Genomic DNA, 72089 nt, shown 5'->3' with positions numbered 1-72089 from the left:
CTTGGTTCTGGTCTGGCCAGGCCCTTTAATTAGTCCCGACCTTGTTAACAGGTCGGGCCCTGTGCATTTTGCACATGGACCAAGTTGGGGCCTGAGCCCGACCCGAGTCGGGCCGGATAAGCTGCGTGCGGGCAGCCCGGCCCAATGTCCACCACTAGTTGCTTTGTGGTCCTTGTCGAAAGGTCGAAACTTGCTGTACTCTCTAGTGTGGGGGGGGGGGGCTAAAGTAGGGAGGGAGAGGCGGGCATGTGTGCTTGTCAACTATAAAAGAAAACGAGCAAATATAAGGTAAAAATTCAAATAAAAATAGATCCGTGTGCATGTGTGCTTGTCATAAGTAGTGGAGATGGGTCTAATAAGGAATAGGTATCAGCACTTGGGTTTTGACTCTTTTCTTCTATTCCTAGATTTTGCTTGACAGCTTGATGATAGTCGAGTGCTAAATCACAATCTCGATTGTACAACCAGTTTACTTGTCCCAACAATTCTTCCTGCAATGACGTGTTGAGAGAGAGAGAGAGAGTAATCCCCCCCCCCCCACCTAACTTCATTGAAGCGTCCCTTTCTACATTGTGAATCAGTCCACGCCACCAATAGGAACAGCAATCCATTCTTCAGTTCTATTCCTCAGAGACGAGAACACCAAGACCTAATTAATCGGTGGCCCTACTCATATCCGTCCATATCAGGTCATATATATTGAATATAACACAAATCCCACCGCACATCTCACTTGTTGGAGATCTGCCCCAAGGATAGTGAATGATCAGGTGCAGAAGCACACTAAAAGTGTGCAATGACATTGCACCTGATCCAATGATAAGAACCTAATCTGCTGGGTTTTTTTAATATTTTACAGTAATGTTGCTGGACGATGTTTTTCTTTTTCTTTTTGAGGAAGGCTGGACGATGTTAAGTAGATAGGTTTTAAAGCAGTCCCAAACCAGACCTGGGTCTAACTACCATTTGGATCTTGTCAGTCCAGCCTGATTGGTTGACGCAGTTTAGAACAGATATGATCCGCTAATATCAGGAGTAAGATCTGATCCATTGGTGCTCTAAAATTCCTTAGGATGTCAATGGGTCTGGTTTACCCGGACCAAACCCTATAGGGTCTGGGTATGGTGACAAATAAGAAAACCCGATTATGACCTGGGTCTAGACCCGAAGGTCCGATTAATACATGGACCCATGTATATATAGTTTGTGAAATTTTATACCAGACCCGGACCCGACCTGAGTTTTGATTAAGGCATGCAATTTTTTCAATGTAAAAATGATAAAAAAATATTACTTTACCAGGTATGGTCCGGTTATGGTTCATGCAGTTTTTATCAGGTGCGGGTATGATTTCTCTTATATAGTTGACCCGATTACACCCAATACCATACCCAAAAATTGGGTTCAAGTCTTGTTCCACCTGGGTCTGAATCAAACCCTACCCGTTGACACCCCTAGGTATGCTCCATACTCCACGTTATTAAGACTTGAAGGCTTCCGACCAAAATAATAGCAACTATAAATTATCATCATCAATAATAATTTAATCCTGGCGATATTTTATGTTATACTAAAAAACATCTATTGTTGACGATATTTTATTGGCGCTCCCATTGGTAATATGAATAGGAAGACACAAATGAAAAGAGATATGGACGGCAATATTATCATTGATTTTAATATTGTTCCATGTCGAGAGATATTAAGCATGAAGACAACATAATGGGACAAGCAAGACCATCCAGAAGAGCTGGCATATTTAGCCGAGCAGAATATAGAGCAACCTATCAATCACGACCAAGTGAAATGGCCTTCGGAGGCATACAAGATAATGTACAATATCTAGATTTTGTAGAAGTTCATAGTTCACAAAGTAGTTGTTCACCAACCTCTGACGAGGATGAGGTAGCTAAAGTTAATACGGTGAAAGTACAATTCATCAAAGATGATTGACAACAACCTATTTATGACTACCTACAAAATGGGCAACTACCTCAAGAGTGAGAAGAATGTATACGAATCAGAAGGATGGCCCCCTAGATCATGGTGCTAAATGACACCCTCTATCGAAGATCTTATGATGAAATTCTTTTGAGATGTCTCACAAGAAAAGAAGCTACTATAGTATTACATGAAGTACATCAAGAATCTTGCGGTGATCATCAACTCGATCCAAAATTGGGCAATCAATTAAAGAAAATCGGCTACTATTAGCCCACCATGACATCTTGGCCCATTGTATCTTTGGGTTTATATGTTATTGGTCCTATTGCTTTCAAATCATCAATATATTCTGGCAGCTATTGATTATTTTTCTAAATGTGCTATAATTATACCTGTCAAAACGGTAATTGGAGCAATATTTATAATTTTTTTGCATACCAACATCATTTATCGATTTGGAATCCTAGAGTCAATAACTTATGATAATATGCCTCTATTTAAGAATCAAGTAGTGGAAAAACTTTGCACAAAGTTCAAAATCAAGTAAAAATTTTTATCGCCTTATCATCTCCTAGCAAATGGACTAGCTGAAGCATTTAATAAAACTTTGTGCAGGTTTTTGAAAAAAATAGTCAGTGGCAACAAGAAATTGACATGAAAAGTTGGGTTAAGTGCTTTGGGCGTATCAAACGACATACCGAACGACTACCAATTGTACCTCATATTTTCTTGTCTATGGTTCTGAAGCAATACTACCCTTGAAAGTCCAATTCAAATCCCTAAGGATGGCATTTAACAACTCGTTGACTTAGAAAGAAGGACCTTGAATTCGTTATGTTGAACTCATTCTCTAGATGAAAGAAGGTTGCAAACTCATTAATCATTATAAGTTTATCAAGCAAGAGTGACTAATGCCTATGATCAAAATATGAAGTATATATCATTCATAAAATGAGATCTAATGTTGATGATGTGACATCTTATTATTCCATATGAACGTTCGTGTGGTAAATTCGAGCCCAAATGAGAGAAATTGTATGTGATACAGGCAGTGTTTGTAAATAGTGCTTATAGAGTGACATCTCTAGATGACAAATATATTGTTCTTATCATAAATGACCGTTTTTTGAAAAAATAGTTAGCATGAAAGAAAATGCTCCTAGTTGCAAAAGCCTAAACTGCATGAAGACTACTCTTACTAGAAGAGTATAAACTGTATGAATAATTATTATGCGAAAAGCTTCACACGAGTATAAACTGCTTAGGGGCATCAAATAATTTTGCTTTCTCTTTCAAATGTAATAACTCCATGCACGAGTATAAAGTGCAAATAAAAATCTGTCTAATAAATTGCCTTGCAGTTTAACTTAAACAATTATTCATTTTTGTTGCATGAATTTAACTATATGGTAATTATTAGGTCATTCTCATATATGGTCTAATAATAAATATGGTTTGTTGATGAGCATGAAAAATGCTAAGGAGTTGTTACAGAAGCATCCAAGGTTTAAAATGAAGAATGCCATGAAGATAACAATATAAGACTAAAGCACTTTAAAATTTATGCAAATATCAATTCTCCATATAAAAAGAAAAGAAAAGAAAAGAAAAGAAAAATATTTATTTATGGCTTGAATAATTTGGTTAATGTATTGATGATGACATTTAGCTATAAGCTAAACATCTCATAAATATGTTAATGCACTCTTTGATAAGCTTCCCTTCTTGGTGGTTAATACAAATTCACTGGATGTTAATATCAAAGTTGAAATTATGGTTTGTTGACGTTGGATTCACTTATTTGTTATTCAATATTATGGTTTAGGTTAAATATTATAGATTGTTCACGGATTTGACTAAAGTATCTAACACTTATAAGCTATTAGGTCCAAATGCATGACCATATACCTTTTGGTTTGAATCCAGCTTGATCCCTTTTGAAGATCGAGTCCAAATCCATAATTTGCAAACTCTAAATCTAAAAAAGCAAAATGGATTCAAAACTCAAGCCCTTTTGAGAAGTGAGTAAGGATCCAATTCAGGCCCTTTCGGGTCCAATAAGTAAAATCGATCTAAATTTCATGTTCTTTCGAAAAGTGAGTGAAGATCCAACTGAGGCCCTTTTGAGTCTAATAAGTAAAATTGATTCAAACCTCATACCCTTTTGAAAGTGAGTGAAGATCTAATTCAAGTTCTTTCGGGTTCAATAAGTAAAATGGATTCAAACCTCACGCCCTTTCGAGAAGTGAGTGGAGATCTAACTCATACCCTTTCGAGTCCAATAAGTAAAATGAATTCAAAACTCATGCCTTTTCGAAAAGTGAGTGAAGATCCAATTCAGACCCTTTCGAGTCTAATAAGTAAAATGAATCAAAACCTCTTACATTTTTGAGAAGTGAGTGAAGATCCAACTCAAGCCCTTTTGGGTTCAATAAGTAAAATGGATCCAAAACTCACACCCTTTCGAGAAGTGAATGAAGATCCAACTCAAGCCCTTTCAGGTCCAATAATTAAAATAAATCCTAATCTCGTGTCTTTTCGAAAAGTGAGTGAAAATCCAACTCAAGCTTTTTCAAATCCAATAAGCAAAATAGATCCAAACCTCATGTCATTTCAGAAAGTGAGTGAAAATTCAATCTAAAATCTTTCGGGTTCAATAAGTAAAATAGATTCAAACCTCACACATTTTTGGAAAGTGAGTGAAGGTCCAACCCAAACCCTTTTGGGTCTAAGAAGTAAATGAATCCAAACCTCATGCCCTTTCAGAAATGAGTGAAGATTTAATTCAAGCCCTTTCAGGTCCAAGAAGTAAATGAATTCATAGTTCACGTCCCTTCGAGAAGTGAGTAAAGATCTTACGTAGGCCGTTCTGGGTCCAAGAAGTAAAAAAATCCTAAAACTTATGCTATTTTAAGAATTGAGTAAAGATCCAAATGAGAAAGATCCATAACCAAGTGATTCAAACCATAAAAAAAAGGTTGTAAATCTTTGATATTGAGCACCATTTCTCGATAGCCCGATATAGCTTATGAAATATTGAAATAAACTTTACCTCATGAATCTGATGTGATTGTGAACTAGTGGGAGCTATTGAAAAAAAATTATACTTAATGAAATTGAAACAAAAAAATTACGTGCCAATTGAGTTTCACAAAATATGAAACAGTCTCAAGATATGGAGCTGAAAATATAAAAGAATCGAGTTTGGACCCAAGTCTAGTTAGACCTACCATAAAAAAGCCAAAATCAGGTCCTTTAAGGATTGAATAAACCTGACCCAAACTGTACCCAATAAAATGATAATAAAAATCTAAGAAACTCTGGTCTGGGTCTGGTATGAAAATACTTCATAAACTACACTCCACTTAATATATTAATTAGACTCTATTAGTCTGATCTGGATTATGATCAGACTTTCTTTGGTATAGGACATGTCTGGATCAAACCCCATCCCTACTTGGGATAACGATTGGAAACAAGTAGAATAAAAAAAATGATTCTATCCTATTTTGAGCAAAAATCATATCACCATGACCTTGTCAAGATCTGCCAATGGAGGAACATTCAAGAAATGCAACTGGTGATATGAACATAAGCTGGTGGGTGGGAACTCCATAAACTTAAGGGATGATGGTAGATTTTATCATAGATCATCTCATCATTTAAAACATCTTGGTTCTTTGTTAGCCAGGGACGTTGTTATCCATATCATTATGTAACAACATATCATCTTCTTGATATGGTTTCTAGAAACAACATTGTTCACAACATCATCAAAGCAGTTGGAACCAGAGCAACCTAAACCTTCTGCAGATGAAAAAATACTAACCATTATAAACCAGAAAATATTTCCACATGACCTGATTGCAACGACAGTCATGTTGGACTTGGGAAAAACAACCATCCACAAGCATAACGGCATGGGCTCTCGTTGCATCAGAAACTGGCATCAGTCCCACTAGATATAAGCATTGGGTTTAAGCCTGCAGGTTCCCCAATTGGGCAAAATTCAGGCGAACTGAGCATCCTGACCTACGTCGACAACTTCAACGTTCTGGTTGCACCTGACACAGGAGTTTTGAAGTAGTTAAAACCAGTGTTGTGAGAGGCGAACACCTCAGTACCTGAAGCGTACGCTTCAGAGGCGAAGCACACGCTGAAGGTACTGAGGCGTTGTAGTGAAGCATTTAAGTCTTGAAGCACATGCTTCACATGGGTGAAGCGTGAGCCTCGAATCGAGATGCGCTTCGCTGCTAAGGCGTAAGCATCAGCGTCACCAGACCTGGCCTCCGCGCAGAGCTCAGCAACGGAAAAAAATAACGCAAATTCTCAGATAAACTAAAAAAAAATGCCAAAAAAGGAAATCTGCCTCACGAGACAGTATAAAATCCCCAAAAATCATACCGATTTTTGCTGAGCTTTGCAACTTCCAACTCTGAGGACGACGAAGAGCGAGTTCTGATACAGAAGGCACTCTGCCTACGTAACAAAAAAGAAAAATAATGCAAATTCTCTGTTAAACTCAAAAATAATGCCAGAAAAGGAAATCTGCCTCACGAAACACTAAAAATCCTCAAAAATCTTACGATTTTTGCTGAGCTCTGCAATCTCCAACTCCGAGGAAGACGACGAGTGAGTTCTGAATCTTCTTATACAGAAGGCGCTCTGCCTACGTAACGAAAAAACAAAAATAATGCAAATTTAAACTAAAAAAGAATGCCAAAAAAGGAAATCTGCCTCACGAAATCCCCAAAAATCTTACGATTTTTGCTGAGCTCTACAATCTCCAACTTCGAGGAAGACGACGAGCGAGTTCTGAAACAGAAGGCGCTCTGCAGGAAAACCCCTTTTTCTTCTTCTGCTGCTTCTCCTTCTGGTGTTGCAGGAGAGGCTGAAAGAAGGCGGTGAAGTCCCGACGAAGGTTTTTGATTTCGAGATTTTCCAAGCAGGAGAGCAAGGAAGCGGCGTCCATCATTGATTGGAGATGCGAATTAGGGCAAGAACGATAGATTGAATCGACGATCAAAAGCTGTCCCTTCGTCGAACCTCCACCCACCGGACATCCCATGCCGGTGGTTCTAAAGAGGGGCAGGCCGAGCCTATCTTTGGTGTCAGAGATGAGGACGGCGTTGCCCCCCCGACCTTCCATCTTCTCTCAGTTTTCCCTTTCGTAAAAGTGGGAAACCAAAGGGCCTGCACCGTTTATAAGAGAGGGTGGAAAAAGAAAAAAAAAGTAAAGTAAAAGGAAAAAAGGAAAGAGAAAAAATAAGAAAAAGGGCCTGCACCGTCATCTATGTTTTACGGTAAAATTATTAATAAAAATTCATTATTTTATTAATATTATATATTTTATTATTTTGATCATGAAGCTTACGCTTCAATGCCTCGAGGCTTATGCCTCGCTTCATAACAGGCTCAACGCCTCGCTTCGCCTCATCGCATTTAACAACCTTGGTTAAAACGTATACTCCAAACAAGGTTTTAACGTTGGGTGAGAGTAGGAGTTCTATACTGTGGCAGGAAGGTGATGGAGGAAAAAAGGAAGAAGAAAAGGAGGTCCTCTCTAAACTTCACTCATCCCCTAACCATCATCACCGATTCATTATGACCAAAGAGGAACCCTAAGTGGGCTACGTTAGCCTCCTAAAACACAGAGAGGAAGAGAGAAGATGTACTTGTTATCCTTCACCAGTCAGTTGTTGCAAGCTTTTACAAAAGATGTGAATGTTTTAAGAAATAAATCCTACAAAATTTGGATGGCAGCCCAGGATCGTGAAGTGAAGTTCAACCTTACCATTTGTTGTCAAGGGTTGCTTTCTATATTGAGCTTTCTAAACGGCAAATAGGAGAGTTATCACGGTGAAAGTGAATGTAAATCTATAAAAAAAACCTAATTAATAGGGATTTCAACAAGTCAAAAAAGTGAGGACCTTCCAAATGAGGTTGGGTCTCACCATCTAGGGTTTTCTCATCCATGTCTTGGTAATTTAAGTTACCAAAAGACATGGATAAAAAAAAGGGTTCTAAATCATAACTTGGTAACCTAAGTTACCAGTCATGGATAAAAAATATAATAATAAAAAAAAACATACAAAACGTTAGGCATAATTATAAGAGGCCTTAAAAAACTCTTATAAACAAAAGTCTTCAAAAATTTAAAATTCCATACCGTTAAAAAAACTGTATGGATTTAGATCCAAGTCATTGTATGGATCTTTAAAATGTTTAGAAATCAAATCCAAGCTATGGATTAAAATTCAAACCCAAACAAAATATGGATTTAAATCTAAATGGATCCTATGTCAACTTGATGATCCAAATGAATAAAACTTATTTAGCAAAAAAAAATAGGCTAAATAAATAATGATGAATTTTTTTATGTTTGAAATTGCTTTTAAATATAAGAAATTGAGGGGAAAACTATTTGCATAAATAATAATAATAATAATAATAATAAATATATATGCAAGTGTGTCAAAATTATAAAATATATATGCTCATTTACACATGATAAAATAGATCCCTTCATAGGCGGAGCTGGGGGGGGGGGGGCAGGACTGGGCTTGCCTCCAGAAACAGTTATTTTTTTTTTGTAAAAGCCCAATCCTAGCCCAGCCCTGATTGCAGCAAATAGTTTGGTTTGTTCATATGAAATAGATTTTTATTAATAATTGTAGCCATTTTTTTATTTTATCTCCAATTTTTTTTTTTTTTGAAAAAAAAAATTTTTTCTAGGAAATTTTGGAAAAAATTATATAAATATCTTTAGTATATATAGATAAAATAATCTAAAAACTAGGCAAAATGAGTTTTTATTATGTTAACATTGAACTGAAAAAGTGATATTTTCAAAATAGGCAATAATTTCAAATTTTGGATATAATGTTCGTTGAAAATATCCTCATTTTATCAAGGATATTTTCAAAATATGGGTGATATTTGTGACTGGTCTAGACTAGGGCTGGCCCAGCCCGATTAGTGGATGGGCTTGTCTGGGCCATTGGCGGGCCCTGACCCGTAGACTAACTGGGTTTGGCCTATGCCCGATTCAGGCCGGACCCAGGTCTAATTCAACACCCCCCCCCCGGGCCCTCCCGTTAGGGCCATGGGCCTAATTTGGACCAGATCGGATCTGGTTGCAAGTGTATAATATTCACAACATTTCTCAATCACATCTTTGAATTTATAAGTTCTTTTAACAAAAAAATAAAAAAATACAAAAAATAAATGGGATCCAAGATGAATCCATTTTTTGAATCACATACTTTACCATCTGGTACCTTCACAGCCATTGATTTTGGATCACCGAAAAAACCTGTATACAGGTCAGATTCCGGTGATCCAAATGCCGGTTCCCACTAAGCAAAACCTGTACATCACATCTATGGTGTAAGATGTGAGAAAAAATACCAAAAACGATGATTTTTGAGGAGGGCAGAACGAGAAAGTAGGCAGAAGAAACACATTACTGATTTTGTCTTGTCGGGTTTAAACCTGATTCAGGTTGGGCCTTCTGAAAACTAGGTCCATGCCCAACACCGTTCTGGCTGAGCCGTGAGAAACCCACAGGCCATCTGGCCCGTTGTCCAGCTCGAGTCTAGACCAAGTCTAGCCGATTGACAGCCCTTGGAATACTGAATCAACCGGGCTTGGAGCTAGCCCAGTCAAAACTGACCTCTCTCTCTCTCTCATGCACGTGCACACACATAAGCATCGGTGAGAACCTGTCTGCTTGGCAAGGCATCACAGGGAAGGAACCTCCCCGGGTTTGACTCTGGCACCACTCATCAGACCGACTTCAAAATGCAGCAAGAGTGCAAATGGATCAGATATGGTGAGACATCCGACCCGAGTCTGACATGTTATTTTCGATTCCTTGAAGTAAGATCTGAATATACATTCGAAAACTTTCAAATCAGATTGTTTTAGGATTGGTATCGGATTTAAATCAAAATATGATTCAGATCCATCTCCATTTTTTACATGTAAACAGCTTGCTTTTTCACTTTTTTTTACTGGATCCACTATTGCTACTTATATTTTAGAACTGGATCCAACCTTACTCATCGGATCTGGATTCGGATTCACATCTACTGTTGATATTTGGAATTCGGAATCGGATTCAGAAGTGGTATGATCCGTCCCAAATCCGATCCGTTTGCGCCATAAAATGTAGTGGCTTTTCCGTAAATTAAGGAGAATGCAGGCTTATTTTCCTAACCAACAATCCCCACCCTCGTTTTGACGCCCTAATAATATTGTTAGGGGGCAAAGGGAAGGGGAAAAACCCTGTCTCTCGGCGAAGGGTTTGCAGTTGCAGAAATGGTTTCGTTCAGGGTTCGCCTTCTAAACCCTTCTTCTTCATTATTTCTTTTCTCTCATCTTCCTTATCTTTTCCTGCTTATCTTTCCGTGAATTTTCTGGGATTTTTTCCGATTTTTCCCTTACGTTTTGGTTTTTCTCGGGGAATTTGCAGTTTCATCAGTACCAGGTCGTCGGCCGGGCTCTCCCGACGGCGACCGACGAGCACCCGAAGATTTACCGCATGAAGCTCTGGGCCACCAACGACGTCCGGGCGAAATCGAAGTTCTGGTAACGCTTTGGATCTCTGTCTCGCGGTTCTGTGCTGTTTTTTTTTTTTTTTGGGGGGGGGGGTCGTTTTCTTTCGGTGAGTTGCGTTTCGGGTTTTATTTTGATTTCGGTGATTTTTGACAGGTACTTCTTGAGGAAGCTTAAGAAAGTCAAGAAGAGCAATGGGCAAATCCTTGCGATCAATGAGGTGCCTTAAACTTCCTCCTTTTTTTTTGGTTTTTTATATGTGTATGGTTGGTACTTGGTAGATCAAACTCAGGATGTAATGTTAGTAGCAGCTTGGAAATGTAGTTCTACTCGATCCAACATTGTGAAATGATGCTCTTTATTTGAAACGATATGAAATTATGGACAAATTTTATGGTACTACAATTACTGTGATGTGAATTCTTCATACTGCTTAGATTTAGTTTGATTTTGATTTATTTGGTCGAGTTGCTTTTGTAGTGTAATGGTGAAGTGAATGTAGGTTCTGCTTAATAGTTTGAATTTTATGTTTCACCTAATTGTAATAGTTTTGCTCGTGATTCTAGTTTATCTTGGAACTTCCTATCCGAAGCATCTCAATTGCCACTCAGCGGCAGCTATCTCAGCTAACTTGCTGGGCTTCCTGTTTATATTTTGTTCTTTCTCTCCTTCGTGTTTTTTTTTCCCTAATTTGTGATTGTATGGTAGTAATTGAGAGTGGCAATTTAAATGTTTGTAGTCTCCAATGTTTATAGTTGATTGGTGTGTCACCCTGCAGATTTTTGAGAAGAAGCCAACCAAGATTAAGAACTATGGGATTTGGTTGAGGTATCAAAGCAGGACTGGTTACCACAACATGTATAAGGAATACCGAGATACTACACTTAATGGAGCTGTGGAACAAATGTACGATGAGATGGCTTCTCGTCATCGTGTGAGGTTCCCCTGCATTCAGATAATCAAAACTGCAACTGTACCAGCCAAACTTTGCAAGAGGGAAAGCACCAAACAGTTTCATGATTCTAAGATCAAGTTCCCCTTGGTATCTAAGAAGGTTAGGCCGCCTACCAGAAAGTTGAAGACCACATTCAAGGCTTCAAGGCCTAACTTGTTTATGTAGGCTGATCGTTAGGATCTTCTACTATCGGAATCTTTTAAGCAGATTGGAAGGTTTTGAAAAGCTTTTGATTGAACTTAGCCGATGTAAACTTACAAGCAGGATTTTGAATTTCAATATACTTTTTGTTGTGGTTTGTAGAGTCTGGCATTTGAGAGGATGGGGTGTATCTTGTCCTGGAAATCCCTTTCCTCCTCTAATGTTTGACATTATTAATGCTTCTTGGAATTTCACATTGTTTTTGTTTCTCATGAATTCGTATGGTAACTTCTACTTATTTTGTATGGTTTGTATGGTTCTGTTTTTCATGATCTGATTGGTGGGCAGTGATTACTGCAGTGTTTCCTGCAAGCATTTGTTGTATAGAAAGCTCGTCTCTGCAGGTGCCTGTATTAGTATGTTTTTTTTTTCTTGTGGACCATTCCAAGCCTCTATGCTTTTGGCAAACCAAGATCCTGTATCCCCATTTCAAGTTTTTAAGTGGATGCAGTTTTTTTGACAAAACTGTGAAGGAACACATTTGCGAACTATTTGTCCATTTATAAAGGTTACTTGTAAAGGTTAAGGCCAAAGCTTATATCTCTAACCTTCCTCTTTTGCGCAATTTGTTAGTTCTTTCCTGACGTTCTGATCCTTCTTTTGGTACATGTTATGTGAAGTGATTTTTGCTGCCTCAACACTTCGAGCTGAGACTTAAAAAAAAAAAATCACAAGCACGTATTTACTCAGTGTTTTCAGCTTTTCACATTTGCTTATGAACATGGTACAATTTATGCTGGGCTGGATTCAAACTCCAAGGTTAAACCAACATTGGATATAAGCTCTCTATATTCTATTATATTCCTGATCTCCATTTTTTTCTTTTTCAATTTTTGGTAAGTGATATAAGTAACTAAGCTGGGCACTAGCATCGATGGTATTAGAAGTTTAGAACTAAGCAACGCTCTTATTCAAATTCGGAGTTGGTCCAACATTGAATGTCGAATCTACATTAGGATCCATAACCAATCCAATTCCTTTGTAAATTTTTACATTTGAATACCTTATTTTTTATCTTTTCCTTTTGTTGAATCTAGCTTGATTATGACCCATTCAGATGTGGACTCTGCCATATCTAATCTCATTCAACCTTGAGTCTGGATTCGGATTCATTTTGTAATGTTCAAATCCAGATTCAGGTCTATGATCCGGCTTGTGTCCAACCCATTTTTCACAGAAGAGTTAGGACGGAGCAGAAATTTTGAATAGATACGTTCAGGTGGTTTCCAAATTCAGAGGATTTCTTGCCCGAGAAGGGTTGGGTTTCCTCTCTGAAGAAAATGGAAGAACAATATTTAGTGGATTTAGCTCTAACTTTTTAAAAAAGCCCAATGCCGTCTCACAAGGTTTTCCCTCATCCGGAGGGGGTCACTTGTGAATATCACCAAGTTTCCAAACTGACACAGGGCGTCCTTTGCCGCATGGTTGCAGCTGGGTGTACTCTCCGGTGGGCAAGGGGACATCGCCTTCACGGTTTACTGTTTCAGGATAAAGGACTCACCAGTGGGCATGAAGGAGATATCTGTCTCTCTGCCCCGGGATAGAGTTCTCCTGCAACGGCTTGCTCCTTTTCCACCATTACCCATACAATGAGAACTTTGCATCTTTCCATGTAGTTAATCTGGCAATTGTGCTGTTCATAGATCCCTTCTGCTACAACTGTCTAAATCTGCCAACTAGTTTTAGACCCCTCCCTGCATAAGAGGGGTGCAAGGGCTGCGTTTATAAGGTGCTTCTTGTCTACTGGAGCAATGACACCACCCACTCTCTCATCTTCACCCTCAGCACTGATAACCTATCGCTACCACTGGAACCCATTAAGGCCCATCCTCTCTTGCCTCTTCCTGATCTTACTTAGGGTATGAACTCCCTTGGCCAACCCCTGGAGCCGTGCCTTGTCTCTCCTTTCACATTCTCAAGTGGCCTCTCTAACACTTATGGAGATCATCACTGGGAGGATGTCCATCTTGTTGATCATGTCTAACCTCCTCGCCTCAAGGACCAGTATGTCATCAATGCAAATACAATCTCTAAACTGAGATCAATCGACCGTGTTTGAAATTGCTGTTGTCCGACGCGGCCGGGATGGCCCTCCTTAGCACACTCACTCACCCAGGACCCCCAAGTGGCTGCTTGTCTCTGTTCATGCCGCTCATCCTTGGGGTTGAGCTCGCCTTTCTCTCCGCCGTGGCCGTCGCCTTTTTTTAGCGACGGCTTCCACATACCCTCATGAATGCCCTCCTGCAGATATCTGGCTTAGTCCCATGCCTTTGTGGTTTGGTCATTCCTGTGGGTTCCTTTGCCGCAGAGGACCATTTCCAGTAGTGTCCAACAGACACCTTACTACTGCAAACTCAATCTGGGTCAACCTGAACACCAAAAACGACTCCTATGGCTGGAAGAGCTTAAAGCTGGATCGGTGTGGAGGTTGTTGGGAAGGGAGCATAGTGGAGGGTGGGGAATGGTCAATCCATTGAGTTCTGGTTCGATCCGCGGGTGGCTCATGAATCTCTGATCAGCATGCCCCTCAGTTTTCCTTGAATGCCCCCCTAACCCCGGCTTCTCTTAAAAAAAAAAACAATTGATATCACGATTCCAACAATCCAACTCACGTTCATCTAGTGACATAAACAGTTAGCATTCAGGCCAGATATCAGCATTCGGTAGCCAAAGTGGTATCCGATTAATGATTGGATCTGGATTCAATATCAAGTTTTGCACCCAATCCAAGAAAAATTCGAATCTGATAACATCAGCACCTAAAAATACATGTAAACATCAGATCTCAAGCAAGTCGGATCTATATTGGGTTTTGGCAAATCCTTATCCAACTCCGGAGTTGGCTGGTTTACCTTAAATCTTTTAATTCACGCCATTGACTCATCTTTAGGATTAAAAATGATTGACAAATAAAAATTATGTTTTCTTTTGTACTATGATCACTTGAAAATATTGAATATTTCTTGTCCATTAGAGACAGAAAAAGTAAATTTATACTAAATATAAAGAATAATTAGGGATGCATTTTTACAAATGTATATACTTACAACTTGACAAAAGTTTGGAGATATTTAAAAAGCAACAATACTTTGGTAGCTATATTAGTTGGGAGGGTAGTTCTTAACCACAAAATTATTATCTTAAATTAGGTTAGCCACTTGGAACATAGGGTCTTTAACTGGTAAGTTGGTAGAGTTAGTAGATGTTATGTGTAGGAGAAAGATTGATATTTTATGTCTACAAGAGACCAAATGGGTAGGTGAGAAAGCAAAAGTGATAGAACCTTGGGGATATAAGATTTGGTATACAGGAATAAATAGGAATAGGAATGGAGTAGGGATTGTTATGAGTCGTCAATTTATAGATAATGTAGTTGAGGTCCGTAGGAAGGGTGATAGAATTTTACTTATTAAATTAGTATTAGGTACGGATATTATTAATATTATTAGTGTTTATGTACCTCAAGTAGGTTTAGATGATTCCATTAAGCATCAATTTTGGGAAGATTTAGATGGAGTAGAACAAGGGATATCTTATGGAGAAAAGCTTTTCATCGGTGGTGACCTTAATGAACATGTAGGCATTAGTAGGGATGGTTTTTAGAGTATCCATGGAGGCTATGGTATAGGAGAAAGAAATGAAAGTGGAGAAAGGATTTTAGATTTTTGTTTGTCCTATGATATGATCTTAGCAAACACTTGGTTTAGGAAGAGGGAGTCTCACCTAGTAACATTTAAAAGTGGGGTTAATATGAGTCAGATAGATTTTTTCCTACTTAGAAAGAGAGATAGGGGTTGTTGCATCGATTGTAAGGTTATACCGGGAGAACGTGTAGCTACACAACATAGAGTCTTAATTTTAGATCTTAGAATTAGACAATGCCGCAAAAGGGATAGACATAGGATAGATCCTAGAATTAAGTGGTGGGCACTGAAAGGAGCTAAACAAGGAATGTTTGTAGAGCAAGTAGTTAAGGAAGTTGATTGGTGTCTCGAGGAGGATTCAGAATCAATGTGGAATAAGATAGCGGGTGGCATGAGAAAAGTGGCTAAGGAGGTATTGGGTGAGTCTAAAGGCGGTGCACCACTAGGTAAGGATACATCATGGTGGAACGAGGATGTCAAATTAGCTATTAAGGTTAAAAGAGAGTGTTATAGAAATCTAAGTAAGAGTCGTGATAATGAGAATTTGGAGAAGTATATGATAGCAAAGAAGGAAGCTAAAAAAGTAGTTCGAAACGCGAGGGCTAAGGTATATAAGGAGGTTTATGACAAGTTGGATACCAAAGAAGGCGAGAAGGATATTTATAGGCTTGCAAAGATGAGAGATAGGAAATCGAGGGATTTGGGTATGGTTAGATGTATCAAAGATGAAACGCAAAGGGTTTTAGTCAAAGATGAGGAGATTAAGGAGAGATGGAAAGATTATTTTGATAAACTATTTAATGATAGTCATGCTCAAGATCTTGGAGACTTCTCCATTCCTTTTTATGAGATAAATCGTGACTTCATGCGTAAGATTCAAAAGAAAGAAATTGCAGAGGCTTTGAAGAAAATGAAATCTAGAAGGGCAGTTGGCCTAGATGGTATACCTATCGAGGCTTGGAAATGCTTGGGAGAGAAAGGTTTAGAATGGTTGACAAATCTTTTTAACTTGATTTGGCGAACAAATAAGATGCCCAATGAGTGGAGGAAGAGTACTTTGGTGCCTTTATATAAGAATAAGGGTGATATACAAGATTACACAAACTATCGTGGTATAAAACTCATGAGTCATACTATGAAACTTTGGGAGAGGGTGATTGAGTCTAGGTTGAGGAAGGTTGTCATGATATCGGAGAATCAATTTGGTTTTATGCCTGAAAGATCAACTATGGAAGCTATACATCTTCTTAGACAACTTATTGAAAGATATAGAGAGAGGAACAAAGATTTGCATATGGTTTTTATTGATTTAGAGAAGGCATACGATAGAGTACCTAGGTACGTTCTCTGGTGGACAATAATGAAGAAAGGTGTTTCTCTCAAGTACATTAGTATAATTAAAGATATGTATGAAGGAGTAGTAACCAATGTCTGCACTTGTGGAGGGGTGACAACCAATTTTCCGATAACGGTTGGGTTACATCAAGGATCTGCTTTAAGCCCTTTTCTATTTGCGATAGTGATGGATGAGCTTACGAGATCTATTCAAGAAAATGTACCATGGTGTATGTTGTTTGCTGATGATATTGTTTTGATTGATGAGTCTAGAGCTGGGGTTAATGCTAAGTTAGAATTATGGAGACAGACATTGGAAGCTAGAGGTTTTAAGTTGAGTAAGAATAAGACTGAATATATGGAATGTCGGTTTAGTAAGCAACGAAGTAGTGATGGGAGTGTAGTGAAGCTTGGTGAGCAAGAAATACCGGTGAATGATTATTTCAAATATTTGGGATCCATCATTCAAAAGTATGGAGAAATTGATGGAGATGTAAATCATAGGATAAAGGTTGGGTGGATGAAATGGAAAAGTGCAACTGGAGTGTTGTGCGATCGCAGAATGCCATTGCGGTTGAAGGGAAAGTTTTATAGGACGACTATTAGGCCAGCTTTACTATATGGTACGGAATGTTGGGCTGCCAAGAGACATCATATTCAAAAAATGAGTGTAGCTGAGATGCAGATGCTTAGATGGATGTGTGGAAATACAATAAAAGATAAGATTCGGAACGAGGAGATACGTAAGAAGGTAGGTGCTGCACCCATTGAAAATAAGATGCGAGAGAATCGTTTACGGTGGTTTGGACATATTCGGCGAAGGCCTAATGATGCTCCAGTTAGAAGGTTGGAGAAATGGGAAAATATATTAGTTAAAAGAGGTCGGGGTAGGCCTCGGAAGACTTGGATGGAGATGATAGGAAAGGATATGAATGCTTTGAACCTCACTGAGGACATGGCATTGGATAGAAATGATTGGAGGAAAAGGATTCATGTGGAAGACCCAAAATGAATTTCTTTTTTTGGTTCATATCGCTGACCCCAATTGTTTTGGGATGAAGGCGTAGTTGTTGTTGTTGTTTGTTGTTGTACCAGAGTTTGACACCAAAATTTTGCCACGTTTAAGAAAATTTCTCCAATTCTTTATCACCCTTGGTTTAACCTTGGGTTGGTTCCTTGAGTTGGCTTGTTGTTTTATCCTTGATGGTAACGGCTTGTCTATGGGCTCCTTTCCCCCAATGTCATGGCATGTTGGGGAGTAGCTTAGGTAAAAATGATGTTTCACAAAACTATTGTAAAATGCCCATGCATGAAATGACATGTTGGTAAAGTAGCTAGTAGGGGTCAATTATATAGGACACTTGTCACTTGTGGAGCAGCTAGTGCACCTCACCTTGTGTTGGAAAGTTGCAGGTTCAAAACCCAAGGGGATAATTGTATAACTGGTAGGGGTCTGCCTAACCCCAACTTGCCTTTCAAAAAAAAAAGAATATCTCCAACTTCTTTCAAGTTTTCCTGTCTCTGTCTCAATCTTGCTTTTAGGGTACGTTAAAAAATGAAAAAATAGTAGGAAAAGTCAAAGTAGAATTTTTTTTCATCCATTCCAAACTGGAGCAAAATTTTGAAAGTTTTTTTTTTTAAAGTTTGATATTTGACAAAAAAATCTCTCTGTTAGGAAGAGTGCAGGATTTTTTTTTTATCAAAAAATTCTTTTTATATTAGGGCAACCAGCCACTCACAACACATCTTATTCCACGAGCTGCTATAGTAACTTCCTCTATCTTCATCTTCCTCTCACCCACCACCATTTTTAGGTCTCTTTCAATTTTCTCGTATTTTTCTATTTTATTTTTCTCATGCTGCACAAATAAGTAAAAAAGAATTATATAAAAATTATTATATTAAAACTTCTCATAAAAACAAAATCTTTTCCTGTATGACTTTTTCTTCCTCCCAAACATGCTCTTAATTTTGCTGATGTTGATTTGGCTTGGTTATGTCATTATGCAAAGAGACAGGAGACCCTTGGCATTCCATTGCCATCTGTTGCCAAAAACACCTGGAAAATATTTGGAGTACAAAGTCAGAAGTAAAAGTACAGCACATGATCAGTTTATATCTTGATGATTTGGTCAACCAGACCACTTATGCAGCTTTATAAAAGAGCGATTGCTATTCAAGAAGCTTCTTATTGCTCTTGTTGGTAAAAGCAAACAGGTATGCTAGGGAGAAATGCCACACTGCCAAGCAGAGGTGGAACACTTGTAGAACATTAGTTTGAACATGCTGTATATGTAGTCAAAAGCGCCAGTTGGTACCTAACCAATAGACCCCAAAATGCCTTTTTAGGGTCAAGGTCGAACTAGTCAGTACCAAAAAATTAAGAAAACATATATAATTTTTAATTAATTGCTAAAATTAATAGCAAAGATGTATTCAATCTGAAATTCATCAACAAGATAATTATGATTAAAGTATAGTATGTCATAGCGCATCATAAAACTGTAATTTTGTGTTAAAGACATGTTATATTTTATTTATAATTATCTTTATGATTAGATCCGCTAGCACTTGCAACGGAAGAAGCCCCCTTCTGGTAAGAAAAATTTAAAGCCACTAAATTAAAATGAGTAAAAGGTAAAATTATAAACTTTGAATGTAGAGTATATGGAAGAAACATAGACTATATATATATATATATATATATATATATATATATATATATATATATATAGAGAGAGAGAGAGAGAGAGAGAGAGAGCCGAAAAGCGATCAACATTACTTAAAAGTGAAACTCAACAAAGCGTTGAGTCCCACAAGCACAAACACAACAGCACAACATGAAAACACCATTTACACAAAAACAGAAAAAACCGAACACAAAACAAAAAACTCATCAAGGACCACAGACATCTAGATGAGGATCGGTTGGAGGCAGAGGCAAGTCTTTAAGATATATACGTAAGATAGAATGCACATCAGCCAAGACCCTATGAGTCAAAAGGTTAAGGTTGAACAGAACATCCCGAAAAGTAGCATCATTTCTGGCCATCCATGTGAACCACCACACTGTAAATAACCAAACTCTCCAAATAGTCCTCCACTTCTTTTCACGTCTAATTATAGTTGGGCCGAGGATAAGATCTAATTCAAAGCAGTCTACCTGCACAACAACTGATGGAGCCCTCCAAGTTTCAGAAAACAATTTTCGAAACACTTCACAGAACCAAAAAAGATGTTGTGTGGTTTCTTCAGCCTGTCGACAAAGCACACATTAACTGAGAAACTGAAACCCCATCCTCTTGATATTGTTATGAGTTTGTATCCAATCATGAAGAATCAACCAAGCCAATACCTTGGTCCTCAGAGGTGGTCCCTTCACCCATAAAACATGTTTGGGGATCCAGCCCGGGCCTGGAGGTAAAAGAGAATGGTAGACCTTGTGGACTTGAAAAACTCCCGCAATTGAGACTGCCCATTAAAGCCAAGATCTGTCTACCCCCACGTCCAAATCGCTGTCAAGAAACAAACGAAATGCCCTAAACCACATTTTCCTCAAATGCGATGTGTATGATCCACGAGCCTCCTGATGAACAGCAAGTGAATCGATTAGACCATATTTGAGTCAGAGGAAGTTTGTGCATGCATCCTGTGAAGTATGAGCCAACCAACACTGCTTCACAGTCAATGCCACACTCCTTTTACGCAAAGCAAAAATTCCTAAGCCAACCATAGTCCTTGGCATAACGATGGAGTCCCATCCCACCAAGTTCCTCTTATAAGGTCCATTTACACCACGCCACAAAAAGCTAGACAGGACACACTTAAACTGTTGCTCAACGTTGACTAGCATGACACAAACCGACATGAAGAATTCCGAAATTGCTGACAAAACATGCCTGATCAAAGTAATTATGCCTGCAAAAGACAAATATCTGGCGCGCCAAGACTGGAGCTTAAGACACACCTTGTCAACAACTGGTGCCCATGATGTTTTAGAGGTTGGCTTGACTTGTAGGGGTAGCTCCAAGTACTTAATCGACAATGGCCCTAAAGCGCAGTTAAAAATTTTTTCCATCGCATTTTGACTGGTCAAATCGCCATTCAGAAGCGTGACCGAACACTTATTTCCATTGAGCTTCAGCCTGGACAAAGCTGCAAAAAATATGATAATAAGCTTTACGCGGAGAATCTATTGCAATGAAGCCCTTCTGAAGACTAGCATATTGTATAAAATGCCCAGAAAAACCATAAATATCCAACGATTATACGAAGCCCCTTGTATGCACGCGTCTAAGAACCACCGCAAGTCCTTCTGCCACTATATTAAACAAAAGTGAAGATAACAAACATCCCTGTCGTAGGCCGCGCCGCAATGAAAACGACTCCCCCTTTATCCCGTTAATGGACACTATGGCTTGTGCATTGGTAAGGAGCTCTGACACCCATATGGAAAAACGGTTGTCGAATCCCATGTGATTCACCACTTGCAAAAGAAAAGGCCAGTACACAAAATCATATGCTTTATTAAAGTCAAGCTTCAACACGAAGTAAGGAGTACGACTCACGTGCATGGAATGAATGACCTCTGAAGCCGATATATATGCTTGTTCAACTCTCCTATTTAGAATAAAAGCAAACTGAAAATCAGAAAATAGATTAGATGCCACCAATTTCAGTCTTGATGCTAAGACCTTTAGAACTATACAATACAAGGCTCCCATTATAGAAATGGGACGGAAGCACATAATATCTGTGGCGATGCTTTATTTTGGAATAAGGGAGATTAAACTGACATGACACTGCCTAGACAGTCTAGAGTTACGATGAAACTCATCAAACACTGTACACAAATCACTCTTCACTACTCTCCAAAAAACTTTGAAAAAAATCTACAGGAAAACCATCTACTCGCGGTGCCTTCCAACCCAACAAATCTTTAATTGCATTCATGATTTCTGCTTCTGAAAACCTACGTTACAAGGTTAAGACCTGATCTGGTTGAAGAGAAGGAAATATCTCATGCCCAATATTACCTTCCATATTTGGCAGAATAGAATAAAGCTTCTCGAAATAGTTAGAGATTGCCGGCACAAGATTTTGCCCTTCCCACAACACCCCGTCAATTATGATCTATTGAAGGATACTTCGTCTAAACCGATCGGAAGCAAATGAATGGAAAAATTGAGTATTTTCATCCCCTGCCGCCAACCATTTCACCCGAGCACGCTGCTTCCATTTCAACTCCTCTTTTATCCTCCAACGTTTCAATAATGTCGTCCAATCAGCAAGTCTGCTTTACAATCCCTTCAACTGCTCATCCGATAATCCTTCGATGAAAGATAATAGGGTGAACATTGATGAGATCTCTGCCTCCCATTCAACCATCTCATGAAACTTACTCACAGACCGCCTTTGCAACCAAAGTTTGATATCCTTAGCTAGGTGCAAAAGCTTCTTTTGGTATCGAATAGCAGCCCTGTCTTCCTGAACCCTCAAAGTCCAAAACCCTTCAACCACTGAATGAAACTCTGGTTCAGTTAACCACCATTGCTCGAAAGAAAATCGACGAACTGATCTAAAGCCTCCTCCCCATTACACGATCACCTGACCATGGTCGGACACAGTTGGGAGAAAAATCCACCCCTTTATATCTGGGATGATTTCAAGGAATCCAATTGAAATTAAGACTCTATCTAGCACCCTATAACATGGTCGTGCCCGTCGGTTAGTCCAAGTAAACCTTTCTCCAGAGAATGGCATGGGGTATAGTGGATTAGCGGCAACAAAAACTTGGAATCCTCTGATTGACAGATTGGGCATCACTAAATTGTTTGAATCTTGAATGGACAATAAACAGTTAAAATCTCCCAATAGAATATGACAATCATCAGTCAGAGTGAGCACTCGATTTAGATCCTCTCATAACAATAATCTCCTAGAAGCGCAATTTGGGTCATACACTGCAGTAAGCACGACCATGCGGTTCAAAGCTTGTACACTGAAAGGCATGGAAATCAAAAATTGTCCGAGGTCCACTTGAGCCGCCTCCAATGAAGACTTCCACAAAATTAAAATACCCCCAGCATGATTAACAACCGCTTTAAAATAGAAGCTTTCACCCCTCCACAACTCTGAAACCGAAGCAATAGAAACCTCTTGCATCTTTGTTTCATAAATAACAATCACATCCAAATTTTTCTGTCTAATCCAATTAGACAAGAATAAGCATTTTATCGGGCATTTTAGGCCTCAAATATTCCAGCAAGCCATCTTCATTGGACACAATATGAAAAAATCTAAGATCTGCGTGTTCGGGGTGAACGACGTGGCGAGACAATATCTCTCCTTTGCGCGCGAGATATAGTGGTGCTGACATTCCTTCCATTTCGTGTATACCCCAAACGAGAGGACGTTGAAGACACATCATTCGGGGAAGCCTGGTTAACTGATGAAACCATAGTTGTAGCACGGGCCGTAAGATCCTTCAAGATTTCATGTAGTTGCAATTTCGATAACTCGATACCTAGTAGTTGTGTTGCCGCCGTGACATCAAAGTCCATCACTTGAGAAAGCAATCGGTCATCATCCCCCTTTCCCCTAAAGATTCTCCTTCATTGACTCCATGCACAATGTCTATTTGCACCGCTTGAGGAGCCGCAAAGAAGTCGTGGTCCTGACCCGCCCTCCCAGCACAAACTAAGGCGGGAGCCATATCTGCCTGATACGGAAAAGCTCTTGTTCCAAAACAAGAAGTGAGTGAGAGAGAGAGAGAGAGAGAAATTGGTAGCTACGAAATGCTTAGGTACTAAATCAGTGGTCAATCGCGCACACTGATAAATAGTCATGCACAAAAAAAGAAAACAACACCAAATGACAAGTTTTTCCATTAAAGGAGAATTAGTGGCGACAAAATTGTCACCACTAACGTTCAAATGAGCATTAACATAGACAAAAATTGCCCCTAAAGATCATTAGAGGCGATTTTTTGTTGCTGCTAATGCTCATTTTTCCTCCTAGAGCATTAGCGGCGACAATTTTTGTCTAATGCCCCTTTGGTGGAAAAAATTGTCAAAAGCATGATTTTTTTGTTTTGTTTTGCGCTAAGTTGTACATCAACACACATGATAGATGGTCAACACATTTGACTATGGATTTAGTACCTATTGATTTCGCAGCTACCAATCTCTCTCTCTCTCTCTCTCTCTCTCTATATATATATATACATGGTCAATTGGTCATCTCTCAATTGACAACTGATATAACTGGAAGAAAGACATCGAGTGGCTGGTTGCCTGGTATAGGGGTAAAAGTGGGTTGGATCTCTTTGGGTCTTAGCCGAGTCCATGGGAGAGTATGAATGACCATCTAGAAAGGTGCTACCATATATTCCCATTTAAGGGTGTATTTCTTGGGCATGAGGTGCGGCACGTAAGCACCCAATATAAGGGCATGTTTAACTCGGGGTACAATCCTGCGTGGGGACAAAGTGGTCCCTGCACAAGGGCTTGTACCACGTTTGATTCACGAGGACCACTTTGTCCCCATCCTACAAAGGGTGCGACTGGCACATCCAAGATAAACATCGCGCGTTCTGTTTGTCCTACACATTAAATGCACCTTAAAGAGCCCTGATAGTCTCTAACAACAATTGTAACAATTCAAGCCTAAGTCTTTTGTTTGGCTAACGTGGTGCACCTATGCCAGAGCACACCGTTCCATCGATTAAAGATTGCTGCAAGTAGTGTTGTTAGAGGCAAACACCTCAGTACCTGGAGAGCACACTTTAGAGGCGAAGAGCAAGCTCAAGGAACCGAGGCGTTGTATGGAGGTGTTTGTAGGCTCGAAGCGTACGCTTCACATGGGTGAAGTGCATGCCTCGCGTCGAGGCACACTTCACTTCTAAGGCGTAAGCATCATGTTCACCAACCAGAAGGGAACCTTGCCATCGATGTTGTTGCTCTGAAGGTCGAGGACTTGCAGTGAGCTTGCGACCCCGCCCGCCGCATTGTTCTCTGGCGAAAAGATGTCGGTGAGCTTGTTAAACCCAAAATGCAGGATCCTGAGCAGTGGCGGTGAGGAGCCGGAGGCGTTGAAGAAAAGCGAGGACGAGAGCACGTTGGAGAGGTTGTTGTGCGAGAGAGCGAGCACTTGAAGGTTCAGAAGCCGATCAATCCCTGTCGGAATCTCGCCGCTAAGGTCGTTGTCCCGGACGCTGAGGTGGCGAAGAAGGGAGCAGTTGGCAAGGGCCGCCAAAATGCTTCCTTGGAGTAGGTTTCCGTCAATCCAGAGGTACTCCAGAGAAGCACTCTCCAAAACTCGTCAGAATCTCCCCGATCAACCGATTGAACGAAAGGTTGAGCAGATGTAGCACGCAAGCAGACAAATTGGTCGGAATCTCTCCGGAGAGTGAGTTAGACGAGAGATCAAGGAACCAAAGGCTCGCCGGAAGACCTCCAGAGGGGATTCTCCCTGTCAAGAGGTTTTGGGCGACATTGAGGATCTGCAACTCAGTGAGGTTGAAAATTTTCGGCGAGAGCGTCCCGGAGAGGGCGTTGGATTGGAGGAATATGGCACGGAGGATGGAACATTGGTCGATAGAGGAAGGAATGGTGTCATTGAGGAGGTTGGACTAGAGGCTGAGCTTTCGAAAGCTGGAGAGGAGGCCAAGCTGAGAAGAGAGGGGTCCCTGACTCTCTGGAGGCAGAGACGAGGGAGGCAGAGCTCGGTGACGCGGCCGGACCCCCCCCCCCCCCTCAGTCGCAGAGCGCCAGCGGGGAGGAGGCATTCCAGTTAGAGAGCGCACCGAGGGGGTCCTAGAGGCATCCAGGCTTACGCTTCAATGCCTTGAGGCTTACACCTCGCTTTGCCTTATCGCATTTAACAACCTTGGCTGCAAGCATTGTGTTGAGCTATATCCTACATGAAATGAATTATGTGATTCTTTCGGCACCCTACTACTAACTGGATGGTGCATGGTGATAACACACACACACAGTTGGCGAGTTCGGTCCCACAAATCCCCCAACTTTCTACCTCTCTTAAATCTAATGACGCAAGTTTTTTTGATAAAAATCTGACCTTACAGACAAATTCAGCATGGTAGCTCTACCACGAATGTCTATTAGATTGTATGTTTTTGATGAAAAATCTGATTTTCTAAATCACAAATTTTTGTATTTTGTCAACCATTGATTTTTAAATTGTCAAAAGATCCTGCATTTTCACTAAATGAATGATGCAAATCACATCCATGGAATCCCATTTGATGAAAACAACTTGCAGCCATGAAATCCCAAAGTGGGGTATGAAGATAGGGATTACAGGGGACGAATGGAACTGATTTCCTGCCAAAAGGTTGTTTGGCAGGGTTTGCGAGCTGTTGTGCACATGTTATATACATCTGAGCTCTCTATCTTATTACGATTCCCCATCTTTCCTTTGTTCTATTTTGCCAATTTGAGGTGACATAACCACCAAGCTGGGCACTAGATCATATTTCTAAAGCTTTGTATATTCCAAATCTCGCATCAAATCTCCTATTTGTAAGTCAGATCACAGAAAACATTGACTGCAATGTTATCTTTTCTCCCACTAATGTTATTTTTCAGGATCAAAAAACGGGGAAGACGATTGATGAAGGCAAAAAATCAGAGGGGCTTTACAAAATTGATCTCAGCAGTTATGCATCATTAGCAGAAAATAAAGAACACGGTCATTCATGGCACTACAGATTAGGACATTCTTCTGATCATGCTCTTAAAATTTTGTTTCCAGATATTCAGATTGACTGTAGTAGTTGTGATACTTGCAAATTTACTAAGTTAGCTCGTGCTCCTTTTCCTCATTCTGAAAGCATGACGACTCATATGTTTGAATTAATTCATTCTGATGTGTGGAGACCTGCTCCTGTAGATGCCTATTCTGGGTACAAATATTATGTTTTTTTCATTGATGATTACTCCAAATATTGTTGGATATATCTTCTTAGAACCAAAGATGAAGTTCCAAAAATATTTATAGAGTTTTACACTATGGTTGAAACTCAATATGAATCCAAAATCAAAGCGCTTAGAACCGATAATGGATCAAAATTTAATAACCAGATCTTTAAAGAATTTGAGACTCAGACTGGTATTGATCATCAATTCACGTGTGTTGGCACACCTCAACAAAATGGTATTGCCAAATGAAAAAACTGACACCTTTTGGAAATGACCAGAGCTTTACTCTTCCAGATGAATGTACCAAAAAAAATTTGGAGTGATGCAGTTCTTACTTCATGTTATCTTATTAACAGACTTCCTAGTAAAGGTCTGAAAAATAAATCTCCCCTGGAAATTTTGAAAGGAGGGAAAATTAAGATTTCTCACTTAAGAACCTTTGGTTGTACTGTTTTTGTCTCTACCAAGAATGATAAGCTCAGTCCTCGTGCCATTAAATGTTTATTTCTTGGATACTCTAGTTCTAAGAAAGGGTACAAGTGCTACGATGTTCAGAATAAACGCTTATATGTTTCTCGTGATGTGCATTTCGATGAAGATATACCTTATTTTACTTCTAAGCTGATTGATAATAATTTTCAGAGGGAGAATCAACTTGTTCTTCCTAGCATTGACTGGTTAAGTGATATAATTATGTCTGAACAACATCAAACTGGCCCCAATGGGGGAAATCCGGGAGAAGAAATCACGAGGCAAGATGAAGAAGAAAGTTTCTCTCCACCACATGTCAGAAAGTCAGGGAGACTCACTCGACCCTCTAGCCGACTCAATGATTTTGTCACCTATATCTCCACGAATCATCCGATAGAAAACCACATTGGATATAACTGCTTGTCCAAAGGATATTTAGCATGTCTCAGTGCCATTGACAAATACAAGAAACCTACATCATATCAAGAAGCAAAAAAGGAGTCCACTTGGGTTCTAGCTATGAACGAAGAATTGGATGCCCTTCACAAGAATAAAACATGGGAGATGATCTATTCACTCTCAAAAGGAAAAAATGCAGTTGGATGTCGTTAGATCTATAAGGTAAAATATCAGAGTGATGGAACTCTTGAGAGGTTTAAAGCTCTCCTTGTTGCCAAAGGTTTCACACAAACATATGTGATAGATTATGAAGAAACATTAATTTGCACCTGTGGCAAATAAATACAGTCAAAATTATTCTTTCTCTTGCTAGCAATTTCAATTGGAAATTATATCAGCTGTATGTCAAAAACGCATTTCTTCAAGGAGACCGTGAAGAAGAAGTTTATATGCACTTGCCACCTGGCCATCCTCAAGAAGGTAATCCTAATTTAGTTTGCCGTCTCTAAAAATCCCTTTATGGCCTAGAACAATCACTCAGAGCATGGTACTTAAAACTAAGTCAGACCTTAGAAGAAAGAAGTTTTAAGAAATGCATAGTTGATAATTCCTTATTTGTGCTTCATTCCCATGGAAAAATTACTATCGTCCTTATTTATGTAGATGATATTATCATTACTGGCAATGATGATCTTGAAATCTCTAAGACCAAAGCACATCTATATAAAACTTTCGATATCAAGGACCTCACGCAGCATCAGTATTTTTTGAGAATTGAAGTTGCTCACTCAAAAAAAAGAATTTTTCTAAGTCAAAGAAAATATGCTTTAGACCGCCTTAAAGATTCAGGCAAACTTGGAGCTAAACCTATTGACACCCCCATAGAAGCATATAACAAATTGGATTCTAATGAAGTTCTTCCTCCTAAAGAGATTGAAAAATTCCAAAGATTAGTGGGAGGCCTTATATACCTCACTGTCACCAGGCCAGATATCTCATATGCAGTCAGTTCCATAAGCCAGCATATGCATTCTCCAAAATCATGCCATGTAAAGGTTGTTGAACGTATTCTTAAATATATAAAGAAAAAGCCAGGCCAGGGATTGGTTTATACTAGGAATGAACATATCATTGTTGAAGGATATTCTGATGCAGATTGGGCTGGAAGTGAAGACAAAAAATCGATTACTGGCTACTGTGTATTTGTTAGAGGTAACTTGGTTTCATGGAAAAGCAAGAAGCAAAATACTGTGTCTAGATTCAGTGCTGAAGCAAAATATAGGGCTATGGCCACTACAGCCTGCGAGATGATCTGGATAAAATCCATTCTTGGGGAATTAGGTGTGACACTTGACAAACCTATGAAGATGAACTGTGACAACAAAACTGCTATTCCCATTGCCACAAACCCAATATTTTACGAAAAAACTAAACACATTGAGATAGATTGTCATTATATCAGAGAAAAGGTTCAAAAGGAAGATATTAGTCTGCTTTTCACTAGAAGCAGTGATCAACTTGCAGATATACTGACAAAAGAAACTACTAGTGCTCAATTAAAAAATACTCTCAACAAGTGGGGATGTTTCAATATCCACACCCTACTTGAGGGGGAGTGTTGAGATAAGGATCTTTTAATCACCTTTCTATCTTCTTAGATATGATGCAGATCTGGTGTTGCTGTTATCTTTAACAAACTTTCTTTCTTGTTGTAACTAATTCAGCAAGAATACTGGATTTTATAACCGCTTATGGTTATCCTTTTGGTGATGAGAAAATATATGAGGGTGTGGGTTGTCTCGTGGACTTCTGTCCCAATAAATCGCTGGCAGGGTTAACTCATAAATCGCTGAAGTAGCTGCAGGGTTAACTCATAAATCGCTAGAGTCGCTGAAGATCGCTACAATATTAACTCGTAAATAGCTACACCTCCCGATATCATCGAGGTCATCCTCTCCCGCCTCCGTCCCAAGTGACTGTTGAGGTTCAGAGCCGTCTGTAAGTCGTGGCGCTATCTGATTGACAGCCGCCGGTTCGTCTTGGTACACCTAGCTCGAGCCCGGGCTTCTGGCACTTGCCTCCTTCTCACCTATTACAGGTCCACGTTTTGCTATTTCTGGATAAAGGACTCACCGGAGGACATGGAGGAGATATCCGTCCCTCTTCCCCGGTATAAAGTCCAAACGATGCTCTTCTCCTCTTGCAACGGCTTGCTCCTTTTCCACCATCGCCACTTTATCAAGAACCTCGCATCTTTCCATGTGGTTAATCCCGCAACAGGCCTGTTCATAAACCTCCCTTCGATCTCTGTCGACCTCGCATCAACGACAACTTCTGCAAACTCGTTTCAGATCCCTCCCTGCAGAAGCGGGGTGAAGGGGCCTGCGTTTACAAGGTGCTTCTTCTCTACTGGACGAATAAAACCGCCCACACTCTCGTCTTCACCCTGGGCACCGATGTTTCCTGGCGAACCTTTGCGAACCCTTACCAGTATTGGGGTTATAAAATCTTCGGTCTGGAGTATCCCTGCATCAATGGTGCTGTCCATTGTATATACGACGATTACAACTATATCGCAGGTGAATTCGACAAGACGACCCGCTTCGTGGCGACCTTCGACATGGCGAAAGAGCGGCTCGGGCGGATCGATTACCCCACTGGATGCTGCTCACGATCCTGCAAGGCGCTGTCTTCTTATTACTGCCATGTCTGTGTGGTCGAGCTTCGGGGGCTTCTTGTCTGATCCACTTCGATGGGGAGATGAAGGCCGTTGATGTGTGGTCGCTGGAGGACTACTTCAACAATGTGTGGAGCAAGGATCACACCATTGATCTCAGCTTCATATACAGGGATGATGAATGTTTTTCCGCGGTGTGGCGTCGGGCGTCGGGCATGTACATCTTTCCTTTGTCCAAGGGTGATGGCGATGAGGATGTGGTGATCGGGTTTCAGGTTTGTTCGGCGACAGGTGAGACAGGCCGCGTCTTCATTTCTTAGTCCTCGGCTCAAGACGACAAGCAGGGTGAAGCTGCTGGGAATGGAATATCAAAATAGGAGCAAGTCAACCCGTTTCTCATGGAGGAGTACTTACGTAGAGAGCTTGGTCGGATTGAACACCAGCAAAGGCCAGAGCTGGAAGCTGAGTGTCTGCTGCAGGAGCAGGGTTTGATCTCCTCTTAATTTGTGAATGAATTGGAAGAACAATTACTAGTGGATTTGGCCTTTCCCATGTATATATATATATATATATATATATATATATATATATATATATATATATATATATATATATATATATATATATATATATATATATATAGAGAGAGAGAGAGAGAGAGAGAGAGAGAGAGAGAGAGAGTCTGTAGCCAACGGCTTGTGCATCTATCCTTTCTTACCCTCTTCGGTTCACGACCATAATAAGCAGAGTGAAGTTGCTGCGAGTTTAATATGAGAATGAGAAGCAGCAGACCGTTTGTGTTCACGGATCCCATCATTTAGTAGGATGGGTTCCATCATACATTCAATCCTAGCCATGCAATCAATGGCTAAATGGTTCTGCTGGATGGCTAGGTTTGAATGTATGATGATGGAACCCTCCTAATTCAAATGATGGGATCCGTGTGTATAGAGGGGTGCTTGCGTAGGGATCTTAGTCCGGTTGAACAGCGTCAAGGAGTATCTGCTGGCTGTCGTCAGATGTTTTAGGATTCTATATTTTTTGTTATGAGCTAATGCTCACTTGCAGATGTGAGCGTAGGGCATTTTCGGGGACGGAATTTGATTTATTCTCATGCATTGTCAACTACTTGGGCAGCAGGGTTTTCTTATGTTTTTCTGTGAATATGATGATGTATTCTTCTGTCCTATATTTAGTTGATTTGATGCTGATTTTGTATATGATTATGTTCATTCACTTTGAGGGGTTCAATCATTGATTAAACTATGCCTTACAAACATTCACTTGTTTTGACATCCTACTACGAGCTGGCACGGTGCCAACACACGCGAGTCTCTTCTTCAGGTTTCGTACCAACAAATTGCAGGAATAACAGAATATTGCAAAGTCCCAACTGATAAAAGTAAAAGATGGATGAAAAAAGTAAAGAAAACAAAATTTATTGCTGATATATTCCACGAAAAAAATCAACACATTGGAAACTTCATTTTTTTACTTTGCCCCAATAAATTCAATTCATCATGATAAAGCTTCTTAAAGAAGCTTTTGTCATTTTCAAATATGGGAATACAGTGCAATACATTCGCTGATATTTGTATAAGATGACACCGGAATATCAGTCGCAGTTGGGGCACGTAAGGCTGAGTGATCATGTCCTCAACCCGGAGTTTTACCTGGCAGGAAACCGGATTCTCATTGAGGGTTCCTTCGTCATAAAAAAAAGACATCGGAATATCAGTAAGAAAATCAGAGGCCAATAACATGATTCCATTTCTGGATAGGGTTTGCAACGCCCCCCCCCCCCCCCCCCCCACACACACACACACACTGCCACGTGTGGTCATGTGATTGGCTCAATCAGGTAACCGATCTTTTGCTCCTATATCCACAGAATAGTTGATGAAGGCATCCTCGAGAAACATTACTAAGATGGAACAGTATGAATGGATTTATCATGAATCATTTAGAACGGAGCATGCTTGGATCAACAAGAATAAACAATTAAATATATTTTAAATAATGATAAAAACGAATGATTCAGATTGCATGGAAACATAATTATAAGAAAATGATTTTATGCATCCAAATTTCTAAATAAAAAACACGATTTCTACTGAGCAGAGTATGATAAATCCATTCATACGATCCCATCTGTTTGAACATGCACAGCAGGCAGGAACCGATTCATTTGCACACATCCGCACCTGAGAGAGAGAGAGAGAGAGAGAGAGAGAGAGAGAGAGAGAGATTTCACTTGGATATATTATACAGTTGTAAAGATCATTAAGAGGTGATACAATCACCAGTGTAAATAGCAAAATATGAGAAGAAATACATAAAAATAAATACAAAGATAGGCACACATGAATACAGATGTTCAAAACAACTGTGAGGGCAATAGTACTGCACCGGTTAACATGGAAACAAGAATTACCTCTGTATGTAAAAGCCAGACAATCTTATCACCAGGCGTCAGTCCCCGCGGTCACCCCAAGAATTATGGCAATGATAGCAAGACATGCCTGAAAATTGCAATTTCAATCAAACCCATAGAAATTATGCAGAACATGAACATGAGCATGAACATGGCATAGGGACATTAAGTGCATGTTTGCTTCGAGGAACAATCCCGTGTGGAAGGGACGCCGCGGCCCCGAGCGGGATTGTTGCATGTTTGAAACCCAGAACAAAGAGGTCCCATGGTGCGCCAGTTGCACTCCCTATGGTGCAACTGGCACATTCTGAACAATTGCTGCCTGGCTTGTCCAGGTGTCATTTGTGCAATTTCAGCTAGCAAAAATATTTCAAGTGCAGGAGGGGCATGCGCGCTCATAAGCTTGCAGGCACAGAAAAAGGTTCCAAAAATCCAACTGAAAGAATCAGCAATATACAAATTAACTCTTATTATGGAGCTCTTGTGATCAATATCTAACATAATGTTGAATTAAAATTTCAAGACTTGAAGACTAATGCTAAAATAATGTCATCGATGGTTTTCATGCAGCACATGCATTTTTCTTCTATCTAAAGCTAAGTCACACGGACTCGGCTATAAGGTCGACGCACCCGTGTCGACACGCTCTGACATGGGTGCGGACACGGGTGCAGCTTCGGACATGAGGCGGACACGGTCAACCAAGTGTCAGACTCGGTCAATGCACCGGGGCCGAGTCCATCCACATTTTGGACTTTGTCAATTTTGACCGAGTCTATTTTTGTCCATTTTTAGGGCAAAAGACATAAAAACTAAAAAAAATCAATCTTTTTATATATTTTTTAAAATATATATATATATATATAGCCGTGTCCCCTAATGGGCACAACTTTGACCGAGTCTTATTATATATATATATATATATATAGCCGTGTCCCCGTGTCCAAAAATTTTGAAATTGCTCCGCACCCGTATCCGCACCCATGTGACATAGATCTAAAGTGATAAATGCAGGGACTCTCTGACCTCTCAGTTGATCTTCCTAGTACCGTATAACAGTACATAGGGAAAAAAATTGACCAGCCTGTATACATTTGGAACAGATTCTCTTTTGATTATCTCAATGAATTTCTTTAGACAAAGATTCTGTTTTTTTTCAAATGGTAAATACTTTTCAGAATATGGAGTGTGAATCAAATCCATGTTTCAATTGAAAATGAGATACTGATCCAAGTTCTTTTCTTATGAATCAGATAGATTCATATCTGACAGAGACTGACAATAAGTTGAAAGAGACTGCCATTTGTACAAGTTATACATTTCGTCACAACTTCGTGAAAAATCGTTAGTTATGAATATCTGTGATGGTTTGAGACCTCATCCAATCTACTCATAAAAGATTGAGCAGCAGATAGTAGCGTGCATGCACAGTGCCCAAACTAATGTATCCCAAGATTGCTGGATGTCAGAATTATTTGAATCGGTTTATCTGTAATTTTAAACAACAAAAAATGAAAAGATATTGCTGCTTCATAATCCAAATTCTCCAAGGTCTTCTGATTAATGAGTCTATGTCACCATAAAGTTCTTAGATTTAGACATAAAAAAGAACATTGAAATTCAAGTGGCAAGCAACTAATACAAATGTCTTATGTAGGCTTTTAATCATAATATACCTATACCACTGGATGTGGTCATGCATGTACATGGTATGGCAGGTATGACAGGCACTTACAATAAAATGTGTGTCTGTGTGTGCGTGATGAGCACTTTGATGCACCCATGTTAGGTAGAAATAGAATATACCTCAAAAATTCCATTCAAGAATATGAATAGCAATATCATGATTCTCATAATTTAGACAAAGTAAATAAAATTAACCATAAACACATCCTTATATTCAACAAGTGAAGGCCTAAAGTTAAATTGTTCAAGAAGAATTTAACGCTCAATGAACTAAAAGCTACAGTACCTAAACTTGTCAGTGTCTTTGTCAGTGTCACCAAGTGTCTGCCACTGACATGGCTGACCGGTGAAAGTCCCCAAGTGATATAGATGCTACAAAATTCAAGTCTTCCTATACACTGTTTTCCACAGATGCTAAATTCCTTTCATGGTCCCATATTAATATTAGTACACAATCATATGGTGCACCTACTACGTGTGCTATGATCACATAGGATAGGGTTCAAATGACTAGAATTTAGAGAACCAATATGCATGGATATACTCATTAGCAAGGACAATCAAGGAATGTGCCTAGATCTTCGAGTTTCTCATACAAAACAAGCACTCCAACAGCAGATATTTCTGGTCTTTGTGAACAGGAAAGGTCTCTGCCGTGGTTCTATGCCTTAGGGATTTATCCTAACCATAGATGTAGAACAACAAAAAATAGGCAGAAAAACTATTTGGCTCCATAATGGTAAAAGCTTTCTAAGACCAGCATCTGCTTTTCAACTGTATCAGATCACAAACAAGAAACTCGCATGAGCCACACCTTCATGCCTTGAAGTTGGGCTTCAGACCATCTTGAGACCATTTGCAGAATGTTTATACTATAGCCCAGTGTCTGCCATTAGCTACCAGGCAGAACTGAATCAGCACCCCTTGAAAAAGGACTACAGGGCCCTTGAACATTCCTCAGTATATCCATGTCGCTTCAGCCATAGTATTATAACAAGATGGGAATAGGTTTTAGACTTTTAGTGAATCATGCTATCCATCATCTGGAATAGAAGTTACCATAACCATGTCTAGTACCACTCTTATCCCTTTAATAAGCAGATATAAATATTACCTATAATGTAATACATAACTGTCCACCATGATTAATGAATGACATATGCAGGTAACGGCATCAACTGTTGACCTCAGAGAGCAAATGCATAATAGTAGTTGAAAGTTAGGTTGACGATCCATGGCTCTTCAAGCTTTTCAATTTTAAACAAATTTTACAGTAATCTAAGCTCAAGCATATAGTGGAATAAGAAGTTACTTACAGCAATTGTGCATGCAATATAACCAGGTTTCTCTCTGTAATCTACTCTTCTAACACAGATAAGGATGAAAGCTCCAATATACCAGGGAATTGCAGCAAGAAAGAAGCCAATAATAAACCTTTCACAAGAACAAAATATTAGTGAGATCTCAACTTAGCATAGATTAGGAAAGATAAAGAAAATAAATAAATAAATATATATATATATATAGAGAGAGAGAGAGATGTGGTAGTTTCCTACCACCTTCCCAGCTAAACAGCTGAAAAGTCGTTAAAACGACTTTTAGTGGTGGTCGGCTGACCGCTGCTAAAGAGTTGGGCAGAAAAAAATTAGCGAACAGGTCCGCGTGTCTGCTCGGGTGTCGCTGGGAAGGTGGTAGGCAGCAATCACCTCCTCTGAGTCCTCTCTCTCTCTCTCTCTCTCTCTCTCTCTCTCTCTATATATATATATATATATATATATATATATATATATATATATATATATATATATATATATATATATATATAAGGGACCGTCCAACCAAAGGAAGGTCCAAAATCTACAACTGATGATAATCGACAGTGTTCCTTCTCTAACAATCAAGTTTTTCATCGATCGGACTTTACATATTGGATTTTTATCATTCATTTAGTGAGCGACAGTTTTGGATTATGAATTTTCGATGTTTAGATGTGTTTTTGAAAGCGCTAAAAATCAACGGCCCACAATACTTTGTATTGTAAAGTTTTAAATGCATTGTGAGCTGTTGATTTTTCATGTTTCGAAAAACATGTCTATGTGTTGTAAAGTCTTCGTGTAAAGCATATTTCTTAATAAATTATAAAAAACAAATAAATGAGATCCGATCAATGAGATGCTCAAGCATTGGAGAAGGGGAGCCTTCTGAACATCAATGGTTGTAAATTTTAGACCTTTCTTTGGTTGGACGGCCTCCTTTCTCAATATATATATAGGAAAAGTGATAGCTGCCTACAACTTTTTGAGCCTATCGCCAGACTACCACCAGTGAGTAGGCGTTTTCAGGTTGTTTTTCTCAAATTTGACCCTGCAGATGTGTTTGGCATGATCGATTTGCTAAGAAATGACACTTGGATCATGTTTTTACGATAAAAATGAGTTTTTAAGCATTGATTATTTATTAAAATTGCATACCAATGATTTTTAAATCTTATAAAAACCTAACTGCGTGTTGGAATCAGAGGATCCAAGAGTCTATTCCTATCAAACCAAGCATGTAGATCACATATGTATGGTCAAATTTTAGAAAAAATAGAAAAAAATCCTTCCAAAGCCCGATACGCTCGCGGTAGGCAACTACCACCTACTATATATATATATATATATATATATATATATATATATATATATATATATATATATATATATATATATATATATATATATATATATATATATATATATATATATATATCAGTGATATTTTCAAAATATCATGATATTATCATTGTATTTTCAACAAACAATATTATAGGTAAAATATTGAGATATTTTGAATTTTTTTCCAATTTGATAATATCACGATATTATCACGAGAACAATATTATAGGTAAAATATCACCAATTTGATAATATCATGATATTCTTGTGATAATATCACAATATTATCAATTATTGATACTATTTTATTTATTTTCTACATCATAAATATGTTTTCTTATTTATTTTGTATTTTTTACTTATTTATTTTATTATATATGTATTTTATTATCTAAACATGATATTTTCTTACTTATTTTTGTTTTTTATATATTTTATTTTTTAATCCCTGAAATTTTCCTAAGAATTTTCAAAGATTTATCACCAAACCTATAATATCGCGAGAAATAGCCTCGCCAAGATATAGCCGATATCGATATTTGTGACTATGATATATATAGAGAGAGTAATGGGTAGGTGCTAAATGAGTTTTTCAGGGGGTTTTCATTTTATTTTTAAATTTTGACCGTACAAATGTGATCTATGTACTTAATTTTATAGGGATCATTTCTTGAAGTGTTCGATTCTGACACATGGGTGAGTTTTTATAAGGTCCGAAAAATCAACGGTTCAAGATCTTTGTAATTTTTCGAGGCTCCAAATATCATTTTTTTCATCAAAAACACATGATCCAGGTGTGGATTCCTCGTAAATCGACCATGCCCAACATATTTATGGGATCGAAAAACACCAGAAGGGCAGAAAAACCCATTTAGTGCCTACCCATCTCTCTCTCTCTCTCTCTCTCTCTCTCTCTCTCTCTCTCTCTCTCTCTCTCTCTCTCTCTCTCTATATATATATATATATATATATATATATATATATATATATATATATATATATGAGTAATGCTACGATGCTATGGGAGCACCTACTCCCACACATTAGAAATCATAGTTGCAGGTTGTATCTTCTCAATCAGACCTTATGGATGCACTCAACATAGTTTATTTGATAGGAATCATGCTTTGGATCATGTTTTTAAATTTTGATACATTGAGAACCATTGATTTTAAAGGTCTTAAAATACCTACATGTATGCTATAATCACGTGATTTAAAACTTGTTTTCTACTAAATAATGCCTATAGATCATATCTATAGGCTCTGATATATATATATATATATATATATATATATATATATATATATATATATATATATATAAGAACTACCGTGTGAACCACGATTTTCATAGATTATTTAATTCTTTTCTCTTGAATCTAATCCTACAAATGCGATCACATGCTTGGTTTTATAAGGATCAGCTCTTGAACCATCAGATTATGGTGAATAAACAAGATTTTTTAAGGCTTTAATATCAACTACTCATAATCTTCATAAATATTCAAGCATCAAAAAATCATATATTTTTCATCTGACATCAACGGTACACAATCCAACAACTGTTTCATTGCAAATTAACCATGCCGAACATATCGACATGGTTGGATTTGCAAAAATAGTGTTGGAAATGCCCAATTAACACTGTATTTCTCATATTCTAGTGTCTCTCTTTCCACGCAGATACACACACACATTATATATATATATATATATATATATATATATATATATATATATATATATATATGAGTAGAGGGTAGCTGCCTACACTGATCCGTGCTTACCCCAAGCTACGGGGCTTTTGAAGGGTTCTTTTCCATGTTTTACTCAAATCTGACTGTACAAATGCATTCATGTGCTTGATTTTATAGGAATTGACTCTTGTCGATTCTAACATAGGGGTAGGTTTTTATGAGGTTTGAAAATTGCTGATATAAATTTTTTATAAATATCATAAATATTTAAGGCTTAAAAAATCATGTTTTTCATAAAAAAAAACATATACAAATTTAAGACCCCTACCTATTTATCATCAACTGGTTTGACCTTGTTGGTTCTTCACAACATGTACTTGAACTCACTGAACCCAAAGTCTGTTTCTGCTTGTACCCATCTATACTGGAACTAGTTTATACCCACACATAACAACCCAAACCACTTCATACCCAGTTCATCCTGATCTAAACCAAACTAGCCATACTTGTCAAAACCTGTTAAGGCTAGTAACTATTTAATAAATTAGCCACGGCTTCAAAAGACTGCATATGACTTTTAATTCTTCAAGTATACTAGATAATGGAAACATGAAATGGAAAAAGAAACTTACAAAAACCATCCAAAGCCAACGCCACAACAAGGAAGACGAGGTTCTCTTACAGGCCTTCCTTCAACAATCGCGTAACCTTTCAACCATCAAATGATTGACATGCAAATACCTGTTAGTAAAGATCTGAGAGCAACACAAAAAGTACTACATATGAAAACAAAAGTAATGAAAAGAGAAGAATAAACCAAATTTTATGCCTGAGAAAAGTTGTTGTGTACTAGATTCTAATCTAGTGTGGCCAGGTGAATTGGCAATTCTCAATCATATCGGATTGAGAAAAAAGAAAGGGGCATCCTTCCCCTATTATTCTCAAATAAATGATACGGCAGAATTTGGGAATTAGAGATGTGAAATTCTGAAGGAACCAAATAAACATTAGATTGAAGAAACTATAAAAAATATTGATCTTGATTGATCTATAACCATCTAATAGGGCAATCCTTCAGAAATCCATGCCAAAACATATTTTTATTATAAAAATAATTGGCACATAAGACCCAAGAAAACAAGAAATTATCTTAGAACTCATTAGTTTTGCCTTTCTCATAACGATTAAATGGAAAGATTCTTTTTAAAAGGTTCAGCAAATTCCTCATAAAAAACAAAGAAACCAAGAACTATACAGATCACAGTAACATTTTCACCACAGTTTTGTGTCAATATGCTTAAAAACACTTAGATATCAAATGAATGCTTATATACAACCCACAAGAGGTCTTCGAAATTCGCACCAAAATATGAAGAAAAGAACATGTCTTACTAAAAGCACCAAAGAAACACTTTTACAGAAAAACTTTAAAACTTTCCACTAAAAAACCTAATAAAAATGATCCGATCACTTAGCCTAGAAAATCAATTCCACTACACAACAATTCACGAGCAATTTTCACGATTCCACACCAATAACCAAAGGAAAACCAAACGGTCACCCGATGAAAGCCATAGAAGAATATTTATGCACTAATCACAACAAGAAAACCCTAACTCCCTCTAGGAGACCAACCGTATAAGATCAGAACCGATCAAAACTCGCCTCCAAAAAAGAAACTGTAAAAACAAGCACGATACAGAACACCGAATGCAATCCATCACACACAAGATCAAACCGTAACCGAATTCAGATAAAAAAAATCAGAAAGGAAGACAAAATGAAAAAAGGAGCAACGGGTGCGCAAGGGACTGCAATTCATCGCTCAAGATCAATCCGCAACAAATTGAACTCCGGAAAATCAGAGAAGAAAGGAAAAAATGTAGAAAGAGAAAGCTAGAGCGAGGGACCGAGATTCTCTCTCACGCACAAGATCAACCTGCAGCCAAATTCAGCTCTCAGAAGCGCAAGGGATAGCGATTCTCCGCGCAAGATCATACCGGAATGGACTTCAGCTCCAGGAAAACAGAGGAGAAACAGGAAAAAGAAGAAAAGACAAAGGAAGAAGAGGGAGAGAGAGAGAGAGGGATCGCGTACCGGGAACAGTCTGGTAGGCTTGTGGGTAGTAGGGAGGAGCGGAGAGCACCGCTCCGGGGGGAGGGACAGGCTGTGGGATTCCGATCGCCGGCTGACCCTGCGAGTACGACGGCACCCCCTGGAACGTCCCGTAGTAGGCCGGCGGGTTCTCCCCCGGCTTGTTCCAGCCGTCCTGGTTCATCTCTTCCTCCTCCTCTCTCTCTCTCTCTCTCTCTCTCTCTCTCTCTCTCTCTCTCTCTCTGAGACAGAGACGATCAGAAGAAACAGACGGAGAACGTTTTCAACTTAAAGAGGGGAAGACGTGAGAGGAGATCGCGTCCGTGTGTTGAGGACTACAAAAATTTCAGTGATATTATAGTCTGACCATACACGTATTGTTTGTGGGCCCCGCTGATGGAGGGGAAACGGCTTAATGCTTTCTCTCAACCGATACGATTCCAATGTCGATAGCATAGTGACAAAAGTTAAAAACGGCAAAATATTGGCAGCCAAAAACTCACGAAATTTTGATTTTTTTTTTAAAATCTCGGTAAAAAAATAATTTTAAAATATAAAAAAACGATTTTTATAAGGAAATGTACATAAAAAATATTTAAAAATATAAACCACATTTTTTTCACGATAAATACCTGATAAAAACACAAATATCATGTTTAAAACGTGATATTTATGTTTTTGACGAAAAACTAGCGAGAAATTACCTTTTTTAACTTTTGGATAATTTCTCAAGTTATTTTTGTGAGATTTTTCATAAATCTCTCGAGATTTGTCACTATGGTCGATAGGGACCAGCACAGCGGACACGTCACTGATTGGTGGATTATATAATTTTGTGCATATAAATAAATAGAAAAAAAATAAAAAATATTTATTTTTTATATTTACACGAAGAAGCCACCTCCAAAATCAGAGACCTAGCCGCGCTAGCTTTGAATGTGAAATAAGAAAATGAAAGCTGATGCTAACACATAATCTTAAAAGAGGAGAAAATCATTTATGTCATAGTTTTCTCAAGCCTTCTCCATAAGCTTCACAAAAATACAAACCATGTGAATATCACCAAGTTCTTGCCCCTCTCTTTCTCTCACATATACTAGAATATGACAACTGAAATTTTGAGAACAAGGCATTTTTTTATGGCTTTTTTGTAAATCTGACTCTGCGGATAAGTTCAACATGATCTATTTGGTAGGAATGGAATATTGGATCATGTTTTTCCATAAAAGAATGTGATTTTTAGATGCATAAATATTTATGAAGAGTTTGAGCTGTCATTTTTTAAAAACCAAGCATTAACGATTTAATAAAAGAGAAAAAAAATGAAAATCTCAATTCACACTCTAGTTCTTATATATATATATATATATATATATATATATATATATATATATATATATATATATATTTGCCACCTGAGGTTGAGAATCTTTGGTGGCCCATGTGTGCCAATGAAATATAGACACCTGACAATATTATCCCATTCATCCAAAAACTCGGTAACCTTCCAAGTAAGGCAGCACACTAACTGGGTTCAAGCCAAGATTGAGCTCGGCTTGAGCCCATATAGTTTCACGTTACCCAAAGGTTTCAAATCAATCCGGAGAATGCTGAGATTCAAATTTAGTGCTTTCTTGTAAAAACTCAACGTCTTCCTGTTAGCGTGAGAGTTTTTTCTGTTAACTTTGTCAACAAAAACGATACATAAATCTAGTGCATTATATACTTATATGAACCGAGCTTAATCGGTCTAATCGAGCTTAAGTGAGCTCGATTGCCTGTTCACACTCGGCTCATCTATCTATAATCGAGCCTGAGTCATTGTTCAAGCTCCTCTCGCCCATTGTACGAGCCGAGCTTAATCAGATCCAGCCCCTGTTTGGCTTGTTGTGCAGCTCTACTATCAAGAACTTACGTTGCAACCTTTTTACTCTTTAATCAACATATGAACACAATAATGTGCCCAGTAATTGAGGCTGCGGTTAGGACGTTTCCCTTCTTGTCACACATGCATGCTGGCTATAAGGCCAAATACAGGATGGATGTACCAAGTAGATTGTCTAAGAGTGTGTCATTTTTCACAGGCAAGCATTCTTCAAATTTGACTTTTTTTTTTTGAAAGAAATAAAATCCATTAAAATATAGAAAGAATTCAGCATAATAGTGCTACTGCAGTTGATGAGATATCGCTTGTAGTAACATAAGACAGAGAACAGAGAAAACACAGCTACAGCCCACTGATTCCAATACAACTGCTGCAGAGAACATTAGCAGCTGCAGAAGACCCAGTTAAACAACCACATTCGACTGCTCTGAAGCCAAACTATACATCCAAGCAGCTTTCAAAAGATTGTAGAACATCCGTCTGATTGAAAGTTTCTGCAATAAAATCTGTATGCGTCTCTCAAACTTGTGCTCCTGTAATGGTGAGTCGGGTTTCATGAACATGATGGTTCGTTGCAGAAGCTCAATTCCGCTTGAAGCCATCCAACATTGAAGTCAACCAGCAGTAGCAGGGACCAATTCGATCTAACTGACCGCATCCTGCAAATTCAGACTCGTTCCTCTGCTATCCCCAGAAGTTGTGCTTGCCCTTCCCTGAATATTGGACCAACTTCCTGCAGAACGTAGGAGAGTGACAACAACGGTAGATGCATCTGGTTTGCACGCGAGAAGTACTCCCACACAGACTCACACACACACTGTTACATACACAGACTAACCCCCCCCCCGTGAGGCACACACACACACACAGACAAGAACAGAAAATTTGTTCCATAAAAGATCTAAAAGGTCTCCAGAGACGATTTCCTGTGACAAAATCTGACCCACTAGTTGATGATTCAGTGTCTCCTGATCCAATCAATTGGAGTTCCTGGCCATTCTTTATGAGCTCTAGACGTTACTTCCCATCGGAGCCGAGCATAAATAACTGCATGATCAACCTTACTATCACGAAACCGACGTTGGTTTCTTTCGGACCAGATTAACTTTCAGGTCAATAAAACTCAAACTCTCCAGACAAACATCCATTTTTTGCCCTTCCAAGCTAAATGCGGTGCAACTGCCATATCCCTAGGAAAATTTAGGTCGTCCCAATGTAGATTAAATTCTCCCAAGCTTGATTCAACAAGGTTCTAAAGAATTCACATTCCCAAAACAGGCAAGTGATTTCTCCCCCCTTACAACGTAATACACACCTGTTTGCAAGGTGAAAACCTCTATTTTTCAATCTGATTTCGGTACGCCCATGTATGATTTGCCAAGACATGAATGATCCCTGAAGCGGTAGACCACCCCTCTAGAGCGCCTTCTTTAGCAGTCATTGCATAGTCAGGATGACAACTTCAAGTAAAAAGATGGTCTTGAAAGCACCATCACAAGAGAACCTCCACTCCACTTCACTTCGTTCTCTCTTTGAGGCCTCGATAAAATCTTAACTTGATTGATGAGAGTAGACCACTTATCAAAGACTAAATCTGAAGGGTTTCTCCTTAGTATCAAGTCCCAAGTGGCTTCAAAAGGAGACCATAGTGCAATAACCCAAGTATGTCTTCTTCTTGTGGCGTTGTATAGGTTAGGGGATACATCCCTAAGCTGCCTATCTCCCCACCAATAGTCCTGCCAAAACAGGGTTGTGTTGCCATTCCCCACCTCAACCCGAGTGCCATGACAAAAGTCATCAAGAACCGCGATCCAACCCTTCTAAACACCTGAACCCCTCTTATAATTTTGATTTTCAGGCCAGTTCGAGGGCCACCCCTTTAAGTTATACTTGTCAATGTAAATGACGGCAATTATACATTTTTTCTTGCAAATCAGCCATAATCATTTTGCCAAAAGTGTCTTATTAAACTTATGCAAGTTATGCATCCGCAAACAGATTAGATGGAAGGGTTTGAGCAATTGCATGCCAACTTATCAACGAAGTATATCTTGGATGTAAGAAGAGATGAGTAAATAATTCAAAGAAGAAAGCAATTTGGGGACCACTCTCTTTATAGAGTACTTTTTGAACTTTGATGACGTAGAATAGTCCCATATTGATGAATCACAAAATGGTGATGGAGTTTATATCCTACTTAGTGATTCAATCACTTGTTCCAAAGAACAAGGGGATGAAATGCTAACCACACACACGTGCGTCGTGTCGAGCCGGGCCGGGTCTGGGTTTGGGTAATTGGCCCTTTAGAGCCATATCCATTAATCTAAGTTCAATATTTTTTTTGTCCCGCACTAATTATTTTATTTGGATTAAATAAAGAAAAAAAAGAAATGGATAACGGATCGTTCCGTTGACGGGTCACGTCACTAAGTAACAGATTTCTTCCACGTTTTTAGTAACCTTCCAGGGATTATAAAACATGGGGCTGCAGTTACGCAAACGCTAATGACTCTCGAAACTTTTTGTTTTCTCTCTCCCTGCTCTCTCTTGCCTCTCTGAAGAGTGTTTCTTGAAAAGGGGATTTCTACAACATTTGTTCACAGAAGTTGTTTTCGAAGGGTTATCTACTATCGAAGTGTACCGATCCAGATCGTTGAGGCTATTGTATCCTATGGGAAGGACGCTGTACCCTTTTTGCACCGTGTGTAGGGGTGAATCTTCTCTAAGGGGAATATCTTTATACGCCTTAACCTATTGCAGAATATTAACATGTTTTCATTGTTGTTCTTATTCTGTTATATGCATCTGTTTAATTTATTGTCTTCGTTTGAATTTTGGTTTAAAATGAAACATGACATGATTAAACTCTGTTACGATTTGAATCAATGGTTTAACATGCATATCATGTTGATTTATTATCTGATTTGCTTCATGATATTGTATTTGATTCTAACCGTCTTAGAGAAGATTCTAAGCATGTCGATTTCATCTAGTTTGATACCGAAAGTAGACATGTCTGGTATGCTTGAAAAGTTCGTCGATCAGAATTTCAAGCATTGGCAACAACATATAAAAATTTGGTTCATGATTATAGGCTTGATTTATGTTCTGAAGTTTGAATGCCCTACGGTTTCTGATACTGATCATGCCACTATTACTGCGACTGTAGAGTGGAAAGAGAAGGATGATATATATCGTGGTTGTATTCTGTTGGCTCTATCCAACACTTTGTTCAATGTATACAATTCTTCATCTACCACTGTTAAAGCTCTATAGGATCAACTTGACAAAAAGTACAATACCGAAAACCAAGGTCTTGATAAGTACTCGGTTGCTAAGTTTCAGAAGTATCAAATGGTTGAGAGCAAGTCGGTCACTGAACAGGCACATGAGTTTCTGCTATTGCTTCATAGTTTGGCTGGGGCAGATATGAAACTTCCTGACAAATTTTAAGTCATGACTATCGTGGAAAAATTTCCTAAGTCTTGGGTAGACTTTGGCATATCTCTCAAGCATCGTAGAGGAAAGATTTTCTTGGATGATCTAATAGTAGCCATAGCCATTAAGGAAGTGCATAAGAGTCAGAAACAAGTTGTGATGCCAACTGAACAGCCTAAAGTTAATATGGTGACCAAATCATTTAAAGGCAAGGGCCAAAAAGTTAAACCTGCAATGAAAAATCAATTCAAACTCAAGGCCAAAATTCAGAAAAAGACAAAGAACAAACGTTGCTAAAACTGTGGACAGGTTGGCCACTGAGCCAATGAATGTCCTTCCAAAAAGGCCAAAGCTCATGGGTCCACAAATGGTACTCCTCAAGTGAACATGGTGACTAAGGACGTTGGGACCAACGTTGGGTATTTTTTTGTTAACCATCAAATCTATCATATTTATAAGCCAACTGAATGGTTGGTTGACATTGGGGCTAATGTGCACGTTTGTGCTAATAAGTTTATCTTTGTCTCTTACCAGACTGTTGTAGGTAGATCTATGACTATGGACAACTCCACGGCTGCAAAGGAGTTTGGGGATTGGATGCGTGGACCTAAAGTTTCTTTTAGAAAAAGTTTTATCTCTATACAAAGTGCACCATGTGCCTATAGTTAGAAGAAATATTTTAAGTGGTTCATGTCTAGTTAGAGAGAGTTATGAGTTTAACTTCAAATGTAATAAAGTTGTTATTTTGCATTCTGAAACTTTTATTGGCAAGGAGTATTTAGATGATGGTTTGTTTAAACTTCGTGTTGAACATATTTGCAGTAATAAATTAGAGAATGATATTTCTTTTTATTCATTATCTAATGTTGCTTACAATGTAGAATCATCTGATTTGTGGCATAATAGATTGGGTCATATGAATTTCAATTCTGTAAAACGCATGATGAACTTGAAGATGATTCCTGAACACTCCATAGATAAAACTAAAAAATAAGAAATTTGTGTGCAAGCAAAACAATGTAGGAAACCATTCTATATGATTGTTAGAGATTCTGAAATATTGGATTTGATGCACACAAATATCTATGAGTTTAATTGAGTGCTAACTAAAAATCATAAAAAGTATATTATCACTTTTATAGATGATTGCACTAAATATTGTTATGTGTATCTGCTAAAATCAAAAGATGAAGCTTTTGATAAGTTTTTATTTTTAAGAATGAAGCAAAAACACAAACTAGTAGAAAACTTAAAAGATTGAGGTATGATAAAAGAAGAAAATATACGTCTAACAAATTAAATGAATATTGTCAATCCGTTGGCATAGTTCATGAGTTTACCACTTCATATTCTCCTCAAACTAATGAGATTGCAGAAAGAAAAAATAGAACCCTAACTAATATGATAAATACTCTACTTGGGAGTTCTGGATTACCTACCTATATGTGGAGGGGATGCTCTGAATATGGCTTGCCATATTCTGAATAGAGTTCCTTAGAAGCATAAGGATAGTAGCCCATTTGAACTCTAGAGAAATAGGAAATCTAGTTTAAAATACCTCAAAGTGTGGCCTTGCAAAGATACTTGTCTCAGAGCACAACAGAAAAAAGCTGGGTCCTAAAACCGTAGATGCTATCTTTTGGGGTTATGTAGAGAACAACTATACATATAAGTTCTTAGTAATTAAGTCTGAGATATCTAGCATAGATGTAAACTCTATTGTTGAGTTTCGAGAAGCTACATTCTTTAAGGATGTATTTTTCATGAAAGTTAGTGTACCTTAGTATCTTTCGTATTTTAGATGTACCTTCAACTTCTGGTTTCATTCCCAAACATGTGGAAAGAATGACAAATGTGGAGGTTGAGCCATCTTGTTCTCACTCTGAACCAAATGAGTCTGAGAAAGTGGTTTAACCAAGAAGAAGCAAGAGACCACGAATTACCAAGAATTTGAGAAGTGATTATTTCACTTACCTTATCGAGGATGATTCTCCCACTTTTCGAGATGCAATGGCTTCACCTGAAGTAAGGCATTGAAAAGAAGCCATAAAGAGTGAAATGAACTCCATTGTCTCTAATGACACTTGAGAACTGATTGACCTCCCTCATGGTAGCTCTACTATTGGGTGCAAATGGATCTTTAAGAAGAAGTTAAAACCAGATGGATCCATTGATAAGTATAAGGCTAGACTAGTTACCAATGGGTTCAAATAAAAGGAAGGAAAATATTATTTTGACACCTATTCTTCGGTTACACGGATGACCACAATTAGGGTGCTTATTGCACTAACTTTCATTTATGATCTCTCGGTCCATCAAATGGACGTGAAGATCGTATTTTTGCATGGTGATCTTGAAGAAAAGATCTATATGGATCAACCTGAGGGTTTTGTGGCTCCTGGTAATTAAACTAAAGTTTGTAGACTTGTTAAGTCATTATATGAACTAAAATAAGCTCCTAAACAATGGCATGAGAAATTTGATAAAGTTATTTTATCATTTATCTTTATTGTCAATGAATCTGATAAGTATGTTTATTGCAAAGTTAAAAGTGATGCATGTATCAGTTTATGCTTGCATGTAGATGACATTCTATTGTTTGGTTTCAATATGAGAATTGTTTATGAGACGAAGTCATTTCTTAGTAATAAATTTGATATAAAGGATATGCGTATTGCAAATGTGATCTTAGGCTTAAAGTTGACTCGTTCAGTTCATAGAATAGCTATTTTTCAATCTCATTATGTTGAGAAAGTACTTGAGAAATTTGGCTATAACAAAGAAAGATCTATAGCAACTCCATATGACCTTTTTACTCCTCTTTATAAAAATACGACTGGTGTTTCTATGTCTCAATTAAGGTATTCCCAGATTATTGGAAGTTTGATGTATCTTGCAAATTGCACGAGACCGGATATTACGTTCTCTGTGACAAAATTAAGTAGATAAACAAGTTGTTCAAATCACACTCATTGAAAGACATTAAACTTGGTACTTAGGTACCTAAAAAGAACTATTTCTTGAGTTTGCATTACAAAAGATTCCCTACCGTACTTGAGGGATATAGTGATGCGAGCTGAATAGCCATGAACTCTGAGAGTTGTGGCATAACATAGTATGTATTTAGCTTGGGTGGCAGCGCAGTTGCCTGGAGGTCAGTAAAGCAGACCATCTTGTCATGGTCTATTTTTGAAGTTGAGCTTTGTTCTTTAGATAACACAGGAATGGAAGATGAATGATTAAAGGGACTTCTAGAGAAACTTTCTTTAATGAGCAAACCAATTCCTGCGATATATGTGCATTGTGACAATATGGTCATAATTGCAAAGATCAAAAACACAAAATATGATAAAAAACAAAGAAGACACATTCAAGTCAGAATAAAATCTGTAAGGGAACTGTGTCTCAGTTAGTGGTTGTCGTGGCCTATGTTGGATCCAAAGAGAACACAACTGATCCATTAACGAAATGATTAGATAATTCATTAGTCCTGAAATCCAGAGGGGATGAGACTGAAACCCATCAGTAGTTCATCTACAGTAACAACCCAACCTATCTGAGTGAAGATCTCACAAAGTAGGTTTAATGTGGTAATAACAAGCTATAGGGTGAACTGGATAGCACATTCTTAATGAGATAATATGTATATGTGTCTTTTCCCTTGATTACTCTGAAAATGTGTTGTAGCTGCAAGTAAATAAAGAGTAAAAACTCTGAATGAGTTTAAAGCCTTCTAGGCGAGATGTTAAAAGTGCATCTCTGGATAAGCTCACCTATGTGAGTGTGACTGTGTGACCGCAGTTTAAAGAGTTGGGTTATTTCTGAAGTCACTCATAAAACAAGATTCGGGCGCGTGGTCATTAACACATCGCCTCTAAAGATTACAACCAGAACCTTTATCATGTTATTGCTAATGGATACTCTCACACCGAAGCTTCAAGTTCAAGACTTTAGTTCGCTTTGTTTTTGTGAGGTAAAGTTAGCCAACTAAGGTAGTGGTTCAAACCGAAAGATACCATTACTAAAAGCATGATATGTCCTGCTTTAGATTAGTCCATCTTGCATCCTTGTTTCCTCATATTTTCATTCTTTGAATTTATGGAGGAATGTTGGATGTAAGAAGAGATAAGTAAACAATTCAAAGAAGAAAGCAATTTGGGGATCACTCTCTTTATGGAGTACTTTTTGGACTTTGATGATGTAGAATAGTCCTATATTGATGAATCATAAAATGGTGGTGGGGTTTATATCCTACTTGGTGATTCAATCACTTGTTCTAGAGAATAAGAGGATGGACTGCTAACCACACACACGTGCGCGCGCCTGCCCGTCGCGTCGGTCTGGGTTTGGGTTCGGGTAATTGGCCCTTTACAGCTATATCCATTAATCTAAGTCCAATGTTCTTTTTGTCCTGCATTAATTATTTTATTTGGATTAAATAAAGGGAAAAGAGAAATGGATAACGGATCATTCCGTTGATGAGTTACGTCACTTCATAACAGGTAACGGATCTCTTCCACGTTTTTAGTATCCATTTAGGAATTATAAAATGTGGTTAGGGGGCTGCAGTTACGCAGACGTTAGTGGCTCTCAAAACTTTTTTTCTCTCTCTCCCTGCTCTTTCTTGCTTCTCTGATGGGCGTTTCCTGAAAAAGGGATTTCTGCAACATTTGTTCACATAGGTTATTTTCGAAGGGTAATCTACCATCGAAGTACATTGATCCAGATCATCAAGGCTATTGTATCCTGGGGGAAGGACGCTAGACCCTTTTTACACCGTATGTGGGGGCAAATCTTCTCTAAGGAGGGTATCTTTATATGCCTTAGCCTATTACAGAATACTAACATGTTTTCATTGTTGTTCTTATTATGTTCTATGCATTTGTTTGATTTGTTGTCTTCGTCTGAATTTTGGTTTAAAATGAAATATGACATGATTGAACCCTGTTACGGTTTGAACCAATGGTTTAACATGCATATCATGTTGATTTATTATCTGATTTGCTTCATGATATTGTATTTGATTCTTACAGTATATAATCTTTTCTATTTGCCCGACCAAATGAATCTCTGAAATAGTCTAATAAATCTTTTTTCCACCTTGTTAGGGATTTTAAAAATCTCTATGTAATGCAACAACATGAGAGTAATGTTGAACCTTACGAAAATTAATAGACCTTCTCTAGATAAGAGGTGATTTGCGCAGTTTTGAACCTTATTGTCCCTATCTTTTAAATGAGTCCAATGAAGCTCCCTTGAAATACCCAAATGCAAAGGTAATCCAAGGTACTTCATGGGTAGTGAACCTGCCTCATAACCAAGAATGGGAAATGCCATCCTTTGTGTCTCCCCATCTAGGTCATTCATGACCAATATCTGACTCTTAGCACCATTCATACGTAGGTTAGAAATATTAGCAAAACATCTAAGAATGATTCATAAAACCTATAAATTATATTTCCATGTTTTGCCAAACACCAAGAGGTTGTCAGCAAAAAGAAGATTAGACACTGAAACATTATTAGAGATCGTGCTGCCTATAAATATGCCTTGCTCCTCTAAATAGCTGCCCAAGGGTGCCAAATTTCAAGGAGCTTGCAGCCAAAAAGATGCTGCCACAAGGTACCATGGCCGCAAGAAAAATGTCTACCAAGTGTGCAGAAAAAATGCAGCAACTATATGCTGCTATACATGTTTACGCATGAAGAAAAATTCAACAAATGAAGTGTTGTCAACAAGTACAATTCCTGCAGAAAATTGGCAGCAACCTAGAAGCTGCCAAAAATGCCAAGATATGCAGAAAATCACCGCTAGACAAAAGTTTACAACATGCTTAAGTATGTTGTCAAACAATGTCAAACATGGGGGAGGGGGGGAGTAGTTAGAGGCTGCCCAAAAGGAAGGATTTGCATACTGCTGAAACCTGCAGCAAAATGGGTGCTGCCCGAAAGAAAGAGCCTCCATTGCCATAACAAAGAGTAGTGGGGAGAGAAGGTCTCCCTGGTGCAATCCCCTCTTGGGTTTGAATATGTCACCTTGGTCTCCATTAATGGACACCGTTATGGCCATCAATCCAAGAGAACCATTTTTCGCCCAACCCCAACATATCCATACAAGTCAAAAGAAAGTGTCAACCTAACAAGTCAAAGGCCTTCTCCAAATCAATTTTCAAGATGAAGGATTTCTTACCCGATGACTTTATGGAGTGTAAAGCTTTATGAGCAACCAAACATGATTTATGCAACTTCTTTTCGGGAATAAATGTGGTTTGTGAATTTAAGATGAGTGATCCTACCATGAGCTTGATCCTTGCTACTAGGATTTTGGAGATGGTTTTAAAAATTATGCCCACCAATGAGATTGGCATAAACCTTTCTATCGCTTCAGCATGTGCATCCTTAGGAATGAGTATGAGTAGCGATTTACCAAATGATTGTGGCAATTTTCCATTAGAATGAAAATCCATCATCATGTGTAGAAGGTTGTCTTTTACAACATCTCGAGATTCTTTAAAGAATTCAATTGGGAATCCATCTAACCCTGGGTCTTGCCATTAGGCAAACTCCACACCACCTATTTGATTTCATCGATTGAGAAATTTTCAATGGCACCTCTATATGCCTCCTCACTCAAGCTTTTGAAAGGCATACCTGACATATCATAGGATGAATCAACATAATGGAAAAAGCGGTTTATAAAGTACATGGTGGCGTTAGGTAGAATATGCAAACCTTGATATGTTGTCCCTTTAATCATGTATGGTGTATTATTAGATTGCCTTCTATTTGAGGTGCACATGTGAAAGTATTTGGTGTTTATCTCCTCTGATTTTAGCCAATGCGCCTTGGCCCATTGTTTTCACCTAATGCACTCTCTCATTCGCGTACAAATATTTTGGGTCAATTTTTTACGCTACCATTTGAGCGTGATTGACCATTCGGCGTCCACCGCCTCTTCTTGTTGTTGTTGGAGCGATATTAGTTGAGACTCTCATTCTTTTATTGAATTGAATTTTTCTCAACCATGCATCTTGTCCCATTTAATCAACCTTGCTCTCACAAAAGCCAATTTTGAATGAATACATAGTGCAGCCCACCTCTCCAAGCTAGGAGCTTCCCCCCCACGGCTTCCTTATCAAATCTAAAAAACTAGGATCCCTTAACCACCATAGTTCAAATCTAAAGTATTTTGATGTGTGGGGTCCCCCTAAGCCCCAAGTCAACCGAATCATAGAATGGTCCGAAATTGTAATAGGATCGGTCATGGCATTCATGTTACGAAGGCTATTGAGCATTGGCAATGAGATCAAAAAATGATTCAATTTTCTCAACATTGGTGGTGCTCTTTTGTTGGACCAAGTGAACTTGAGCCCTTGCATGGGGATCTCCTATAAGTTATAATAATCGAGAAGACGCGCAAACTTGCGTAAAGGTAGTATGTGTATTGCTGATTTGTGCTTGAGTCCTCCATTCTCAAAGTAGAGTTAAAATCCCCTCTGATATACCATTGGTCCGTAATAGTCAAGATCGCCTCACTATGTATTTTGTTGATTTCTTTCCAAAAATCATTCTTGAGAAAACTTGTGCAGAGCCCGTATACAGTTGTAAACAAAATGGGGGCATCATTCATGGGGTCTAAAAAATATGAGAGAAATAGAGAACTCCCCGCTATGATACACTGTGTCATTAATCCTCTTTCTTCAAGCCAATAAGATGACACCTGATTGTCCCCTTGCAGGTTTGAAAGTGAAATCACAACCCCTCCAAATTTCATCCATGAATTGTCTATCAATAAAACCCATTTTAGTTTCTTGAATGCAAATAATATCAGACTTCATTTGGTGAATGGTGTTTGCTAAGAAATTGTGTTTTTGGCGACCCCATAAACCACAAACATTCCAAGAGAGACCTCATTTGCAAACCTTGAATGGCCAAGCCCCCAATGAACCGACATGTTCTCAAACGAGAACAATTTCTCTTTCTACACATTTTTGTCATCTTTGCTTGACAAGTGGATGACCCCTTCTTCAATTTTATGGCATTGAGCACATCTCTAAGAAAACAATCATCATCAAAGACCCCATCGTTTTTAATACCCGCCTCCATGGGTTCACACACATCATCATAACCATCCTATAAGTGAGGTATGTCAGCCATGGTGGAACAACCAACGTTGCAGGTGATGGTGAGATGGATGGTGGTGGAGAATGTAAATCACTATTTTTTCTTGGTAGAGAACATTCCTCTACCCCTGAGAAGAGTGTTTCCTATCAAAAAGTATGCTTTTTAGAAAAAAACTCTCTCAACAAAAAAGTTTGTAGTTTGGAAGGGTCGCAAAATCCATACAAATTTTTCATTTTGCATCACTTTTCCTATATCTTTCTCGCTTCTAAACGTGCTCTTAGAATTTTCATCAAGCATTTACACTTCCCTCCTAGGTTTATGCTACATTTAGGAATCCTCTAGCATCAACTTGATAAGAGGCAATGTGATAGATGTAGCAAATAGTTTTTGCATAGGAGGCTTATAACAAGTAAAGCAAGGTGAGATGATAAGAGGTACACTCATCCTTCCTTTGACATAGAATGGGTTTCATCCTATATTCAATCTTAGCCATCCAATCAACAGTTAGGGTTATACCCAAAAATAAGATTAGTGTATTCTATGTTCTTTTCTTTACCTTCATCTATTCAGTTCAAGGGAAAAGCCTCTCATCATGGACCGCACATTAGCAGACCTCTGGTTGGTAAAACCCTTGAGGTCTCCTGCCCACCCAGAGTACAATGGGTTTGACCTTGCGGCATATATTGTGGACAATCTTCTGGTTTCCTTTTGAATTATGAGTATTTTTAAGCATTTCTCTATAGAGTGTCTTTAGAATGTGTTGGAAGCTGCGGCAAGCAAAGAGATTGAATTTCAGTTTTAGAAGGGAACTGGCTGAGGTCAAATTTTGGGAAGAAAATGTTGGGTAGAATTTATGAGAAAATTGAAGCTTCATTTTCGGTTTCATCAAAGAAACAGAAAGCTGAATTGCAACGCTCTGTTGCTTGTGAACCTATCAATGTCAAGACGTTGACACATAATAACTAAATAATAAAGACAAATGCTTTAAAACTTAGTGTTAAGTAGGGGCGGCAAAATCTGACACGACCCGCCAACTCGCTTCTTAGCCATGTTTGAGTTTGGCTTAAATGGGTTCTGACACCACCCGCCCACCTAACCCGTTTATTAAATGGGTCGGGTTCGTGTTAGGGGTATGCCAACCCGCAAACCTGGCTGACCCATTTAATAAACGAGTTAGGCGGGCGGGTCAACCCGTTTACCCGAACCCGACTCGCCAACCCATTTACCCACCCCGACCCGCCTGCCAACCCGTTTACCCGAACCCGACTCGCCAACCCATTTACCCACCCCGACCCGCCTGCCAACCCGTTTATTCGAACCCGACCCGCCAACCCGTTTACCTAACCCGACCCGTTTATTAAACGGGTTAACTGTGTCGTGTCGGGTTACCCGTTTAATAAATGGGTCAGGTTCGTGTTTGCCACAGCCGACCCATTTAATAAACGGGTCGGGTTCGTGTTGAGGTATGCTGACCCGCCAACCCGACACGATTGCCACCCCTAGTGTTAAGGATTGAAGCTACCAGAAAGTGATATAAATAACTAAATAAATTTATGTTTTTATTTAGAAACAAAATTTTGGCCCAAAAACATCTATCACACGCACACAAAACACAGTAGTTCCTTGCCAAACCTGCCTCTCTCTCTCTCTCTCTTTCTCTCTCTCTCTCTCTCTCTCTCTCTATATATATATATATATATATATATATATATATATATATATATATATATATATATATATATATAGCCACTATAGAATATGAGAACTGAAAATATGATGACTAATGTGAAGCCGGATTTTCAAGGATTTTTTGTTTTTTTCTCTTAAAAGACGTGATTATTTTATAAGAACCCACTCTTGAATCATCTGATTTTGCATCAACGAGATTTTTTAAGATTTTAAAATCAATGGCTCATAATCTTCATAAATATTCAAGCATTCAAAATTCACATTTTTTCATCGAAAATACATGAACCAATGGTTGATTCCTAGCAAATTCACCATGCCAAGCACATCAGCATGGTTGTATTTGCAAAATAAGTGTTGAAAATGCACATATTTCTAGTTCTCATTTTCTAGTGACTCTATTTATATATAGACACTAGAACATGAAAAGTGAAAATATGAAAATTAGAGTGTGAATCAAGATTTTCATGGGGCGTTTTTTATTGTTCTTAAATCTCACCGTATGAACGTGATCTTCAAGCATGGTTTTAAAGGGATAGTTCTTGAATCATCCTATTGCAATGCATAAGCAATAATTTTTAAGCATTGAAAATTAATGGCTCAAAATCTTCACAAATATGCAACATCCAAAAAACATTTTGTGTCCAAAAAAACATAACCCAATAGTAGATCCTAGAAAATGGAGCATGCTGAACACATATGCAGGGTCGGAGTTACAAAACAAATTTGAAAAAAATGCCTAGTTCTCATAACCCATGTAGTTATGAAAAGGATACTAAATGGGTTTTTCAGTGTTTTTTTTTTTGTAATTCTGACCCATAAAACATTTTCAGCATAGTTGACTTATCAGATCATATTTTTTCGATAAGTAAAATGGTATTCGAAGCCTAAAAATTTTACAAAGATTTTAAGCTGCTGATTTTTCAAAACTTATAAAAACCTACTGGTGTAGATCTGAAAATGGGTTATAAAAAAAGCTACAATTATCTAAAGAAAAACAAAATATAATAGGAAAATACAGGAATTAAGAAAAAAAATAAAAATTGAAGATAAATGAAAAATGAAAAATAACTGATTTCAATATCTCAATGAACTGTTTATTTACAAAGATCCCTCATCTATATAAATAGATGATATTTTTCTTAATTGTAAAATATGGATCTAATATAATGATCCAAATACAAAAATATTTAAAATAGCAAATAAGATCCAACAGACAAATGGATCCAAGTGGACCCTTATGGAACCTGGTTTTCTGCACCATTCCCCCTGGGTTGGAGAAGACTTGCCCTCAAGTCTAGATCTTGCTTGTGTTTCTCCCAATCTCATTTCACCTTAAGGGTTTTGGACCAACAATATAAAAGTGGGCCTCAGGCTTTGCTGTAGAAGCTGAATGAATCATACAGGGTCTGCTCCAATATGTGTTTGGAAGCCTAAGATATTCCTACCAAACCATCTCTAGTCATCCGGATCTCTATACCTGTCTAGACCAAATGGATCCAGCACCGATTTGATTATATGTGAAGATGTTGATAATCCGATGACATGAATCTCCCACTCCATCATTTTGTGTTGTTCATGTTGTTGATGACTCACCCAATCAAACTCAGGTTGTGGGACATGTTTGGTTTATGTAAGATGGTTATAAGCAGGTTTTAGCTCAAGGTATTATACTTTGGGTTTGAAATAGATTTTGGTATAGATGAGTTTTAAAGTTCACTTTTGATTAAGAAGGCTCAAGTCCAAACTAGGTTTATCTTGGTGTGGGTTTTTGGTGCCTAAGGTGGGTTCGAGGAGATCCAATAAAATAGGCTTAAGTGGTTTTGGATCTCGGATTTGAGTAGGTTCTGAAAGTGGTTCTGATGTAGGGTTTTGGATGGATACTAATGGACGTTTACAACGATTAGATTTTAGGAGCAGTTTTAGATTAGGTTTTAAGCGGGTTTCAACTATTTGAGTCTGAGTAGGTTTAGGGACATGAAGAGGTTTTTCTCGTTCTTGCTCCAGCACTACTTCAAGATCCAAGGCATGCTAAATTACTTGCTCCAGAGATGTGTCTGTAACACTTTTCATCATTTTGAATATACGAAATTCAAGTCCATCAATATACTTGTAATGCCAATTGATGGAACTCCTCTGTATATTTGTTCAGTCTTAGAACCTTGTTGAAGGGAGATCCATTGACAATGATCTTTATATTCTTCCAATATATTTATAAGGGCCTTATGTAGATTTGGGTCTACTGGATCCATGCTTTGCATGCGTTGTGCCTTACTAGAATTGGATCTCGAAAATTGTAGAGTCTAGGACCGACTTTGGTTTGGACATAAACTGGGTTGGATTAGGGTCGATGTTAGATCTAAATATAGATCCAATATAATGATCCAAATATAAACAACAACAACTACGCCTTCATCCCAAAACAATTGGGGTCGGCGATATGAACCAACAAAGAAAATCATTCTGGGTCTTCCACATGAATCCTTCTCCTCCAATCATTTCTATCCAATGCCATGTCCTCGGCGAGGTTCAAAGCATTCATATCCTTTCTTATCATTTTCATCCAAGTCTTCCTAGGCCTACCCCAACCTCTTTTAACTAATATATTTTTCATTTCTCCATCCTTCTAACTGGAGCATCATTAGACCTTCGCCGAATATGTCCAAACCACCGTAAACGGCTCTCTCCCATCTTATTTTCAATGGGTGCAATGCCTACCTTCTTACGTATCTCCTTGTTCTGAATCTTATCTTTTATTGTATTTCCACACATTCATCTAAGCATACGCATTTCAGCTACACTCATTTTTTGAATATGATGTCTCTTGGCAGCCCAACATTCCGTACAATATAGTAAAGTTGGCCTAATAGTCATCCTATAAAACTTTTTCTTCAACCGCAATGACATTCTACGATCGTACAACACTCCAATTGCACTTTTTCATTTCATCCACCCAACCTTTATCCTATGATTTACATCTCCATCAATTTCTCCATACTTTTGAATGATAGATCTCAAATATTTGAAATAATCATCCACCGGTATTTCTTGCTCACCAAGCTTCACTACACTCCCATCACTACTTCGTTGCTTTCTAAACCGACATTTCATATATTCTGTCTTACTCTTAACTTAAAACCTCTTGCTTCCAATGTTTGTTTCCATAATTCTAACTTAACATTAACCCCAGATCTAGACTCATCAATCAAAACAATATCATCGGCAAACAACATACACCACGACACATTTTCTTGAATTGATCTAGTAAGCTCAAATAAAAATCCAACATGCAAATGTATTCAAATGAAACTTTATAGACTCGAGTCTTCTGCATCACCTATCCATGTCTCATAATCCAATGCCCTAAGAGCTATTCACTATAAAATTAAGTACATAAGTAACATCTGTATGGTCAAAATTAACCCCAAAGGGGTTTGGCACAGTGGGATGAGACCTAAGCCGCTGGGCAGGCGGTCTAAGTTCAAATCCCATGGCATCAGGACCACTTGTGCAAGCCGAAGTGTGGCGACTCTCTGAAGCAAAGGTAAGCCACGGAGTTTTATGTTGCCAGGAAAATGAACAGATAGAGCTAAAGCAGCTAGGTCTCTGATGTTGAGGGTGATTTATCTGTATGAATAAAAAGCGGGTTGCAGACTTAAAGAGTCAACTAATTAGGAGCTGGCTGCAATTCCACCAATGGTTAGATTGAATTCAGCTGTTTATGAATTTCATAGAATCCTGAGTCACTTAGTTTGGCCGAATTCAAGCCTATGTAGCAAATATCATGGATATTTAATTTGAAAAAATATCATAATTGAGATTTTTGGCCGCACATCTTCCTGAGGTTGAGATTTTTGAACATTGATCCAAACACTAGCTTAGTTCCCCTTGGCCTTTAAGCCTATCTAAATTAGTGTGTTTTGGCTGGCCAAGTCCGAACCAACCAAATCAAAGTGCACAGAAGTTAGAGAAAAAATAATTCTTCAAACATGCTGGACATTTTATTCATTATTTTTGTTTGTTAAAGTTGACACCAACAATGGGTTTGTCAACCAGTCGGACCTTCACCATACCTGGGTTGGTGCAAACCGGGATCAGGGTACTGGGTCTGGGTCTTGATCCCAATCAAACCTACCATAAGCAAAACCATACCAGCGGTGGACCCCATAATATAGTACTTTTATGTTTTTTCTCTTAAAGATTGTGAATCAAAGTTGGTGCCGGATCTGGGTCTTGTACAAAATTTCAAAAACTATAGCCGGTTCCATAAGCTAATCAGACCCTATGTGTACCACCGAGGTGGTATCCCATGTGGTAAGCGGGGTCCTCTGTCAAGCTGAAGGCCCAGGATCAAATCCCTCTGCCATTCTTCTGGTAGGGGTTCGCCAAACCCCAACTTGCCTTTCAAAAAAAAAAACAGACCCTATGTGTACCACCATATGGTGTCTTATTTTTTTGTACAAAACAATATTTAACAAGAAATGAAATGGAAGCACCAAAGGGGGCTCCGCCTGTCTGGTAGGATCAGCTAGTGCACGTTACCTTGTGTTGAGATGTTGTAGGTTCAAAACTCAATGATATGCCTGTATAACTGGGAGGGGTCTGCCTAACCCCAGCTTGCCTTTCAAAAAAAATGAAATGAAAGGAGGGAAGCATGTAAAAAAAAAAAATAGGAACTAAGAACCAGGAAGTGGGATACGGTTGTGAAACAATTATATAAACGCATGAAAAATGAAAAAGAAAATATATAAAAAATAATATAAAGCAGGGAGGGAAGCTAATAAGAAATGTTATGAACACAAGTATAAAGCAATATAAAACCAACATGCAAGCTTGGTTATAAAAAAATAATTTTTAATATGAAAAACATATATTGTGAGGGAGAAGCGAGTGAGAAGTGACAAGAAACAAGAGGAAAATGTTAAGAAAACTGCAAATTAAATATGTTAAGTTGAAGAATACCGGAAGTCTAGGAAAAAATTTGGACAGGCCATGTCTTTTCCTGCACACTAGGACTGTAAAAGGATCAGATATGGTTGCATATCCAATCCAACTCAGTCATGTTATTTCTGGATTCAGATCTTTTAGGTAAAATCCAAATGAACACTCAGAGAAGCAAATAAGAAATGCTATGAACAAAGCATAAAACAATATAAAACCAACATAAAAGCTTGATTATAAAAAAAAAAAATTAATATGAAAAACATAGAAAGTGAGGGAGAAGCGAGTGAGAAGTGACAAGAAACGAGGAAAATGTCAAAAAAACTGCAAATTATCTCATCCTTTTAAATATGTTAAGTTGAAGAATACCGGAAGTCTAGGAAAAAAATTGGACAGGCCATGTCTTTTCCTAAACACTAGGACTGCAACGGATCGGATATAATTGCATATCCAATCCAACTCAGTCATGTTATTTCTGGATTCAGATCTTTTAGGTAAAATCCAAATGAACGCTCAGGTTGCCTTCAGAATTGTCAAACTGGATTCGATCAAAGTCCAATCCAGTTGCATTTTTACATGTAACTATCTTGTTTTTGTTCTATTGTTTTACCACGTGTATTTAGGATATTATGATTCAACCTTACCCCTTTCGATCTGATAAGATCTACTATTTGCATTTTGGATTCGAAGTCATATATAAGGCAGGTAAACAAGCTGAATGAACCGAGCTTGAAGTGTTCAAACTTGGCTCATTCTTGTGGTGAGACAAGCTGAATTCGAGCTCATAATAAGCCCAAGTTAAATGAGCAGAGTTCGGGCTGACTTGTTTATACAAAAAATACATTGTTTTAGAGCTGAGAGAAATAGGATTTTAAAAAAATATATGTAAAACATGTGTAAAATATATCTAAAATATATCTCTTACTCCCTAACGACCTTCTACGAGCCGAGTACCTATTGTTAATATTTAGCTTGCCGAGCCAATTTTACCAGTTTGAACTCTCACTATAAAAAAAATGTGGATTAACGACGAAAATAATCCGTCACAAATTTGCGATGGATTAGCTAGAGAAAACTAGTTGTCCCTAAAATTGGAATTTATGACATATTTTGAGACAAAAATATTTTTTCTCAAAATCTGTCGCAAATGAGCGGCGGATTAGAGACGAAAACATTTTGTCTCAAACTCCATCGCAACTTCGCGATGGATGAGTGACAAAAAATTTCCGTCGCTAATCGGTTGCTAATTTACAACGAATTTTAAGACAGAATATTTTCATCGCTATTTTTTTTATTTAACCCAGCCAATCTAGGGAGCGAAATTCTCCCTCTCTCTCTCGTTATCGAGTGGCTTGGGATGTCGATGGTGGTGGTGGACCACTTCGATGGCTTCCTGACTTTGTGTTGCTCCTCATCCAGAACAAGCTAGGCGACGTCAAGGCCCTCGGTTGCTGCTTTGTCGTCTCTGGATGCTTCGCCTCCCTCCTCCTCCAGGTCGACTCCATCGTCCTCCGTGTCGATTGCATCATCTCCAGTGATGGCAACGACAACGACGACCCCTTCGTCGGTGGCGGCACCAAGTCGGGCAGCGTCCTCGCCCACCTTGCCAAGCTGCTCCGCGACAACATCCTCCGGCCGATCAGGCCATCCAGCAGATGATCAGCCCCAAGTGCGTCATCCTCGCGGAGGTCTCCCACCACTCCCCTTGTGAGGTCCTCCGCTCCTTCAAGGAGCTCCGTCGGCTCCGCATCGAGCTCTTTGGTAGCGAGCTCGACGGTGACACCCTCCTCAAGTGGAAGGCCGAGTTCGAGAGCTCACTCGAGAGTTGCGCCATCCTCGGTGCCACCTCCTTCTGTCGGTGGCCCGCTGCTGGCGACGATCTCCCTGTCGATCCCACCATTGAAGCCGAGAGGGACCCCAATTGCAGCCCCGAAGACCAGGGAGGCATTCCAGAGTCGTTTTACACGAATGGCGAGCTGAAGCTGCGTGTCGTCTGGATGATCACCTCACTGATTGCTGCCTCCGCCCGGCATTACCTCCTCCAACAGATCGTGGCAGAACATTCGACGCTCGATAGCCTGGTTCTCATCGATGTCGGCGGGCAGGGGATGCTCTGCATGGGGAAGGAGCAACTCGCGGAGTTCTGGTGCTCAATGTGGAAAAGTGGTGTCTTGCTGCTTGTAGAAATTGTTCCATTGCTTTAATTGTTCCTTCGCTTGGGATTGATCCAGTGCTCAATGTGGAAAAGTGTTCCTTCGCTTAGGGAAGAAATTGTTTCTTTCTTCCTTCTTTTATTCTTTTTAATTGTTCTTTCACTTGGGATTGATCCAGTGCTCAATGTGGAAAAGTGGTGTCTTGCTGCTTGTAGAAATTGCATCATGGCAGTATGCCATTGTAAAGTTGAAGTAGATCAGAGTATCTGTTAAAAAGTCTCTTACTGTTGCATTTGATGTCTGATATATTACTTGTTGCTCTAGAGTTGATATGTTTCTATCTATATCTTATTGCAGATTATTGTGGTATTCGTTTTCCTCAGTTGTCAGTAATTCTGCTTTTTATGTGCATCAGGTCTACCATTTCTTTTTAAGTTGCTTTGTTTTGGGTGTCTTCCGTGTTTGTGGCACAAAAGATTTGGATCGAAAACGTTTAAAGGTATCACCAGACATCTATCTGCAATACTATCGTCAATTCTTTTTTAATTATGTTGATGCATTTTAGGACTTACTCTGTGGTTTGGTTTCTTCAACAGTTTTGCTGGCATTATCAAATGACAACTTATATGATTGTAATATTAGCATGTTAACTGCATCTCTCATCTTTTGTCACAAAAAGGCCATTTGGCCTGGCTATTTAACAAAATGCGTAGCTGTGCCCTTGTCCAAATAAGTCTATTGTTCATTCTGAATAATTCTTGTTGTTATTGTTGCTACTGACTGATTTAAGGATGGATGTGCACCATTTTTTTTGTTATTGTAATTAGTTATGATTGTAATTTACTCATTCATTATCGTGTCTGTTTTATGAAATGCCTCAGTGAAGTCTTTCTCAAGAGACAACCCAAGCAAGGCATGCCAGCTTACAGCCTTTCTCGGATACAAGGCTGGAAAGACACACATTGTCAGGGAGGTGGACAAGCATGGATCAAGTAAGCTTTTACTGCTTAGATGGTTTCAATGGCCTAAAGTTTTCCAGAATTTCAAGGATGCATAGATTGGGTCTGACTCTGTATTTCATTTGTGCATTTGATTGTTTCCAACTTCTGGGGGTAGGTCATTTTTCAAGGAATCATTTTCTGCCAAAACTATTTCAAATGTGTTTTTTTGTAAATATAGATTATTTGTATCTGATTTGAACATTTTCTGATTAGCAATCTGTTCAGTGTCAAGTCATTTCATTTCTTATGAATGTTATTCTTGTCTCAGAGCTTCACAAGAAGGAAACATGTCACAGACCTATAACCAATGCACTTGGTTCAATACAGCCTGTACCAGTTAATACTAATTCTTCCTCTGCAAATAAAAATACAAGACTAATTCTTCCTCTGCAAATAAAAATACAAGCTCCTCACAGGCTGAAGGTCAGTGAAATAACTATGAACTGAGGTATTGCATTTGTTACAATTTTAAGGATACTTAATGATTGTTTTGGTATTAACTGGATGTATACAAATATCTCCTATGAAACAGGTCCTTCTGGATCAAATCTTTTTATTTATCAGATTCCTCAAGAATTTGGTGATCAGGATCTTGCAAATGCTTTCTAGTCTTTTGGTCAAGTATTGAGTGCTAAAGTCTTTGTTGATAAAGCAACTAGTGTTAGCAAATGCTTTGGTAAACAAACTCTTCATCTTATTTTATTTATGATATAGATGCAATAGTTATTTCTCATGATAAATTAGCTTTCATTATATTTTGTTTATCAATACTAATACTTTGTATATGTATTTTTTATGTGTACTTTGTCTTTTATATACATCTTACAAGGATCAAGTTGAAGGTGATGTATCATGTTTTGATGGTTGATTTATATTAGAGTTATCTCATTGTGACACATTGTGGTTATTGAAGTCATTGTCTCTGTTCTTGGTTGCAATTACTTACTTTCAGCTTCAAAAGAAGAAGGTGATGATGATATGGATGGGTTTAAGATAGAGGATGATGATGCTTCTGATGGGAAAATGGGTGATGATGCTGAGGATGGTGATGAAGCTGATAGTCTTCGCCTTCAGAAGCTAGTTAGCACCACCAGTGAGCGTTGATGATAGTGTTGCACTTGCAGTCATTAAGGCAATTACTAATGATGACTTCTTTGGTGTTTTTACTATTGAACAAATCAAGGAAGCAGCTGCGACTCTGAGTGTATGAGCTTGTGTATGAGTTGTGGCTGTTTATGTTGAACTTTTTTCCTTTCATAAAGTTGGCCACAATCTGTGTGATGGATGATGGAGCGCATTGTCTGTTAGATAGAGGTATAGGGTGCACAATTGGCTAATGGCGATTGTGCACCAGATGTTCATGAAGTATGGATTTGATGCTGCCAAAAGTATTTAGAGGGATGGTTGTAGACACTACAGAGATGAACCCAATTAGTAAGGTTTGAGTGCTCAGTTTTTTAAATTATTAAGAAATCAAATAACTAGTTTTTAAAAAGCCTCTCTGTTTCTTCAATTGCTTTCCTCTTTGATAAAAAAAAAACTATTTTACATGTAAATTTTTCAATATGACTAATTGGTGTTTTGTGTTTCTCTTTTAGAGTTTGAAGGATGAAGTGGTCTGTGAAACTATCCTGAAGTTAGTTAGCCTGCAGTTGTGGCACAACCTTTCTGTTGGCCGAATCAAGGTGGAGACTTTCTTGTTTTACATAAATTTTTTTTTGACATTTCGTTGTTTGCAATTTTAATGAAGAAATGAATTTTGTTTTCCTTTGTGTCAAGATGGAACTCTGCCTCTATCCCCACCTAGTTGATAAATGAAAAAAGATAACTAGAAAAGAAGCCAAAAAGGCAAAGAGAGAAGGGAGTGCTTATGATCCATCAGCTGTGCTTGAAGTGAGATTCTTGAGAAGGGAGTCACTTGTAATGTGCATGAAAGAGATTGTTGTTGGTAGACCATTATTTTCAGATAGTAGATTCTAAGGTTTTATTACAAAAGCAAGTAGTTACTGCGGTGATGTAGTCAGTTGATGCCAATGAAGTTGATGATGTTTGTGTCTTGTACTGCGAGAGGTTTGTGGAGTTCCTGATTGATTTGCTAAGCCAGCTGCCTACGCGGAGGTATTTCTACTCATAAAAGCATGTATTTGTTTTCACAAACTTATGTTCTCCCTATTCTTCCAACCTACTTGTAAACAACTCAATGCAGACAAGCAGGCATGCAAAGACACACACAGGCACACATACACAATATTATATTCTTTGTAATCTTTTAATTTCTCATAGTCACTTGACTTAGAATGTGTATCCTGCATTGACATGACATAACACCAGACATGTATAAACTCCTTATGATTAGGTGGTTTCCTATAATATATTGATTCTAGTTGTTCATCCATGTATAATTGGGTTAAGGTTTGCTAGTCCTGTTGTTATAAAAGATTGGTAGAAGATAGTTATATTATAGAACTTGATAACCTTCATTCAATCTGTCCAATTCATTTTGATACAAAGTTTCCTTTGCTTTTCAAAATGAAAAAGTGAAGAAGAGAGAGATAATCAAGAAATGTTATCTGAGATGGTTTGTGCAAGTCACTTTTAGACCTTGAACAATAATGATAAAAAAAGAGGGACATAGTACATGTTGGAGGAAGTATGAAAAGGAGACCAGTAAAGACTTTTTTTTTGTATATTAATTGTTATTATTGATTTGGGGTCTCTGCCCTCCTTTCGTCGTGCTTTTGCATTTGCATTTGCTTATTTCTTTAAGCATACATTTTTACCATCAGATTGTTTGACTATTATCTTCATTATTGTGTGTAATCACTAAACATGACTTTTATAGATTCTTTAACATTGTTTGGTTTCTTGACCATATAAGAATAACCATTAAGGTTATAATTCAACTGTCATTTGAAAACTCACTCATTTTGGACCTACTCATTTTAACATAGGTCCAACTGATGAGTTGTGGAGCCTCATTCAGAGTTTTTGCCCTTGCAGTAAGGGGGGTCTGGGGGCTCCCCCCCCGGCGTGGGTCCCAGGGGGGGCAGCGCCCCCTGAAAGGATTTTTTTTTAGGCTTATGTTTGAGACCCGGTGTCTTATGGATCAGACCCGATTTTTTACTAGCAGCTTAGTTAAAACTGCGAAAAAAAATCCTAATTTTGGTCAAATAAGGACTTTGACCCTCATTTGACTAAAAAATTCAAGGCGTGTACGCCTCGGCTTGAGGCGCGCCTTGCCTCGAGGCGTGTCTCGCCTCGAGGCATGCGCCTCAAGGCGTATGAGACGTATGCCTTGGGCTCTCTTTTTTTAGTTTTTTTAAAAAAATTTATGACTGATTATATTCAGCGATGAATTTTTGATGTTTTGCAATGGATTATATTTTGTCGTTAATTCCATTGTTATTTTAGCGACGAAATATAATCCATCGCAAAACTAAATCAGTGCATATTTAGCGATGGAATCGCGATGAAATATGACATTCGCTAATCCATCACAAATTAGCGACGAAAGTAGCGACTAATAAGTTCTGTCGCTCATTAACGACCAGAAAATTGCGATGGACGACATCTGACGCTAATCCGTCGTCATTCCGTCGCTAAAATGTTTAGCGATGAATTAGCGTCGGATATTGTCCGTCGCCAATCCACGTTTTTCTTGTAGTGTCTCTTTGTGGGTGCATTGTAAGCAGTTGATTTTTAATCCTAGTAAAATCTTACATACATGTTAGAGTGGCAGACGTGCATAGTGACAAAAGTTTAAAACTGAAAAAAAATATTTTTTTAAAAAAAATGGCTTTTTCGGCAAAAATCTCAACAATAATAAAGAAATTAAAACTAAAAAATACTTTTTATGAAGAAATACAAATAAAAAATAGTTAAAAATAAAAACACACAATTTTTCCACGATAAATAGCTGTTAAAACAAAAAATATCGACCTTGAAACATGATATTTGTGATTTTACAAAATTGTGATATTTTAAAAACTTTTAAGTAATTTCTCACGATATTTTCTTAAATATCGTGATATTTATCACACGGTAAAGAACATTATAATATTAAAAACATTACAAATTTTCACTAAAGAGTTGCTTACCTCAAATCGCTGACTCTGACTCTGCAATTCGTCACCAATAAAAAAGGATCCGCGAACTGACTCTGCGATTCGTCCTCTCCTCCTCCTCCGTTCAATCTCTGCCTCCCTCTCTGTTTCAGTGCGATTCGTTAACCTGTCTGAGCCTGTTCGGATTCGAAGGATTCTCAAAACCTCAAATCGATGCTTATAAGCAATTCAGTGTTCAGTGAGGAAGCACTTGTTCGCCTTCTCGGCGGCTGCCGTGTTCTGGAGACCTTAACCATCGTTTGGTGTTCTGGTTTTACACGGCTGGCGATCGGTTCTCCGACTCTGCAGTTTTTGTCCATCGATTGCAGCAGCCAACACCGCCATAGAATGATAGAACTGAAGAATGCGCCTATGCTTGGATCGTTTTATGTTGCCCTGTTTTATGGCTGCGAATCAGTTGAGCTGCTGAGGGATTTGACTCATATCAAGGGCCTTTGTCCTGCAGGGATGAGAGCTTCTTTAGCCAAGTGTTTCTCTCTTTCCTTATTTCTTTCTTCACTATGAAGAAATTCATTTGAATGTAGAGGTCGTGGCATCAGGTAAAAAAATGAGGTTGTTTTGCTTAGAATTTTTTTTGCCACCTTCCTCTACCTTCCTACCAACTCGCATCATGTGGCAGAACTATTCATGATAGATTTGGCTCTGCGCAAGTTTGAGTTGGTAGGGATTGTAAATTAAATCAGAACCATACTGTATAGTTGATCGAGTCAAAAAATATTCTCATAACATTGTTGAATGTTGCACACGAGGGCTCCATGCACCTGGTTGGGTGGGTTAGCTTCAAGGCATTCAAGTTTAAGGAAGTCAGAAGTTCGGGTGCAGCATCCATGGCAAACTTGCAAAAATACCAATGATACCTTGTCCATTGACAGCCTCATTTTCAAAAATACGAATGATAAGGCTGTCAATGGGTTCGAACTGTGACGGGTTAGGGTTGACCCTGATCCAGTCAAATAAACAATAACCAGGGGCTTGTTCGGGCTCGGGTGGTCATCGAGGCTGAAAATAAGGATCTCATACCTGGCCCAATTTCATTTTTGAATTCTCAAACCTATCATTATCATCAAACGGATTGGATTAGTGACGGGATTGGGTCGGGCTAAATTTCATTTGACTACTTTACATATATTATTTACTAACTACAACATCAACCTACTAGCTGTGTGTTCTACCATTCAAAACAAAGACATGAATCAAGTCTCATTTTTCTCTTTTTTAATGCAAGTTATGCACAAATATTCAAATGAATTTCTCAACCCTTACATGGGTAACATGGTAACTTCATAACATGAGTTAGTATTAACCCAAGGACAACTCAACGTCAGTTTGTGATTGGACAAATTGTTGGCATATTCGCAAATACAGAACCTAAATGTAAATGCATACATGTAGACACCATTAAAATGATGTGTGGGTGCTCGGCGTTCTCATCAACCTATCGACGCTCACAATGAGCCCAGGCCTTAGGTCGATGGTGAGAAGGACCCTAAGCCTAATGCTAATACGAGAATGTAGGCAATATGAAGTGTTGGTTGTTGATGGTTCTCACCATACGTACAACCACACCCCTCTCCTTTTATAATGGGAGATAGGGGTGGTTACGTGAATGTGGTCTCTCCACATTCACGTAACCTCCACCCACTAACTCTTCTTAACTCTCCACTGACAAGCCTACTAATAGTGTCAAATCAAGTCACCTGATGGGTTGAACCCAGACCCAAAATGTCCAACATTCTTTCACTTGACACATTGACATTAAAAGTGCATTAAATCAAGGTTTATACCATTATCTTGATTTAATGGGTTCACATGCTATCTTGTATCACAAGAATGAATTATATGAGTCATGGAGATGAACAACTCTTTATGAAATGTCATATTTTTATGTATTACAATACAATTCATTATCAGTGCTTTAGCATATTAAGATTACCTTTATGAATAGGTTGGTCTCTAATCCATTTTATTGATCCTTTAATATTGTTATTATGTTATTCTCTCTAACCAAATGAGAGATACTTTATGCAAAATCAGCAATACACAATCTCATTAATATTGTTATTCTGCTATTCTCTCTAACTATATGAAAGATCATTTATGCAAAATCAACAATACACAAAGCCATAGAGAATCAATTCATTTTCACAAATGTAATCACATATAATGTATTGTCATACTTCAGAAAGAATAAAAAAGACCCATCCCCTTTACATGTTGAGAATACAATCCCGGTGCTAGCCCTTTAGTAAAGGTATTCACAGTCATTTTCTTCATCCCAATTGTATTGATACATATCAAATGATTCTCAGTTCTTTCTTTAACAATAAAATATTTTAACTCTATGTGTCGACACGAGGTTGAGCTCTTGTTGTTATTTGAAAATGACACGGCTGCTTCATTATTACAAAAGATCTTTAGTGGTCTCTCAATAGAGTCAACAATACCAAGACCCATAATGAAGTTTCTTATGCAAATGACCTGAGTTGAAGTCTCGTATAGAGCAATAAATTTCACTTCCATGGTATGAGCAGCAGTTGTGGACTGCTTTTCACTTTTTCATGAGACGACACCACCTGCTAATAGAAAGATGTATCCAGTAGTGCATTTTCTTCTGTCGAGACATCTTCCTAAATCTGCATCAGAGTATCTAATGACCTCTAGGTAGTCAACTTTTTTGTAGGTCAACATGTAGTCCTTCATTCCTTGTAAATAGTGCATGATCTTCTTTGCTGCTTTCCAGTGTGCAATGCTTGAATTTGACTGATATCTACCAAGCATTCCCACAACAAATGTTATATCAGGTCGTGTGCAAGTATGCGCGTACTACGAACTGCCAACTGCTGAAGCATATAGGACAGTTGCCATCTGAGCCTTTTCATTATCATTCTGAGGACAGTTCTTTAAGCTCAATTTATCCCCTTTCACTATGGGTGCCGAACCAGGAGAACAATTCTTCATCACATATCTTTTAAGAACCTTTAGAATATAGGATTTCTAAGAGAGGCCATGGACACCCTTAGTTCTGTCATGACGGATCTTTATTCAAAAGACATATATAGCCTTACCCATGTCCTTCATATTGAAATGAGAGGAAAGAAAATCTTTTGTCTCATGTAATAGACTCAAATCATTAGTTGCAAAAAGAATATCAACATATAAAACAAAAATTATAAACTTACTCCCACTAGTATTAATGTAAATGCACTGATCAACAATGTTTTCAGTGAATCCAAAGTTCATAATTACCTGATTGAACTTTTTATACCACTGGCAGGAGACCTGTTTAAGTCCATAAATTGACTTCTTTAATTTATAAACTAAATTATTTGAGTCATCTATACCAAAACCAGGAGGTTGTTGCATATATACCTTCTTTTTCAGATCCCCATTCAGGAAGACAGTTTTTACATCTATTTGATGCAGGTCTAAATCAAAATGAGATACGAGGGCCATGATTAATCTCAAGGATTCCTTAGTTGAGACATGAGAAAAAGTCTCATTATAATCAATATCCTCTATCTGTGTGAAACTTTTTGCAATAAGCCTAGCCTTGTACCTCTCTACTTGACCTTTAGAGTATGTTTTGGTCTTATACACCCACTTACAACTAATAGATCTAACTCTATCAGGTCGAGGTACAAGATCATACACTTGGTTCTTTGTTATAGAGTCAAGCTCTTCTTTCATGACATTGATTCAATGTGTTGATCTTTCACTTTCAATGACTTCTACAAATATGAAGAGATCATCATCAATATCTATGAAATTATTAAACTCTTGCAAATACACCATATAGTCCAGATGGATAACGGATTTTCTGGTCCTCGTAGACCTCCATACAGATGCTACAAGTGGTTCAAAATAAACTTTTGTATCATGTTGTTGTTGTATATCCTCATCAATAACTTTCTCTATTTGGGATTGATGTCCATTGACCGAACTTTCCTTGACATTATCCAAATGGATAATGACAGGAAAAATTAGGTCATTCACCTTTGCAGGTATGGAACCTGAATCTTGCATTTTCTCAAAATTAATA

At 38.3% G+C, this 72089-nt stretch overlaps 2 protein-coding genes and 1 pseudogene across 2 annotated transcripts; 2 read left to right on the top strand and 1 right to left on the bottom strand.

Moving 5' to 3' along the window:
* The first annotated feature begins 10211 nt into the window (after positions 1 to 10211).
* On the top strand, positions 10212 to 11901 carry LOC149827062 (large ribosomal subunit protein eL20). The gene is made up of 4 exons (XM_090020216.1): positions 10212 to 10281; positions 10421 to 10536; positions 10660 to 10723; positions 11282 to 11901. Exons 1-4 carry the CDS (start codon positions 10267 to 10269, stop codon positions 11621 to 11623), a joined length of 537 nt encoding a protein of 178 aa, XP_089876342.1. The 5' UTR covers positions 10212 to 10266; the 3' UTR covers positions 11624 to 11901.
* A 20476-nt stretch (positions 11902 to 32377) lies between these two features.
* On the bottom strand, positions 32378 to 40954 carry LOC149827061 (large ribosomal subunit protein eL20z-like). Its single transcript, XM_090019150.1, has 4 exons — positions 40703 to 40954; positions 39238 to 39313; positions 35566 to 35683; positions 32378 to 32651 (listed from the first exon to the last, which is right to left on the bottom strand). The coding sequence occupies exons 1-4, from the start codon at positions 40881 to 40883 to the stop codon at positions 32592 to 32594; spliced, it is 435 nt and encodes a 144-aa protein (XP_089875276.1). The 5' UTR covers positions 40884 to 40954; the 3' UTR covers positions 32378 to 32591.
* Positions 40955 to 62427: 21473 nt separating this feature from the next.
* LOC149827060 (F-box protein At4g18380 pseudogene) lies at positions 62428 to 62976 on the top strand (annotated as a pseudogene).
* The last annotated feature ends 9113 nt before the right edge of the window (positions 62977 to 72089 follow it).

The sequence above is a fragment of the Nuphar pumila genome, chromosome 10, assembly GCF_984573655.1.
Source record: "Nuphar pumila chromosome 10, dmNupPumi1.hap1.1, whole genome shotgun sequence".
NCBI lineage: Eukaryota > Viridiplantae > Streptophyta > Magnoliopsida > Nymphaeales > Nymphaeaceae > Nuphar > Nuphar pumila.
The sequence above is the reverse complement of the archived record's forward strand: the minus strand, read 5'-3'. Positions and strand labels throughout refer to the sequence as shown.

Coding starts and splice junctions, on each gene's coding strand:
- LOC149827062 (XM_090020216.1), top strand. Junction 10,537..10,659: donor CGGGCGAAATCGAAGTTCTG/GTAACGCTTTGG, acceptor GATTTTTGACAG/GTACTTCTTGAGGAAGCTTA. Junction 10,724..11,281: donor AAATCCTTGCGATCAATGAG/GTGCCTTAAACT, acceptor GTCACCCTGCAG/ATTTTTGAGAAGAAGCCAAC.
- LOC149827061 (XM_090019150.1), bottom strand. CDS start 40,883: ATGAACCAGGACGGCTGGAACAAGCCGGGGGAGAACCCGCCGGCCTAC. Junction 39,314..40,702: donor AGCCTACCAGACTGTTCCCG/GTACGCGATCCC, acceptor GATGGTTGAAAG/GTTACGCGATTGTTGAAGGA. Junction 35,684..39,237: donor GTTGGCTTTGGATGGTTTTT/GTAAGTTTCTTT, acceptor TTCTTGTGAAAG/GTTTATTATTGGCTTCTTTC.